Source organism: Megalopta genalis, unplaced genomic scaffold (genome assembly GCF_051020955.1).
Source record: "Megalopta genalis isolate 19385.01 unplaced genomic scaffold, iyMegGena1_principal scaffold0119, whole genome shotgun sequence".
In the NCBI taxonomy this organism is placed as follows: Eukaryota; Metazoa; Arthropoda; class Insecta; order Hymenoptera; family Halictidae; genus Megalopta; species Megalopta genalis.
Window position 1 is genome coordinate 153,809 of NW_027476188.1, and position 72,089 is coordinate 225,897.

General features: G+C 34.5%; 1 protein-coding gene across 1 annotated transcript; it reads left to right on the forward strand.

Annotated features, from left to right (window-relative positions):
* Positions 1-4,212: 4,212 nt before the first annotated feature.
* On the forward strand, positions 4,213-52,713 carry LOC143262359 (uncharacterized). Its single transcript, XM_076528189.1, has 3 exons — positions 4,213-4,308; positions 5,416-6,108; positions 52,503-52,713. Exons 1-3 carry the CDS (start codon positions 4,301-4,303, stop codon positions 52,711-52,713), a joined length of 912 nt encoding a protein of 303 aa, XP_076384304.1. The 5' UTR covers positions 4,213-4,300.
* Positions 52,714-72,089: the final 19,376 nt, after the last annotated feature.

Below are 72,089 nucleotides of genomic sequence, written 5' to 3' on the forward strand. Positions count from 1 at the left end.
AGTGAGGTATGTAAACACTTTTACAATACAATTCGAAAAGTCGTCGACTAGAACAACCGTGCCTGGGTTAAAGATTCGTTCTCGATGATCGCAAAGGATCGCATCTTAATGTCGATATTTACATCGATTTTTAAGTGAAAAAGAAAGAACTTTTATCATTAAATATATATATAATAATATAATGCGTGCCATAAACTCGAGGACCGGTCGTAAAAGTATCAAAGTCGAGATCCTGGGTCTGGCCCCTTGAAAGTCCTTATAATTTTACAACCGGTCCTAAGAACCGACCGTTCATGTCACGTATTTGGGTATGCTAGAATTTCTGATTTTAATTTCTGCTTGCCCCCTCCCCCATCGGACAATGTTCTGCCCATCATCAGCACGGCATTCTAGTCTATTGATTACGGGTGAATAATGGTGGGGGAGATTAACCAAGAAATTCTTATTTGTATTCTCTTCGATCGTGAATGGCCGTAACGGTACCTTAAGGGGTGAACGTTTCCTCTGCCCAATCCGCTGGAAGGTCCGCGGACTGTACGCATTCTTGTAAATGAACAAGAAAACAATGTACGCAACAATCTACGTTTTCTTGGCTAATGACCGTGCCCGGCCGCTCGGTCTCCCGTGCAATTTGCCGTACGGTGCAGTAAATCCACCCTAATTGACGCTCAGATTGTGCACGAATTCTGTTTACACAGCTATACATATATCGATTTACCAGTGAAATTCATGATGTTCGAAATAAAAATCGAACCGTCGAAAAACTTTCGGTGTTGTTAATTATAATTGTTCAATATTGTTGATAATCATATTTTATCGATTTATAATAGTAAATACTATAAATTATAACAATAGTAAATTCTAGCCGGACTACATAGCTTATGTGTTAATTTTATAGTAATTAATACGAATGTTAATTTCAGCAATGCTAATGCGAAAATTGACAGCAATTTCAATTTCGATGATATTAAATAATATGTTATTAAGGAATTTTCAATAAAAACAAAATGTCGAAGAAATTTCAGAATTGTTGTATACTGTTGATAATCAAATATCATAAATTTATATTGTCAATTGATTATAAAAAAGATTAAAATATACACGCGAATATTTACGCTAATTTCACGCTCAAAATTCTAAATATGTAAATAACAATTTCAATCGCCTCTCACTTCTCATTCATCATCCGATCATCGAATACATTGATTTTCACTGCTCACGCATCATTCGATTCCGCAGTTATACCAATTATACAATTTTAATAAAAATAACCCCGAAAATATTAAATAACTAATTAAAAATTATTTCAATTACTTTTTTCATTCTTGATACATTAAATACATAACTTTCTTATTATTAAATAAATGAATTTCCTTATATATCAAGTATGGAATTGTTATGTGTACAGTAAATTCTCCCTAATTGATGCTCAGCCTTAGAAACAAAAATGGACAATTTGGGAAGAGGAGATACAATTATTCGAGCTTTGCGGTTCGTTTTTATAGTTAACGATTGCCACCAACTATAAAAACGAGCCGCGAGGCAACGAAAGCATTCTGTTTGAAAGAAAATTGCTGCTATATTTTTAGACATAATCATTTCAAATTTATATTTATTTAAATGTAAAATAAAATTTGTATTCTAAAGATTTCTATGGAATTTCCAATGAAATAATCATCAATTATTAATTAATTGATAATGAAACAAAAATTGAGACAATCTTCAACGAAAAATTTTAATTCTGACCAACGATGCCCTAAAATATTGGTAGCGAAATATATTTCTTGAAATGAGGGACTCGACGAAAAGTCGCCTGCGACTCGACTTTTGGTGAACAGATGCGGACGATATATAATACTGTAAAATACTAAAATGTATAAGGGAGAGTAACGTTTTCACGAAAATACTGCTTCGCACGGATAGATCGATATTGTCTACAATTCATCATCGGGAGGACAAGCGCAATACAAATTGAATCATTCGGAAATCTTAATCGTTTCTCATTGGTTTATTTTGAAAATGGTGTTTTTTTTATTTTAAAAAATTTAATTTATTATTTGTATAATATTAATAATTATAATTATACATTTATTATTTAGATAACGATAAGTTATGTACATGCTAAAAATTTCACTGAAATCGGTTGACCTTCGTACGAGTTGTAAATAATTAATGATCGCAAAAATCGCACTTTTTATCAAGAAGTGTGAGAAATTTGCAATTTTTACAATCTTTTAACGTTTGTAACTTACCATTGCGTTAAACGATTTCAATGAAATTTTCAGCATGCGTATAACTTACCGAGATCAACAAGACGCATTTTTTACATTTTCGTTAGATTTCATAATATAAACATCCTTTTTTATTTTTAAATAATTAACCTTCATATTTCAAAAGAAGTATTCGAAATTTATAGATTTTATCATTATTAATAAATATAATTAACTAATGATATATATTGAAATTATTTATAAATATTTTATTAAACATTCATTAGTTAAATATCTCGAAGTTCGAAAAATCGGCAAAATCGGCAAAATTAGCCTAAAAGTGATCAAAAATAGCTTCCTCAGATAAGAAAGTTAAACAACGAGAGACTTTTACTTTGTTTTGTCATTCCAAGCATGTAATAGCAAAATTGTAACATTGTGTATTATACAGGTCCCTCTATGATCTAAAAAAAAATTCAAATCGTCTACTCTAATTTTAAAAAAGTTAAAATTGCGCCTTGAGAAGTGTTCGAATGTCAGTGGGACTCACTGTATACATATAGCTGATGGCCGGTCTCGGCGACCAAGGGTTGTATTCGCGAGGCATTTTCACGCCCGGCATCTTTTTCGCCGGCATTGTTCGTCCTTGACGAATACGAGTTCTCTGTTCTTCAGCAAGGGCGAAATAAAGAGCCCTCCCAAGCATTGGCGGATTAATGCGTACTGGTGCCCGAGGCGCGATACAAAATTGAAATCCCTAATACGCTATGACACGCTATGACAAATAGAGCGATTATTAAAAAAAGTTTTATTTGAAAATAAAAACTTTATTTATGGCATTGAGAAATTAATTTCAATAACAGCTTTTCTGGACTTTTGCTAGTGCACAGTCGAATGCATGTGTAGATTTCAGCTAGCGACTTGCGTTCATTTGTCGCATATGCATTGCATTTATATCATTTTACTACATGAAATAATATCACGTTGTTCGTTTCAACAGACAGCTGTTATATTATGTATAAAAAAATAAAATACTACTAATTTATCAATATGTAATTTAACCAAAGTAATACATGTTTGCTGGCTTTAAATGGACTTACATCATTTTCATAATTAATCAATTGTAATAATCATTTAATTTCAATTATGAAATTTTAAATATCATTCGAAATATATTTTCTATTAATCCATATAATTTTGTTTATTAATAATTACAATAAATAAAATAGGAGTCTCGTTTCTTATTTTGAACGTTAAATATATTTATATATTGTTAAACTTAAAATAAGATATTGTTATTATTTATTTACTCTCTTTATGTGGCGGTGTTTTGAAATAGTCATGATGCACAGGCGTTACATAATGTAATAACTGTTTCATATCCTTATATTTTTCGTATGTAACAGATCTCTCGGCATCGCTATACAAAGATGACATTTGAAAACATTAATTCCACTTGGATATCTCCCGCATCACTATACCTGCAGGAAAATTCTTCATACCATCGAATGCCCCCTTTCATGCTAAACAACTTTTGTAGGAACATGTTTTCGATAACTTCACCCTGTAAATATATCCAATAACAAAGGTACTGTAAATAACCAGGCCCTAATTAGTCCCCGTAGGTTCTGCTTTCCCTTGCAAATCATAATTTTCATCAAGGCTCGGTGCGAGCCCGTTTACGATGGTTCCTTCAATTGACTCATTTCCACTAGCTCGGCCTAATCCGCCGCTGTTCTTTTTCTTTTAATTTAACCGATCGAACCGATCCTTGTAAAATCCGTATGACACGACCGGTCATCGCAGGTACATGTGCTTACCTGATAGCCGGCCGCGGTGGCTAATGGTTTTCCACGGGAGACGTTTTCATACCTGGCGCATTTTTTTTCGGGTAGTATCCTTTTGTCATTGTTCGTCTTTGCTGATTAGGACGTTCTGTCCTTTAGCAAGGACAGTATAAATACCCTGCCGATGTCAACGGAAACACTCATTCTGTGATCAGTGCAGCAGTGATCAGTGCGAAGACCTCGGCGAATTTTCTCAGTTAATTTTCCCAGTGAAGTATAGTGAGAATTTCTTAGTGAACTAAAATGGAATGGTACGTACATTTTTGCTATATTCTTCCGCGAACATTCTTCAGTCACTTGTTTTGACTAATGTTTTCCGTGTGTCGGGTATAAGAAAGACAATTTATTTTTACGAATTTAAATATTTATAAATAAAATATATTTTTCATCGAGATATGAGTCAACCTCTATTTTGGCCGGATACGGAGAATTCTCCCTAATTGACGCTCGGATAGTGCACGAAGATGGACAAGTCGGGAAGAGGAGATACGATTATTCAAATTTGTAAATTGAAATCTTGAAAATTAGAAAATTTAAATACTAGATAATTTAAAAAATGTACATTTATATATATAGAAATTGGAGAACTTAAAAATCGTGAATTTGTAAATCAAAGAATTTAGAAATTAAAATGATAAGATTTAGAAAATTTGGGAAGCAGATGATTTAAAAATTTGTAAATTTAAGAGTCGGAAATCTTAAAAAGCGTAAATGCAGAAATCAAACAATTCAGAAATTGAAACGGTAAGAACTAGAACATTTAGAAACCAGTTGATAACAATTAAAATTTCAGAAAACTGAAAAATCGTGAATTTATAAATCAAAGAATTTAGAAATTGAAATCTTAAAAATTTGATCATATAGAAATCAGCTGACTTCGAAATTGTAAATTTATAAATCAGAGAATTTAAAAACCGTCAATTTGATTTGAATTGGAATTGGAATCTTAAAAATCAGAAACTACAGAAACCAGATAATTTCGAAATTATGAATTTAGAAGTATGCGCATTGAAACATCGTGCCATTCGAAACGGATGGATCGAGAAATTGCAAGTTTTTCGGAACGGAAAAATGTGTTTAATCCTGGCGTATAGATATTTCCAATCTATTCGCTTATAAAAACGAGTCGTCTACAAAGTTGTCGATTCACCGATAACTATAAAAACGAGCCGCGAGGCTCGAGTAATCGTGTCTCCTCTTCCCAGATTGTCCATTTCTGTGCGTAATCCGAGCGTCAGTTAGGGAGACATTACTGTATCTCCAAACGTTTCTGGAAACTTGATTCGATTAAAGCTTCCGTCGTTTAATATACCGTTTAATATTACGTGCATACTAATTAATTGTTTCTTTTCGTTCAGTTCCAGAACTAATACTGAATCCTGCATTGAGTGGGGCTCCATAGAAGGTGGAGAAATCGAGTTCGAGTCTCTGACGGAGGATACTTTGGAGGGAGCATTACAAGTAATAAGGAAAAGCTTTTTCCCCAACGAGAGCATCTGCAAAGCCGTAAATCTGATATCGGCGCCTTGTAGCGTCAGAGCGCTCGAGGAGCTCTGTGTGGAAATTGCTAAAGACGGTGTCAGCATTGTTGCAGTCGACGTCAAGACTGGGGAAGTTGTTGGTGTTGTTCTCAATAAAATTAAGATATTGAGAGATCATCCGATGCCGAGAGATCCTGTAACTAACCCGCGACGTCCGTGTGGGCGCCCACCGTTTCGTCGACATCGCCCGGTCCTCTGGCGACCTTGCCAAAAGAGTTGGCTTGAAAGATTCAAGGATAATTGCGTACATCACCGGGCCAGGGGCTACGTAGATTTTCTGATTGCTATACACAGCAAGATAAATTTATTCAAATATTATAATATTGATTGTATTATGGAGTTGATGTTCCTGGCTACGCTGCCGGAGATGCAGCAGCGAAAAATTGGCGAGGGCTTAGTGTCCGTGTCCGTGGAGGTTGCCAATGCGCTGAATAATGGACAGCAAGTGAAAGTACCGATATCTGACACTGGAATTAATAGCGTGATCCATAATTTTCTGAGCATACCGAAGTTAGTGACTGCAATCATGACTTCCAATTACGCGCAGATCATCGCGAGGAGGTGCCGCTTAAAGGTCTTGGAAAGGATTAATTACAGGGGCTTTCGTTATAGTGACGTATCGTTCCGCAAGAGAATAGGGAAGGAGCATCGTGACTTCACTGTTGTAGCCAAGAAAATAAAGAACTAATCGACGGTTCAGAAGATATCGCAATGTCAAGAAAATTATATTTTATTTAGTATTTGCTTGTATTTAACAGGATTTCTATAATTTCGACCGAAATTGTCAATTATTATCTTCGAAATTATCATCTTTGAAATTATTAATTCTGAAATTATCATTTTCGAAATTGTTATCTTCAAAATTGTTATCTTCGACATTGATATCTTCGAAATCATTATCTTCGAAATTACTATCTTCGAAATTATTACCTTCGAAATTATCCCAGAAATTATTCTAGAAATTATTATTTTTGAAATTGTTATCCTAGAAATTACTATCTTTGTAATTGTTATTCTAGAAAGTGTTGTCTCCGAAATTGTTGTCTTTGGAAATATAATTCTCGAAATTATTATCTTTGAAATTATTATCCTTGAAATTATTGTCATTAAAATTATCATCGAAATGATTGAAATAACACCAATTGGCTAAAATATATTCGCTATGCAATCTCGTCGATGTAACACTTATCAATGAAAAGTGTAGAAACAAAACAATGAAATTTATACTTTTCTGCCAGGTTTCTCGTCGTTTCAGCCACTTCATGAAGGAACGGAGATCAGGCACTCGCGATCGGGCACTAATACTAAATAATCCAAACGGCGCGAAAGCGAAGATTTCACCCTTTGAAATGTATCTAAGAACACCATTCTACAGTTTTTTTTGTTAACAAAGTTACGGTATTTTGAATTTCAGAATTTCATTCGGAAGAGAATCCAAGGTGCTATACGATGGCAAACAAAAATCATAGATCAATACTTTCGGGCTCATTCGAAAGGGGAGACTTCGTTCGTTAAAATAATTGTGATTGCGTTTGCCAAACAATTTTTTGAACCACTCAGATCTATGCGAATATGAGAAATCGACAGGACGGAACCATTTTTATTTACAGTGCAGGGTATTAACGAAATAAAATTTATAAAACAGGAGAATTAAGATGCTACGAAACTGGGAAATTGGACTTCTAAAATGAGTAGAAAAACACCACCCTACGATATTTTTTAACGAAGTTATGGTATTCTGAATTTCGAAAAATGTTCGCCTAGAATTCCACGACCTCAGAAATCACATTAATCTTGTATACTTTTTTTCAAAACTGCTATAAATTTGCAACAAAGTATCGCAGATCAACGTTCTTGGATTCGTTGGAAAGGGAATACTTCGTTCCACAGAATCACGGTGATTTCATACGCCGGAGAAACGTTTCGAACTTATCAGAAGCACGCGAATTTGAAAAATGACCAACAAAGTTTCATTTTCGCTTATCGCTCGAGTTCCATCGAACCATTTTTCGTTTCGTGCGATTTATGGTGTAGTGCCGGCCGTGCGTAGAGCCAAAAATATTCGCGCTGAGTCGGAAATGTGATTATCATGTTCGCGCGACCTTTACGAAGGCGGCTGGCCACCCCCGGCCGCCGAAATTCAATTGGTCCAGCAAGTTTCGGTTGATCCAGCGAATCAGAATTTGGTGAAATATCGTTGGCGCACTTGTAACAATGACACGGAGTCACTACAGCTTCAGATGATCGCGATTAGGGCAAATTTCGCAGGAGTTAAACGATTACGCTGATTCTGGCTCGTGAGCACGCGTCGCGACGGATAATTTACGATTTTTCGATGATTTTTATGTCGAAATTATGAATGTCGGACAATTTTATTTCATAATTTTAATTGCTCCTGAACAAAAAATTTTCATCCCCTTTTTATTTTCTGCACGGTGAAACTGCCCCTTTAACAACGACATCCTGATGTTATCCCATTTTCTTGTATATTTTGCAAATTTATCAGGTATTAAAATAATGCGTATAATAAAATTTGAACTTTTTATCCCCTTTACCTATTTTATTTTAGAGCGGAACAGCCCCTTTTTAATTGCGATATGTAGATGTTACCCTATTTTTGTATATGTTATCAAAATTCTCATGACATTAAAAAGCTGTTTATAACATAAATTAAATTTTTCATGCCTTCCTTACTTTCTTCAGGGTGAAACTACCGCCTTAATAACGATATCTAGATATTACCTATCTCCATGTTTATTTCTAAAATTTTACCGTATATTAATAAAATATTTGCAGTGAAAATTAAATGTTTCATCCCTTTTTATTTTTCGTAGTACGAAACTACCCCCTGAATGAATGTGGTATCTTGTAGATGTTTCCCTCTCTGCATAATTATTTCTACAATTTTATTGGATATTAAGAAATTACTTCCAGCGAAAATTAGATTTTGCACCCCTTTTTATTTTCTTTGAGATAGAACTTCCATATTTTTAAAATTGCACCAGATATTAAAAAAATTTAAGATAAAAACTTAAAGATATTAAAAAATTGAATTTCTTTCCTTCGTTTATATTTTTAAGGGTAAAACTATCCCCTCCTTGCTCGAATGATATATATTCGATATGTACTAAATATTCAAAAATATGTTACAATAAAAATTGAATATGTTGTCATTTAAAACAATGCAGTCATATAATGTAACAAATATAAATTTTCTGTCTCGTGTAGAATTTATTAACGACAGAGTATGCTAATCAACATGACAATGAAAGAAATCGTATTTCAAGGGGTTAATTACGTCGGAGAATCTGTAAAATTTTTTCTCCGAGGAATTTATAAATAGCCCGAGGCTATACGAATATTAAAAACTTTATAATGAAGGGATCGGAATAGTTGAATTTTGTGGAAGGGTAATTATTCCTCAGACGAAGTTTGGTTGTTGACAGGAACAGCGATTCTTCGAACGAAATTTAAAATAAAAATTGAAATATCATAAGAATTTTATATTGTTCAACATTGTTGATAATCATATTTTATCAATTTATAATGGTAAATAATATAAATTATAACAATAGTAAGTTCTAGCCAGACCACATAGCTTATGTTAATTTTATAGCAATTACAATTTGAACGACACCAGTTAATGTTAGATTAATACGAATTTTAATTTCAGCAATGCTAATGCGAAAATTTACAGCAATTTGAATTTCGATGATATTAAATGATATGTTATTAAGGAATTTCAATAAAAGCAAAATGTCGAAGAATTTTCAGAGTTGTTGTATACTGTTGATAATCAAATTTCATCAATTTATATTGTCAATTGATTGTACAAAAAATTAAAATATACACGCGAATATTTACGCTAATTTCACGCACTATATTCTCGACATATGTAAATAACAATCTCAATCGCCTCTCACTTCTCAATCATCAGCCGATCATTGAATACATTGATTTTCACTTCTCTCGCATCATTCGATTCCGCAGTTATATCAATTATACAATTTTAATAAAAATAATCCCGAAAATATTATATAACTAATTAAAAATTGTTTCAATTATTGTTTTCATTCGTGATACACTAAATACGTAGCTTTCTCGTTATTAAATAAATGAATTTCCTTGTATATCAATTATGGAATTTATATACATCCATATTTCGGTTTCGTGAAATACTAAATAGAATTGATTCTCATATTATACAATAATTGAATTTTCGAACGTGATAATTATGGCATGGAACTCTTCGGAATTATAGCTGTGTTTGATTATTGAAGCACATTAGCGAGCCGAGAGATGACCAAGCAATATTAATTATGATTTCGAAAGTTTTCTTTTCGAAAGAAAATTACTGCTATATTTTTAGACACAATTTTTTTAACTTTATATTTATGTATATATGTACAAGAAAACTTTAATTCTGAAGATTTCTACTTAATTACCAATGAAATAATTATCAATTATGAATGATTTGAAAATTAAATAAACATTGAGACAATCTTTAACAAAAATGTACGTGTACATATCCATTTATTACTAATGATTTTATTCTCCACGATCTTCATGAAACTTCTTTGAAAATAGGTTTTAATAATTATTTCATATAAGTTCGTAACTAAAATAAATATTATAATTAAAATAAATATATTTATTTATGGAAAATGTTTTCTGTTCTTGATTTTCACGTAACTTCAACCAATGTAATATTTAATTATCATTACACATAAATTCAATTTAAATGAATGTTGAAATAATCGTAAGAATAATACGCGGTTGTATTTGTTTATAGAAGGTGATTTTCTCTCGTTAATTTTCATCGAACTGCAGAGGAAATAATAATAATAATTATTATTATTATGAACAAATTTCATTAAAATAGTTCCCAATTATTAAAAGGAGAATACGTTCGATAATGAATTTCTCCTGACGAATTGCACAGAGATTATTACAACAACAAATGTATATTTTATATAGACATGTAAAATCAGTGGCCTAATCGAAGCTTATCAAACATTCACGAAACCAGTACGAAATAATCCTTGCGCTGATAGCTGGCTCATTATCAATCCATCAAATCCATAATCCCCTATGCAACAAATACGACGTGAACTCGAAAGTCGATCATTCTCTTTCTCGTCGATCAATACCGTTGAGAGTTTCGCAAAATTTTCCGCGAAAATCTCGCATCAAACATAATTCCGCTATTCGAGTTTAGTTAAATGTGAATTCGAGCCGAATGATTTCGCACGATCCATCAAATGATAAATGTCGTCGACTGTAGAAATACTATACATTAAAAAATCACAGCAGAAGCTCAATGATTGTAAGAATCGTTGTAATACATGGCAGAATTCCGATACATGCAAAATACAATTAAGAAGAAAATGATAGAAATATTAGAAACTTGACGAAATACAATAATCAAATATAAAGATAGTAAAATGTAGAAACTATATAAATTCAGTAATCAAATGTAGATATATTCAAATATGGATACTATTTATTATATATTACTATATATATTATATTTATTATATTATTATATTATAATATAGATTATTAATATACAACAAATATAAAATTTACTGAATTTTTGAATTCATGTAGCTTCTACATTTTAGTATTTTTATATTTGGCTATATGTATAAACAATATAAATAGAGTATACGTAATAAATAAAGAAATATTAAAAATATAAAAACTGCACGAATGTAATAATCAAATATAGAAATACTAAAGCCATAGAAACCACTAAAATGCAACTGGCGAATATAGAAACACTAAAATATAGAAACTACGTAAATGGAATAGTCAAATACACAAGAACTAAAAATTTAAAAATTATGAAAGATGCAAAATAGGGGAAAACTATAAAAAAAGACCGGTGTAAGTTGTGATTACGAAAAATATAGAGTCTACAGAAAATGCAATAGTCAAATATACAAGTACTAGAAATTTAAAAATTGTAAGATATGTAAACTGGGGGAAAACTATAAAAAATACCCGCTGTAAATCGTGGTAGTACTAATATAAATGACAAATAAAATTAATAACTAATTACCAATGATCAAATATAGAAATACCAAAAATTTTAGAAAGTGTAGAAGATATAAAATAGGCGGGGAATATAACAAACAATATTATAAATGATAAAATTTTCGTTATCATCATTTTACACTTTTAAACATTACACGAAGCAAAATTGTGTAACTTAACAAAAAAAAAATTATTGTGTGTGTATTATACTATTTTCTATATTTAATATACATATAATTGGGTTGATGGTTTTAATCAATCATCTTCTCCTAATAGCATGTAATTACAGTCGCATTACAATATTCATCATACTCCAATCACAATCACAAATGGCGAGTTCTAATTACATTACAGCCAATATCGTATAATATTATATGTACATAGTCACCTTGTCACCGTCCACTCACCACAAACCACATCCAGTCTCTCACGAAATCAATATTAGCTTATAAGAAATTTATATTTCGACAACAGGAAACAATAATACCTCTCATCATATTAGTTTATGTCAATTTAACAGCAATTTGAATTTTAACGACACTAATTAATGTTAGGATAATATGAATTTTAAGTTCGAGAATATAATATTTTAATATATATAATAACATATATAATAATAATTTAATAATATTTTTTGTAGAGAACTTCAACTCTCATGATATTAAATAATATTTTTTGTTCAGGTATTAAAGCTCCAATAATATTGAACGGAATTATAATAACATCGATACGAATTTTATATTAAATTTATGGGATATATGATGCTCAATGTTATATTTTCATATGATATTGTTTAAAATTGTCTCATATTGTTCTTTTTAACAATGTTTGTTATATGACGTACAATGATTATTTATTGATATCACATTTATGAGGAATTTAGATATCAATAATTACTATCGCATAAATAACGATAACTAGATTGTTGCATCATTAAAATATTTGAATAATACAACGAGGAACTCAAATTTCCATGATTTTAAATAATGTTTAATTTATTAGGAATTCCAGGATCAATAACATTATACACAATGTAATCGTACTAAACCATTCTTATTAGGTTAATGCATAATTTAATACGGTAATAATGTATTAAATGCTGCAGCAATAAAAAAATATAAAAAATGTAAATTTGATAATATTATTAATTATATATATTTTATATATAAATATATATATATAATTAATAAAATATTATTAAATTAACATTTTTTATATTTTATAATATATAATTATAATTATGTATATATATATATATATATATATATATATATATATATATATATATATAATTATACTATATAATATACAATATAATAATTTAGTATAATATACAGTATAATATATATATGGTATATAAATATATATATATATATATATTATACTGTATATTATACTAAATTATTATATCGTGTATTATATAGTATAATTAAATACATTTATACTGTATATCATACTAAAAACTGTACATTATATATAATATAATGTAATACATTAAATACTATTTCTAGTATTTTACATAATTGCCAAAAGCTGAGTAATTAAATTATGTTACGTTCGCTATCAGCATAGTTATATTTATTGTATTTATTGCATTAAATACATTGTATCATCTTACGCGACATGATGAAAATGCCGCCAAAGTGAAGGCATCAATTCTCTAAATATCATGCTATGTGCTATAATTTTAAATAATTATATTCAGAACATTAATATGACGTTCTTTATGCTGCGGGCGAACGTGTTAAGCAATGATCCAAACGCCACGGGTTGAAATGACCTCGACGGTCCATAAACCAAAAATAATATTCTTCGTAATTGATCGCATTTTTTAATTCGAATCTTAACCGTTAGAAGCGATACGCAATTTCAATGCGTTCCTTTTAACGCTGCCAAAAACCTGTTCCCAGTCACGTCCCACCAAAATTGATATTCCCCGCCGTCGCCACAAATTTCCAATAAACTCGCCGCACCAACAGCGCCGCCGAAACCGAAGAAGGAAAACTCGATCGACACTCGCGTGTTTCCCGGTAACGAATCGTCGCTTTCGCCACTCCAACCACGAGTGCAAACACTACGTGGCTGCATCACCGACACCTTTAGGTGCTGGATCGGGGTGGGGTGGGGGGTCGTCGTTGGTGTTCGCTAAAGGTTGCCTCTGTGTTGTAAATAAACGGCGCGACCCGATCGTACTGAAGATAGAAGCCAATCATCCAGCAGGATTTCTGGTTTCCTTTAGTTCCGTCCCCCTCCACCGCTTTCTTCCGTACCTTATGGAGCATAGCAGTACTATCCCCCCCCCCAAAAAAAAATTTGCCGGAAAACGATATTCGGAGTACGTATAGACTAACGGTCGTAAGACGTTGCCCGCGACCATCGAAACCGTCTTCCGACGGTTAATCCGATACATGGAGTTGCGAAATTTCAGCGACACGGTTGTTTTTATGTTTCTGGTCTCCTGACTTCTGCGAACGGCGGATTACGATCGCCGGATATCCATCTCGGTGGACGTAGAATAAAGCAGACCCGATTTTCTGAAGCTTCGCAGATTATGGTATTCGGAAATAAAAGAATTTCGTAGCTTGCTTTCAAGAGCCTTTTAGAGTGTAACGTACGGAGAATCTTCCCACGAATTTTTTATATTCCCTCCTGAAGGCATACGCCAGGCTGGCGCCAGCCAGCCGGGGATTCATTTGTATATCGCGAGTCGAGTACCTCCGAGAGAGTACGACGACGAACATTTCTGGAGTCGGACCACATAGGATCATCCCCACTACCATTTTTCCACAGAAAAACTGACTATATAAAGGGCCCAAACGCGACCGGGAATTGGGCTAGTTTCGAGTCATTCGTCGACGCGGAAACATTAGTAACATCGAGTTTCAATTCTTCTTCCGCGAAAACTTACTTACAGTTGTAAAACCCAACGCGTAATAATTTAGTTTTTACCAGTTTTCTTTGGTTTCAAGTTTAATCATTTCCACCTCCTGTTTCAAACCAGTAGTTGGTATAACCCACCAAGATATATCTTAACCGCTCGAGGTATATCTTTATTTCTTTTCTAACCCTAATATCAATTTCTCCAAACACCTTATCCTAATTTTAAAGGTAGCTACCCGTGTCGAAATAAACATCGGCTGGTCTACGCACCTCATCCAAAAATTCCAATTACATGCAACCTCCGGCCACCCAAACTGCCTGGCCCTCGGCTCGTAACAAGAGCATGATAAGACGAGTAGTATTGTAGTCATTTAATCCTGAGATAGTAGCGTCTGAAAGCAGAGGAACTTAAATATTTTTGATAAATTATTTTCGTTTAATTTTAAATAGAATCGTACGTGTTTTGATGAAGGGCGAAGAAACGAATCCAACAAGTATAATGATTGAATACTTTCGATTGTTTAACCTCGATATGTTTGCGTTTGAAAGTTGATTACTTAATGTTTCGGACACGATATTGTTACAAGAATTATATCTCTTTTTTAATGTTTATGATAATATTGTTACGGCGACTTGTCCAAATCAAGTGGCTGTAATGTGAAACAGCCCTGTTGTGAACACCTCCTTAAAGAATAATAGAAGAGTGGGGTTGCCACGGAGGTGTGTTATCAACGGACAATCGAAGAGTCGGGATCGGACCGTCGAGCGGTCCAAAGATCTCAAACATAATTGAATTGAGTTGTATTATAGTTTATGTACTTTATTGTAAATAAAATGCCGCGACGCGAAAGAAATGCAGTAATTCGCAACAATATTATTGAATCAATTGTTTTCTCATATAATAAAGCACTCCTTAAAGTAAGTAGAAACATAAATTTTGTTTATTTATTGCACATGTCCTTTTGTATAATAAGCGATAAACAAGATAGTGACGAAATTTAACGTCACAAAAATAATCGGACAGTCCGTAGGTATAGGTGAACTAGTTTTTATCGATGGTATTATGGATAAAATGAAATATTTGGACATTTTTTAAAGAAAATTTAATTACAAGTGTTATAAATATGGGTGTACGTACAGTTTTAAGTTTTATTAGGACAGTGATCCTAAACACAAGGTCAGAATTGTACAGGAATATTTGTTAAACAATTGTCCAAAAGTACTGCATCCTTCTCCTCAATCGCCTGATTTAAATCCAATTAAAAATTTATGGGATCAACTGGACCACAAAATTCGTACAATACTTACAAAGACAACAACAAAGATAAAACAACGTTTGTTAGACGAATGGAAACGAATTTCGTCGGATTATTTAAATAAAGTCATCTGTAACATGCCCAAGCGATTACATGAAGTAATAAAACAAAAGGGTCAACCGACAAAATATTAATATTATGATAACGTGATTAAAAAGATTTTCATTTTATATAAAATTAATGTAATTCATTCACTGTCCGAATATTTTTGTGACGTTAAATTTCCTCACAATCTTGTTCATCGCTTATTATACAAAAGAACATGTGCAATAAATAAACAAAATTTATGTTTCTACTTACTTTGTATGAGAAAACAATTGATTCAATAATACTATCATAAACAATAAAAAGGAGCAATTGTTCTTGTATCAATATCGTGTCCGAATATTAATGCGAGTCACTGTATATATTCATTATACTCGTTGCATTTGTCTTTCGATGCTCTACAAGAATATCGGTAACAATATACAGAGTGTTGTATAAAAGTGTGCTGGAAACAGGAGTAGTCCTCAGGAGTAGTATCTTTTTTTCAGATACAAATATCAAGCGGATTACGAAAAAAAAACGAAAAAATGGACGTCGGATCTGTTGTACATACGAAAACCACACAATGGAGCGATAGAAAAAGACATATCCGTAGTTAACAATACATATGTAACAATAATTTAAACAATATTTATAATTGATTATGTTTTTCTTATTACATTGTCTATAATCATATTGTTCATAACTGATAATATTCTTTATTACTACTTTAGACAATATATTTGTACTACGTGACCTATAATATTATTTAAAAAAAATTGGTTAAGTAAACATTTTTATCACAATTAAATACAAAAATTACTTAACACGAAGATCGTCGTATGAAATTTTATATTCCAATCATATAATTGTAGTCAAAAATCGTAGGCAAATATTGTAGCTAAAATAGAAAAATATTGACATCCACAAAAAATAAGTACTTGGTCAATGAAAATATATAAAGTAAAATGTACAACTAAAATGTTTAGAATAAAATGTTCAAACAAACTGTTCGATAAACATGCTTAAAATAAAATGTTCAACTAAAATGTGTAAAATAAAGTATTCACAACCAATATGTTTAAAATGAAGTGTTCAAAATAAAATGTTCAACTAAAATTAACATCTACGAAAAATAAGTTCGAAACAATGCTTGTGTACGTCGATAGCGTCTGGTGTCGCATTTCGTATCGACAGCGCATTCAAATTCAGGAAACCTCGAAAACATGAAAACACCGATTTTCATAAAAGTCGCACGAAGTTGTGGATTGTGGCCAACTCTTTGAGCGAAAAGTGCGACGTGTGGCGTCGGGTGTCATCTGTCGAAGGAACGTGCAAACGTCGGAATACAAAAATTCTCCCCTCCACACTCTCGCCGATCCCATCGCACACTCTAACCGCCATTTCTGGCGCGGCTCCTATCGGGTCCCTTATTTCGTCGACGAAAAAATGGGGAGGTGGGTGAACTGGAAGAATGCAGTCTCAAGCCTCCGCGACCTAACCCAGTGAAATGAATTGGAGGATCGTGCCCCGACCGTGAAAATCGACGCCAGAAAAATATTTTCCTGGCCTTCGTGCTCCGGGCAACGAACGATGCCGATCTTTTGCGTAAGCCGCTTTCAGATATCTCGCAGAGTCGCTGAGATCGCTCGGTCCCCGAAAAATTCCGTTGGAAAAGTCGTTCGCCCATCGATAGCAAAGATTTCTCGCAGACGGAAGTGGTCACGATTTTTTTTCTTGCGGATTTTAGGGTCGAAGGTTTAGGTTAGGTGGACGGGTTTTTATGGAGCTTGGTGGATGGCGTATGAAATGGAGGGTTCGGGGTGTAGTGAAAAAAAAAGATTGCAAATTGAATTGATATTTTATATTGCTAGTAATAATAAAATTTTTTATTTCATTAAAAAATCATTCAAATAATTCAACAAATTATTTATTTATTATTGCAAATGATAAAAAAATATTTATTATGCAAATAAAATGTTATTTTTCATTTGGGTTTTAGAGAGGGACGAAAAGATTTAGAATACTATTTGCGCTGATATACATATGTATACTTAGTGAATAAATTTAGGATAATGTAAATTAAAGGGTTGGAACTTGAGTTCCAATATATCAATTACTAAAGAATTGAATTTGTATTACAAAGTTTCAATTATTTAAATCTCAAAATTTTAATTTTTTTAATTTTAATTTAAATATTAAGTTACACTTCTGCTTATGTCTACATGCTCCTATGTATTCAATAAATAGATTTTGGCTAGATTTTCTTTCTAATGTAAATTAAGGGTTGTTGACCAAGGTGATAATTACTGAAGGGGTGAATTCGGAGTGCATAGTTAATATTTAAAATAATTTCGAAATATTGATGAGTATTGATTTATTTTTGTCAATAGATTTAAGCTAGAACTCCATTTCCTTATAAATTTAAAGGTCCAGGGTTAATGACTGACGTGTATTAGTTACTGCTGAAGTAAATTTGGGGTGTAAGGTGAGTATTTTAAATTACTGTGAAATATTCACGAATGCTGATTTCAGTCAATAAAGGTCCGGCTTCCCTTTTCGATGTGAATGGAATGGTCGAGGGTTAATGACCGATTGATCGTGGGCAAAGTGAACATTTACAATCATTCCGGAATATTTCTGCATGCCGACGTATTTTTATAAAATCGACTTAGACCAGGTTTGCTAATACATTTCTATTAAATACGTTAAATAAATTTAAGTTAGCTTTCCTTTATTTTCTGAATCAGGGCGCCGAGGCTTGATGATAAAGATATCAACTATTGAAAGGGTGATTTTGAGGTGCAAAATTGACAGTTAAGATTATTCTAAGACACTCCCTGCGCTCTGATAATATTTTCTTGTCTACACGTATTCTGTAAGCAAGGGTTCGAGGTTCCCCTCTTGTACACAAGTTACCCAAAGGGGTGAGTTTGGGGTGCAAAGTTGGCAGTTTGTATTATTTTGGAAAGTTTGTTGATACTAATATTATTTATGTCATGTAAATTTCGGCTGGGTTCTCCTCTTTTTAATGTAAATCAGCTGGTTGCGGGGCGGTGTTGTACATCTAATTTACAGTAGGGACGAATTTTGGGGTGGAAAATTCACATAATTTTCGGAAGCTCGCAGATACTTACATATCTTTATTATGTAAGTTCATGTTGTACTTCCCTTTTAATATAAATCGGGGGATTGAGGGTTGAAGCTTCAAATGTTGATTGCCGAAAGGGTGAATTAGGGGTAGAAAGACTACGGTCTAAACTATTCCAAGATATTTCTTCGTTCTTAGAAAAATTAATTGACTAAATGTGTCGTAAATTAGCTTCCCAATATGCGTGCAAGGGTTGAGTGCGGTATGTTTAAGGCATCAGTTACTAGAAGGGTGAATTTAGGGTGCGAGGGTTTACGTAGTTTCCGAGGAGGTTGTAGACTCTATTTTTATGCGGGTACGTTTATGTGGTAGCCAGTAATTTTCATGACGTTGTAATGACCAGAACTATAATTCTAGGCAATCATAGGTCTGTTGAAGCTGGTGATACTTCTGATTCTAACCGCATTCCTGTTCTCTCTCGCTGCCGTAACACGGTTGATGGAGCTGACTGTCATCGTAATGTATCCGGAGCCCATTTTCGTTCTCAGACTATTTTCGAGAGTAGTCGTGAGTACATGTATAAAGGCAAATCTTACTTTCTGAAACATTCGCTCTTCCCATAAATCATCTTAATATTATGCTAATTTCTTAACATAACATTGGCTATTAACTTTTTAGTTTATCTAACAAGTAACTTACGTGGTCAGCATTAGTAAAATTAAGAAATTATTAATCACTGTCTCGAAACCATTTTTATGCAAAATAATCGAATATTCTTGGTAGTTGATTGTGATAATTTTTCAGCATTTTGCTAGTGGTTTTTCGGTTGATTTAGTAACTTCTGCGGTCGTCGTTAAAAAATTTAATATAAATTATATTATTCATAATCACTAAACCATTTTTATGCAAACTTCTGGTCAAAATATTTTAAAAGTTGATGGACAATTTTGTCGTGCCTCGCTAGTGACTTTTCAGTTTACCTAGTAACTTCTGTGATCGACGTTAATAAAGTAAATAATAAAATGAATTGCACACTACGAACGTGGTCCAAAAGTATCAATAACGTCGGGGTAATTATACATACTCGATCAGCAACAAGCGGTCCGAAAGCGTTCGTTGCTCGCTTTTTATTTAAACATTCGCGCTGGTGTCGACCCCGTGTATTTTCTCGCGGCATAAGCGCCCAGGAAAATGGAAAACTGTCATCGTGACTGAGGGAAGTCTGGTGAAATATTAGGTTATTACGCGATTTGGTAATCCCATATCGTCCCAGAATCCGTCGCGCGAGTAATTCGGTGAAATTAGATCAGCCATTATGCCGATCCGCAAAATTCCATCTTAAGAGAGATATTTCGGGCATTCGAAGGGATCATTAAACTCTCTAATTGTAAGTCGGCTTCATCAAAAACATCACTGACTTCTAATTTTTCTGAAATTTTAATTTCTATAATATTTTCAGACGCGTTTATAAATTCATTTCAAAAGGACATTCTATTTAAGCGTTTCAAATAAAATGTTTCACTAAAATGTTTAACTAAAATGATCATCTAAAATAATCACACACACACACACACACACACACACACACACAACTAAAATGTTTACAATTAAATGTTTGAAATGAATCATTCGTCTAAAATGTTTGAAATGTCTTTCTACCCCTAATTCACCCTTTCGGCAATCAACATTTGAAGCTTCAACCCTCAATCCCCCGATTTATATTAAAAGGGAAGTACAACATGAACTTACATAATAAAGATATGGAAGTATCTGCGAGCTTCCGAAAATTATGTGAATTTTCCACCCCAAAATTCGTCCCTACTGTAAATTAGATGTACAACACCGCCCCGCAACCAGCTGATTTACATTAAAAAGAGGAGAACCCAGCCGAAATTTACATGACATAAATAATATTAGTATCAACAAACTTTCCAAAATAATACAAACTGCCAACTTTGCACCCCAAACTCACCCCTTTGGGTAACTTGTGTACAAGAGGGGAACCTCGAACCCTTGCTTACAGAATACGTGTAGACAAGAAAATATTATCAGAGCGCAGGGAGTGTCTTAGAATAATCTTAACTGTCAATTTTGCACCTCAAAATCACCCTTTCAATAGTTGATATCTTTATCATCAAGCCTCGGCGCCCTGATTCAGAAAATAAAGGAAAGCTAACTTAAATTTATTTAACGTATTTAATAGAAATGTATTAGCAAACCTGGTCTAAGTCGATTTTATAAAAATACGTCGGCATGCAGAAATATTCCGGAATGATTGTAAATGTTCACTTTGCCCACGATCAATCGGTCATTAACCCTCGACCATTCCATTCACATCGAAAAGGGAAGCCGGACCTTTATTGACTGAAATCAGCATTCGTGAATATTTCACAGTAATTTAAAATACTCACCTTACACCCCAAATTTACTTCAGCAGTAACTAATACACGTCAGTCATTAACCCTGGACCTTTAAATTTATAAGGAAATGGAGTTCTAGCTTAAATCTATTGACAAAAATAAATCAATACTCATCAATATTTCGAAATTATTTTAAATATTAACTATGCACTCCGAATTCACCCCTTCAGTAATTATCACCTTGGTCAACAACCCTTAATTTACATTAGAAAGAAAATCTAGCCAAAATCTATTTATTGAATACATAGGAGCATGTAGACATAAGCAGAAGTGTAACTTAATATTTAAATTAAAATTAAAAAAATTAAAATTTTGAGATTTAAATAATTGAAACTTTGTAATACAAATTCAATTCTTTAGTAATTGATATATTGGAACTCAAGTTCCAACCCTTTAATTTACATTATCCTAAATTTATTCACTAAGTATACATATGTATATCAGCGCAAATAGTATTCTAAATCTTTTCGTCCCTCTCTAAAACCCAAATGAAAAATAACATTTTATTTGCATAATAAATATTTTTTTATCATTTGCAATAATAAATAAATAATTTGTTGAATTATTTGAATGATTTTTTAATGAAATAAAAAATTTTATTATTACTAGCAATATAAAATATCAATTCAATTTGCAATCTTTTTTTTTCACTACACCCCGAACCCTCCATTTCATACGCCATCCACCAAGCTCCATAAAAACCCGTCCACCTAACCTAAACCTTCGACCCTAAAATCCGCAAGAAAAAAAATCGTGACCACTTCCGTCTGCGAGAAATCTTTGCTATCGATGGGCGAACGACTTTTCCAACGGAATTTTTCGGGGACCGAGCGATCTCAGCGACTCTGCGAGATATCTGAAAGCGGCTTACGCAAAAGATCGGCATCGTTCGTTGCCCGGAGCACGAAGGCCAGGAAAATATTTTTCTGGCGTCGATTTTCACGGTCGGGGCACGATCCTCCAATTCATTTCACTGGGTTAGGTCGCGGAGGCTTGAGACTGCATTCTTCCAGTTCACCCACCTCCCCATTTTTTCGTCGACGAAATAAGGGACCCGATAGGAGCCGCGCCAGAAATGGCGGTTAGAGTGTGCGATGGGATCGGCGAGAGTGTGGAGGGGAGAATTTTTGTATTCCGACGTTTGCACGTTCCTTCGACAGATGACACCCGACGCCACACGTCGCACTTTTCGCTCAAAGAGTTGGCCACAATCCACAACTTCGTGCGACTTTTATGAAAATCGGTGTTTTCATGTTTTCGAGGTTTCCTGAATTTGAATGCGCTGTCGATACGAAATGCGACACCAGACGCTATCGACGTACACAAGCATTGTTTCGAACTTATTTTTCGTAGATGTTAATTTTAGTTGAACATTTTATTTTGAACACTTCATTTTAAACATATTGGTTGTGAATACTTTATTTTACACATTTTAGTTGAACATTTTATTTTAAGCATGTTTATCGAACAGTTTGTTTGAACATTTTATTCTAAACATTTTAGTTGTACATTTTACTTTATATATTTTCATTGACCAAGTACTTATTTTTTGTGGATGTCAATATTTTTCTATTTTAGCTACAATATTTGCCTACGATTTTTGACTACAATTATATGATTGGAATATAAAATTTCATACGACGATCTTCGTGTTAAGTAATTTTTGTATTTAATTGTGATAAAAATGTTTACTTAACCAATTTTTTTTAAATAATATTATAGGTCACGTAGTACAAATATATTGTCTAAAGTAGTAATAAAGAATATTATCAGTTATGAACAATATGATTATAGACAATGTAATAAGAAAAACATAATCAATTATAAATATTGTTTAAATTATTGTTACATATGTATTGTTAACTACGGATATGTCTTTTTCTATCGCTCCATTGTGTGGTTTTCGTATGTACAACAGATCCGACGTCCATTTTTTCGTTTTTTTTTCGTAATCCGCTTGATATTTGTATCTGAAAAAAAGATACTACTCCTGAGGACTACTCCTGTTTCCAGCACACTTTTATACAACACTCTGTATATTGTTACCGATATTCTTGTAGAGCATCGAAAGACAAATGCAACGAGTATAATGAATATATACAGTGACTCGCATTAATATTCGGACACGATATTGATACAAGAACAATTGCTCCTTTTTATTGTTTATGATAGTATTATTGAATCAATTGTTTTCTCATACAAAGTAAGTAGAAACATAAATTTTGTTTATTTATTGCACATGTTCTTTTGTATAATAAGCGATGAACAAGATTGTGAGGAAATTTAACGTCACAAAAATATTCGGACAGTGAATGAATTACATTAATTTTATATAAAATGAAAATCTTTTTAATCACGTTATCATAATATTAATATTTTGTCGGTTGACCCTTTTGTTTTATTACTTCATGTAATCGCTTGGGCATGTTACAGATGACTTTATTTAAATAATCCGACGAAATTCGTTTCCATTCGTCTAACAAACGTTGTTTTATCTTTGTTGTTGTCTTTGTAAGTATTGTACGAATTTTGTGGTCCAGTTGATCCCATAAATTTTTAATTGGATTTAAATCAGGCGATTGAGGAGAAGGATGCAGTACTTTTGGACAATTGTTTAACAAATATTCCTGTACAATTCTGACCTTGTGTTTAGGATCACTGTCCTAATAAAACTTAAAACTGTACGTACACCCATATTTATAACACTTGTAATTAAATTTTCTTTAAAAAATGTCCAAATATTTCATTTTATCCATAATACCATCGATAAAAACTAGTTCACCTATACCTACGGACTGTCCGATTATTTTTGTGACGTTAAATTTCGTCACTATCTTGTTTATCGCTTATTATACAAAAGGACATGTGCAATAAATAAACAAAATTTATGTTTCTACTTACTTTAAGGAGTGCTTTATTATATGAGAAAACAATTGATTCAATAATATTGTTGCGAATTACTGCATTTCTTTCGCGTCGCGGCATTTTATTTACAATAAAGTACATAAACTATAATACAACTCAATTCAATTATGTTTGAGATCTTTGGACCGCTCGACGGTCCGATCCCGACTCTTCGATTGTCCGTTGATAACACACCTCCGTGGCAACCCCACTCTTCTATTATTCTTTAAGGAGGTGTTCACAACAGGGCTGTTTCACATTACAGCCACTTGATTTGGACAAGTCGCCGTAACAATATTATCATAAACATTAAAAAAGAGATATAATTCTTGTAACAATATCGTGTCCGAAACATTAAGTAATCAACTTTCAAACGCAAACATATCGAGGTTAAACAATCGAAAGTATTCAATCATTATACTTGTTGGATTCGTTTCTTCGCCCTTCATCAAAACACGTACGATTCTATTTAAAATTAAACGAAAATAATTTATCAAAAATATTTAAGTTCCTCTGCTTTCAGACGCTACTATCTCAGGATTAAATGACTACAATACTACTCGTCTTATCATGCTCTTGTTACGAGCCGAGGGCCAGGCAGTTTGGGTGGCCGGAGGTTGCATGTAATTGGAATTTTTGGATGAGGTGCGTAGACCAGCCGATGTTTATTTCGACACGGGTAGCTACCTTTAAAATTAGGATAAGGTGTTTGGAGAAATTGATATTAGGGTTAGAAAAGAAATAAAGATATACCTCGAGCGGTTAAGATATATCTTGGTGGGTTATACCAACTACTGGTTTGAAACAGGAGGTGGAAATGATTAAACTTGAAACCAAAGAAAACTGGTAAAAACTAAATTATTACGCGTTGGGTTTTACAACTGTAAGTAAGTTTTCGCGGAAGAAGAATTGAAACTCGATGTTACTAATGTTTCCGCGTCGACGAATGACTCGAAACTAGCCCAATTCCCGGTCGCGTTTGGGCCCTTTATATAGTCAGTTTTTCTGTGGAAAAATGGTAGTGGGGATGATCCTATGTGGTCCGACTCCAGAAATGTTCGTCGTCGTACTCTCTCGGAGGTACTCGACTCGCGATATACAAATGAATCCCCGGCTGGCTGGCGCCAGCCTGGCGTATGCCTTCAGGAGGGAATATAAAAAATTCGTGGGAAGATTCTCCGTACGTTACACTCTAAAAGGCTCTTGAAAGCAAGCTACGAAATTCTTTTATTTCCGAATACCATAATCTGCGAAGCTTCAGAAAATCGGGTCTGCTTTATTCTACGTCCACCGAGATGGATATCCGGCGATCGTAATCCGCCGTTCGCAGAAGTCAGGAGACCAGAAACATAAAAACAACCGTGTCGCTGAAATTTCGCAACTCCATGTATCGGATTAACCGTCGGAAGACGGTTTCGATGGTCGCGGGCAACGTCTTACGACCGTTAGTCTATACGTACTCCGAATATCGTTTTCCGGCAAATTTTTTTTTGGGGGGGGGGATAGTACTGCTATGCTCCATAAGGTACGGAAGAAAGCGGTGGAGGGGGACGGAACTAAAGGAAACCAGAAATCCTGCTGGATGATTGGCTTCTATCTTCAGTACGATCGGGTCGCGCCGTTTATTTACAACACAGAGGCAACCTTTAGCGAACACCAACGACGACCCCCCACCCCACCCCGATCCAGCACCTAAAGGTGTCGGTGATGCAGCCACGTAGTGTTTGCACTCGTGGTTGGAGTGGCGAAAGCGACGATTCGTTACCGGGAAACACGCGAGTGTCGATCGAGTTTTCCTTCTTCGGTTTCGGCGGCGCTGTTGGTGCGGCGAGTTTATTGGAAATTTGTGGCGACGGCGGGGAATATCAATTTTGGTGGGACGTGACTGGGAACAGGTTTTTGGCAGCGTTAAAAGGAACGCATTGAAATTGCGTATCGCTTCTAACGGTTAAGATTCGAATTAAAAAATGCGATCAATTACGAAGAATATTATTTTTGGTTTATGGACCGTCGAGGTCATTTCAACCCGTGGCGTTTGGATCATTGCTTAACACGTTCGCCCGCAGCATAAAGAACGTCATATTAATGTTCTGAATATAATTATTTAAAATTATAGCACATAGCATGATATTTAGAGAATTGATGCCTTCACTTTGGCGGCATTTTCATCATGTCGCGTAAGATGATACAATGTATTTAATGCAATAAATACAATAAATATAACTATGCTGATAGCGAACGTAACATAATTTAATTACTCAGCTTTTGGCAATTATGTAAAATACTAGAAATAGTATTTAATGTATTACATTATATTATATATAATGTACAGTTTTTAGTATGATATACAGTATAAATGTATTTAATTATACTATATAATACACGATATAATAATTTAGTATAATATACAGTATAATATATATATATATATATATTTATATACCATATATATATTATACTGTATATTATACTAAATTATTATATTGTATATTATATAGTATAATTATATATATATATATATATATATATATATATATATATATATATATATACATAATTATAATTATATATTATAAAATATAAAAAATGTTAATTTAATAATATTTTATTAATTATATATATATATTTATATATAAAATATATATAATTAATAATATTATCAAATTTACATTTTTTATATTTTTTTATTGCTGCAGCATTTAATACATTATTACCGTATTAAATTATGCATTAACCTAATAAGAATGGTTTAGTACGATTACATTGTGTATAATGTTATTGATCCTGGAATTCCTAATAAATTAAACATTATTTAAAATCATGGAAATTTGAGTTCCTCGTTGTATTATTCAAATATTTTAATGATGCAACAATCTAGTTATCGTTATTTATGCGATAGTAATTATTGATATCTAAATTCCTCATAAATGTGATATCAATAAATAATCATTGTACGTCATATAACAAACATTGTTAAAAAGAACAATATGAGACAATTTTAAACAATATCATATGAAAATATAACATTGAGCATCATATATCCCATAAATTTAATATAAAATTCGTATCGATGTTATTATAATTCCGTTCAATATTATTGGAGCTTTAATACCTGAACAAAAAATATTATTTAATATCATGAGAGTTGAAGTTCTCTACAAAAAATATTATTAAATTATTATTATATATGTTATTATATATATTAAAATATTATATTCTCGAACTTAAAATTCATATTATCCTAACATTAATTAGTGTCGTTAAAATTCAAATTGCTGTTAAATTGACATAAACTAATATGATGAGAGGTATTATTGTTTCCTGTTGTCGAAATATAAATTTCTTATAAGCTAATATTGATTTCGTGAGAGACTGGATGTGGTTTGTGGTGAGTGGACGGTGACAAGGTGACTATGTACATATAATATTATACGATATTGGCTGTAATGTAATTAGAACTCGCCATTTGTGATTGTGATTGGAGTATGATGAATATTGTAATGCGACTGTAATTACATGCTATTAGGAGAAGATGATTGATTAAAACCATCAACCCAATTATATGTATATTAAATATAGAAAATAGTATAATACACACACAATAATTTTTTTTTTGTTAAGTTACACAATTTTGCTTCGTGTAATGTTTAAAAGTGTAAAATGATGATAACGAAAATTTTATCATTTATAATATTGTTTGTTATATTCCCCGCCTATTTTATATCTTCTACACTTTCTAAAATTTTTGGTATTTCTATATTTGATCATTGGTAATTAGTTATTAATTTTATTTGTCATTTATATTAGTACTACCACGATTTACAGCGGGTATTTTTTATAGTTTTCCCCCAGTTTACATATCTTACAATTTTTAAATTTCTAGTACTTGTATATTTGACTATTGCATTTTCTGTAGACTCTATATTTTTCGTAATCACAACTTACACCGGTCTTTTTTTATAGTTTTCCCCTATTTTGCATCTTTCATAATTTTTAAATTTTTAGTTCTTGTGTATTTGACTATTCCATTTACGTAGTTTCTATATTTTAGTGTTTCTATATTCGCCAGTTGCATTTTAGTGGTTTCTATGGCTTTAGTATTTCTATATTTGATTATTACATTCGTGCAGTTTTTATATTTTTAATATTTCTTTATTTATTACGTATACTCTATTTATATTGTTTATACATATAGCCAAATATAAAAATACTAAAATGTAGAAGCTACATGAATTCAAAAATTCAGTAAATTTTATATTTGTTGTATATTAATAATCTATATTATAATATAATAATATAATAAATATAATATATATAGTAATATATAATAAATAGTATCCATATTTGAATATATCTACATTTGATTACTGAATTTATATAGTTTCTACATTTTACTATCTTTATATTTGATTATTGTATTTCGTCAAGTTTCTAATATTTCTATCATTTTCTTCTTAATTGTATTTTGCATGTATCGGAATTCTGCCATGTATTACAACGATTCTTACAATCATTGAGCTTCTGCTGTGATTTTTTAATGTATAGTATTTCTACAGTCGACGACATTTATCATTTGATGGATCGTGCGAAATCATTCGGCTCGAATTCACATTTAACTAAACTCGAATAGCGGAATTATGTTTGATGCGAGATTTTCGCGGAAAATTTTGCGAAACTCTCAACGGTATTGATCGACGAGAAAGAGAATGATCGACTTTCGAGTTCACGTCGTATTTGTTGCATAGGGGATTATGGATTTGATGGATTGATAATGAGCCAGCTATCAGCGCAAGGATTATTTCGTACTGGTTTCGTGAATGTTTGATAAGCTTCGATTAGGCCACTGATTTTACATGTCTATATAAAATATACATTTGTTGTTGTAATAATCTCTGTGCAATTCGTCAGGAGAAATTCATTATCGAACGTATTCTCCTTTTAATAATTGGGAACTATTTTAATGAAATTTGTTCATAATAATAATAATTATTATTATTATTTCCTCTGCAGTTCGATGAAAATTAACGAGAGAAAATCACCTTCTATAAACAAATACAACCGCGTATTATTCTTACGATTATTTCAACATTCATTTAAATTGAATTTATGTGTAATGATAATTAAATATTACATTGGTTGAAGTTACGTGAAAATCAAGAACAGAAAACATTTTCCATAAATAAATATATTTATTTTAATTATAATATTTATTTTAGTTACGAACTTATATGAAATAATTATTAAAACCTATTTTCAAAGAAGTTTCATGAAGATCGTGGAGAATAAAATCATTAGTAATAAATGGATATGTACACGTACATTTTTGTTAAAGATTGTCTCAATGTTTATTTAATTTTCAAATCATTCATAATTGATAATTATTTCATTGGTAATTAAGTAGAAATCTTCAGAATTAAAGTTTTCTTGTACATATATACATAAATATAAAGTTAAAAAAATTGTGTCTAAAAATATAGCAGTAATTTTCTTTCGAAAAGAAAACTTTCGAAATCATAATTAATATTGCTTGGTCATCTCTCGGCTCGCTAATGTGCTTCAATAATCAAACACAGCTATAATTCCGAAGAGTTCCATGCCATAATTATCACGTTCGAAAATTCAATTATTGTATAATATGAGAATCAATTCTATTTAGTATTTCACGAAACCGAAATATGGATGTATATAAATTCCATAATTGATATACAAGGAAATTCATTTATTTAATAACGAGAAAGCTACGTATTTAGTGTATCACGAATGAAAACAATAATTGAAACAATTTTTAATTAGTTATATAATATTTTCGGGATTATTTTTATTAAAATTGTATAATTGATATAACTGCGGAATCGAATGATGCGAGAGAAGTGAAAATCAATGTATTCAATGATCGGCTGATGATTGAGAAGTGAGAGGCGATTGAGATTGTTATTTACATATGTCGAGAATATAGTGCGTGAAATTAGCGTAAATATTCGCGTGTATATTTTAATTTTTTGTACAATCAATTGACAATATAAATTGATGAAATTTGATTATCAACAGTATACAACAACTCTGAAAATTCTTCGACATTTTGCTTTTATTGAAATTCCTTAATAACATATCATTTAATATCATCGAAATTCAAATTGCTGTAAATTTTCGCATTAGCATTGCTGAAATTAAAATTCGTATTAATCTAACATTAACTGGTGTCGTTCAAATTGTAATTGCTATAAAATTAACATAAGCTATGTGGTCTGGCTAGAACTTACTATTGTTATAATTTATATTATTTACCATTATAAATTGATAAAATATGATTATCAACAATGTTGAACAATATAAAATTCTTATGATATTTCAATTTTTATTTTAAATTTCGTTCGAAGAATCGCTGTTCCTGTCAACAACCAAACTTCGTCTGAGGAATAATTACCCTTCCACAAAATTCAACTATTCCGATCCCTTCATTATAAAGTTTTTAATATTCGTATAGCCTCGGGCTATTTATAAATTCCTCGGAGAAAAAATTTTACAGATTCTCCGACGTAATTAACCCCTTGAAATACGATTTCTTTCATTGTCATGTTGATTAGCATACTCTGTCGTTAATAAATTCTACACGAGACAGAAAATTTATATTTGTTACATTATATGACTGCATTGTTTTAAATGACAACATATTCAATTTTTATTGTAACATATTTTTGAATATTTAGTACATATCGAATATATATCATTCGAGCAAGGAGGGGATAGTTTTACCCTTAAAAATATAAACGAAGGAAAGAAATTCAATTTTTTAATATCTTTAAGTTTTTATCTTAAATTTTTTTAATATCTGGTGCAATTTTAAAAATATGGAAGTTCTATCTCAAAGAAAATAAAAAGGGGTGCAAAATCTAATTTTCGCTGGAAGTAATTTCTTAATATCCAATAAAATTGTAGAAATAATTATGCAGAGAGGGAAACATCTACAAGATACCACATTCATTCAGGGGGTAGTTTCGTACTACGAAAAATAAAAAGGGATGAAACATTTAATTTTCACTGCAAATATTTTATTAATATACGGTAAAATTTTAGAAATAAACATGGAGATAGGTAATATCTAGATATCGTTATTAAGGCGGTAGTTTCACCCTGAAGAAAGTAAGGAAGGCATGAAAAATTTAATTTATGTTATAAACAGCTTTTTAATGTCATGAGAATTTTGATAACATATACAAAAATAGGGTAACATCTACATATCGCAATTAAAAAGGGGCTGTTCCGCTCTAAAATAAAATAGGTAAAGGGGATAAAAAGTTCAAATTTTATTATACGCATTATTTTAATACCTGATAAATTTGCAAAATATACAAGAAAATGGGATAACATCAGGATGTCGTTGTTAAAGGGGCAGTTTCACCGTGCAGAAAATAAAAAGGGGATGAAAATTTTTTGTTCAGGAGCAATTAAAATTATGAAATAAAATTGTCCGACATTCATAATTTCGACATAAAAATCATCGAAAAATCGTAAATTATCCGTCGCGACGCGTGCTCACGAGCCAGAATCAGCGTAATCGTTTAACTCCTGCGAAATTTGCCCTAATCGCGATCATCTGAAGCTGTAGTGACTCCGTGTCATTGTTACAAGTGCGCCAACGATATTTCACCAAATTCTGATTCGCTGGATCAACCGAAACTTGCTGGACCAATTGAATTTCGGCGGCCGGGGGTGGCCAGCCGCCTTCGTAAAGGTCGCGCGAACATGATAATCACATTTCCGACTCAGCGCGAATATTTTTGGCTCTACGCACGGCCGGCACTACACCATAAATCGCACGAAACGAAAAATGGTTCGATGGAACTCGAGCGATAAGCGAAAATGAAACTTTGTTGGTCATTTTTCAAATTCGCGTGCTTCTGATAAGTTCGAAACGTTTCTCCGGCGTATGAAATCACCGTGATTCTGTGGAACGAAGTATTCCCTTTCCAACGAATCCAAGAACGTTGATCTGCGATACTTTGTTGCAAATTTATAGCAGTTTTGAAAAAAAGTATACAAGATTAATGTGATTTCTGAGGTCGTGGAATTCTAGGCGAACATTTTTCGAAATTCAGAATACCATAACTTCGTTAAAAAATATCGTAGGGTGGTGTTTTTCTACTCATTTTAGAAGTCCAATTTCCCAGTTTCGTAGCATCTTAATTCTCCTGTTTTATAAATTTTATTTCGTTAATACCCTGCACTGTAAATAAAAATGGTTCCGTCCTGTCGATTTCTCATATTCGCATAGATCTGAGTGGTTCAAAAAATTGTTTGGCAAACGCAATCACAATTATTTTAACGAACGAAGTCTCCCCTTTCGAATGAGCCCGAAAGTATTGATCTATGATTTTTGTTTGCCATCGTATAGCACCTTGGATTCTCTTCCGAATGAAATTCTGAAATTCAAAATACCGTAACTTTGTTAACAAAAAAAACTGTAGAATGGTGTTCTTAGATACATTTCAAAGGGTGAAATCTTCGCTTTCGCGCCGTTTGGATTATTTAGTATTAGTGCCCGATCGCGAGTGCCTGATCTCCGTTCCTTCATGAAGTGGCTGAAACGACGAGAAACCTGGCAGAAAAGTATAAATTTCATTGTTTTGTTTCTACACTTTTCATTGATAAGTGTTACATCGACGAGATTGCATAGCGAATATATTTTGGCCAATTGGTGTTATTTCAATCATTTCGATGATAATTTTAATGACAATAATTTCAAGGATAATAATTTCAAAGATAATAATTTCGAGAATTATATTTCCAAAGACAACAATTTCGGAGACAACACTTTCTAGAATAACAATTACAAAGATAGTAATTTCTAGGATAACAATTTCAAAAATAATAATTTCTAGAATAATTTCTGGGATAATTTCGAAGGTAATAATTTCGAAGATAGTAATTTCGAAGATAATGATTTCGAAGATATCAATGTCGAAGATAACAATTTTGAAGATAACAATTTCGAAAATGATAATTTCAGAATTAATAATTTCAAAGATGATAATTTCGAAGATAATAATTGACAATTTCGGTCGAAATTATAGAAATCCTGTTAAATACAAGCAAATACTAAATAAAATATAATTTTCTTGACATTGCGATATCTTCTGAACCGTCGATTAGTTCTTTATTTTCTTGGCTACAACAGTGAAGTCACGATGCTCCTTCCCTATTCTCTTGCGGAACGATACGTCACTATAACGAAAGCCCCTGTAATTAATCCTTTCCAAGACCTTTAAGCGGCACCTCCTCGCGATGATCTGCGCGTAATTGGAAGTCATGATTGCAGTCACTAACTTCGGTATGCTCAGAAAATTATGGATCACGCTATTAATTCCAGTGTCAGATATCGGTACTTTCACTTGCTGTCCATTATTCAGCGCATTGGCAACCTCCACGGACACGGACACTAAGCCCTCGCCAATTTTTCGCTGCTGCATCTCCGGCAGCGTAGCCAGGAACATCAACTCCATAATACAATCAATATTATAATATTTGAATAAATTTATCTTGCTGTGTATAGCAATCAGAAAATCTACGTAGCCCCTGGCCCGGTGATGTACGCAATTATCCTTGAATCTTTCAAGCCAACTCTTTTGGCAAGGTCGCCAGAGGACCGGGCGATGTCGACGAAACGGTGGGCGCCCACACGGACGTCGCGGGTTAGTTACAGGATCTCTCGGCATCGGATGATCTCTCAATATCTTAATTTTATTGAGAACAACACCAACAACTTCCCCAGTCTTGACGTCGACTGCAACAATGCTGACACCGTCTTTAGCAATTTCCACACAGAGCTCCTCGAGCGCTCTGACGCTACAAGGCGCCGATATCAGATTTACGGCTTTGCAGATGCTCTCGTTGGGGAAAAAGCTTTTCCTTATTACTTGTAATGCTCCCTCCAAAGTATCCTCCGTCAGAGACTCGAACCCGATTTCTCCACCTTCTATGGAGCCCCACTCAATGCAGGATTCAGTATTAGTTCTGGAACTGAACGAAAAGAAACAATTAATTAGTATGCATGTAATATTAAACGGTATATTAAACGACGGAAGCTTTAATCGAATCAAGTTTCCAGAAACGTTTGGAGATACAGTAATGTCTTCCTAACTGACGCTCGGATTACGCACAGAAATGGACAATCTGGGAAGAGGAGACACGATTACTCGAGCCTCGCGGCTCGTTTTTATAGTTATCGGTGAATCGACAACTTTGTAGACGACTCGTTTTTATAAGCGAATAGATTGGAAATATCTATACGCCAGGATTAAACACATTTTTCCGTTCCGAAAAACTTGCAATTTCTCGATCCATCCGTTTCGAATGGCACGATGTTTCAATGCGCATACTTCTAAATTCATAATTTCGAAATTATCTGGTTTCTGTAGTTTCTGATTTTTAAGATTCCAATTCCAATTCAAATCAAATTGACGGTTTTTAAATTCTCTGATTTATAAATTTACAATTTCGAAGTCAGCTGATTTCTATATGATCAAATTTTTAAGATTTCAATTTCTAAATTCTTTGATTTATAAATTCACGATTTTTCAGTTTTCTGAAATTTTAATTGTTATCAACTGGTTTCTAAATGTTCTAGTTCTTACCGTTTCGATTTCTGAATTGTTTGATTTCTGCATTTACGCTTTTTAAGATTTCCGACTCTTAAATTTACAAATTTTTAAATCATCTGCTTCCCAAATTTTCTAAATCTTATCATTTTAATTTCTAAATTCTTTGATTTACAAATTCACGATTTTTAAGTTCTCCGATTTCTATATATATATAAATGTACATTTTTTAAATTATCTAGTATTTAAATTTTCTAATTTTCAAGATTTCAATTTACAAATTTGAATAATCGTATCTCCTCTTCCCGACTTGTCCATCTTCGTGCACTATCCGAGCGTCAATTAGGGAGAATTCTCCGTATCCGGCCAAAATAGAGGTTGACTCATATCTCGATGAAAAATATATTTTATTTATAAATATTTAAATTCGTAAAAATAAATTGTCTTTCTTATACCCGACACACGGAAAACATTAGTCAAAACAAGTGACTGAAGAATGTTCGCGGAAGAATATAGCAAAAATGTACGTACCATTCCATTTTAGTTCACTAAGAAATTCTCACTATACTTCACTGGGAAAATTAACTGAGAAAATTCGCCGAGGTCTTCGCACTGATCACTGCTGCACTGATCACAGAATGAGTGTTTCCGTTGACATCGGCAGGGTATTTATACTGTCCTTGCTAAAGGACAGAACGTCCTAATCAGCAAAGACGAACAATGACAAAAGGATACTACCCGAAAAAAAATGCGCCAGGTATGAAAACGTCTCCCGTGGAAAATCATTAGCCACCGCGGCCGGCTATCAGGTAAGCACGTGTACCTGCGATGACCGGTCGTGTCATACGGATTTTACAAGGATCGGTTCGTTCGGTTAAATTAAAAGAAAAAGAACAGCGGCGGATTAGGCCGAGCTAGTGGAAATGAGTCAATTGAAGGAACCATCGTAAACAGGCTCGCACCGAGCCTTGATGAAAATTATGATTTGCAAGGGAAAGCAGAACCTACGGGGACTAATTAGGGCCTGGTTATTTACAGTACCTTTGTTATTGGATATATTTACAGGGTGAAGTTATCGAAAACATGTTCCTACAAAAGTTGTTTAGCATGAAAGGGGGCATTCGATGGTATGAAGAATTTTCCTGCAGGTATAGTGATGCGGGAGATATCCAAGTGGAATTAATGTTTTCAAATGTCATCTTTGTATAGCGATGCCGAGAGATCTGTTACATACGAAAAATATAAGGATATGAAACAGTTATTACATTATGTAACGCCTGTGCATCATGACTATTTCAAAACACCGCCACATAAAGAGAGTAAATAAATAATAACAATATCTTATTTTAAGTTTAACAATATATAAATATATTTAATGTTCAAAATAAGAAACGAGACTCCTATTTTATTTATTGTAATTATTAATAAACAAAATTATATGGATTAATAGAAAATATATTTCGAATGATATTTAAAATTTCATAATTGAAATTAAATGATTATTACAATTGACTAATTATGAAAATGATGTAAGTCCATTTAAAGCCAGCAAACATGTATTACTTTGGTTAAATTTGATAAATTAGTAGTATTTTATTTTTTTATACATAATATAACAGCTGTCTGTTGAAACGAACAACGTGATATTATTTCATGTAGTAAAATGATATAAATGCAATGCATATGCGACAAATGAACGCAAGTCGCTAGCTGAAATCTACACATGCATTCGACTGTGCACTAGCAAAAGTCCAGAAAAGCTGTTATTGAAATTAATTTCTCAATGCCATAAATAAAGTTTTTATTTTCAAATAAAACTTTTTTTAATAATCGCTCTATTTGTCATAGCGTGTCATAGCGTATTAGGGATTTCAATTTTGTATCGCGCCTCGGGCACCAGTACGCATTAATCCGCCAATGCTTGGGAGGGCTCTTTATTTCGCCCTTGCTGAAGAACAGAGAACTCGTATTCGTCAAGGACGAACAATGCCGGCGAAAAAGATGCCGGGCGTGAAAATGCCTCGCGAATACAACCCTTGGTCGCCGAGACCGGCCATCAGCTATATGTATACAGTGAGTCCCACTGACATTCGAACACTTCTCAAGGCGCAATTTTAACTTTTTTAAAATTAGAGTAGACGATTTGAATTTTTTTTTAGATCATAGAGGGACCTGTATAATAGACAATGTTACAATTTTGCTATTACATGCTTGGAATGACAAAACAAAGTAAAAGTCTCTCGTTGTTTAACTTTCTTATCTGAAGAAGCTATTTTTGATCACTTTTAGGCTAATTTTGCCGATTTTGCCGATTTTTCGAACTTCGAGATATTTAACTAATGAATGTTTAATAAAATATTTATAAATAATTTCAATATATATCATTAGTTAATTATATTTATTAATAATGATAAAATCTATAAATTTCGAATACTTCTTTTGAAATATGAAGGTTAATTATTTAAAAATAAAAAAGGATGTTTATATTATGAAATCTAACGAAAATGTAAAAAATGCGTCTTGTTGATCTCGGTAAGTTATACGCATGCTGAAAATTTCATTGAAATCGTTTAACGCAATGGTAAGTTACAAACGTTAAAAGATTGTAAAAATTGCAAATTTCTCACACTTCTTGATAAAAAGTGCGATTTTTGCGATCATTAATTATTTACAGCTCGTACGAAGGTCAACCGATTTCAGTGAAATTTTTAGAATGTACATAACTTATCGTTATCTAAATAATAAATGTATAATTATAATTATTAATATTATACAAATAATAAATTAAATTTTTTAAAATAAAAAAAACACCATTTTCAAAATAAACCAATGAGAAACGATTAAGATTTCCGAATGATTCAATTTGTATTGCGCTTGTCCTCCCGATGATGAATTGTAGACAATATCGATCTATCCGTGGGAAGCAGTATTTTCGTGAAAACGTTACTCTCCCTTATACATTTTAGTATTTTACAGTATTATATATCGTCCGCATCTGTTCACCAAAAGTCGAGTCGCAGGCGAGTTTTCGTCGAGTCCCTCATTTCAAGAAATATATTTCGCTACCAATATTTTAGGGCATCGTTGGTCAGAATTAAAATTTTTCGTTGAAGATTGTCTCAATTTTTGTTTCATTATCTATTAATTAATAATTGATGATTATTTCATTGGAAATTCTATAGAAATCTTTAGAATACAAATTTTATTTTACATATAAATAAATATAAATTTGAAATGATTATGTCTAAAAATATAGCAGCAATTTTCTTTCAAAAAGAATGCTTTCGTTGCCTCGCGGCTCGTTTTTATAGTTGGTGGCAATCGTTAACTATAAAAACGAACCGCAAAGCTCGAATAATTGTATCTCCTCTTCCCAAATTGTCCATTTTTGTTTCTAAGGCTGAGCATCAATTAGGGAGAATTTACTGTACACATAACAATTCCATACTTGATATATAAGGAAATTCATTTATTTAATAATAAGAAAGATATGTATTTAATGTATCAAGAATGAAAAAAATAATTGAAATAATTTTTAATTATTTATTTAATATTTTCGGGGTTATTTTTATTAAAATTGTATAATTGGTATAACTGCGGAATCGAATGATGCGTGAGCAGTGAAAATCAATGTATTCGATGATCGGATGATGAATGAGAAGTGAGAGGCGATTGAAATTGTTATTTACATATATAGAATTTTGAGCGTGAAATTAGCGTAAATATTCGCGTGTATATTTTAATCTTTTGTATAATCAATTGACAATATAAATTTATCAAATTTGATTATCAACAGTATACAACAATTCTGAAATTTCTTTGACATTTTGTTTTTATTGAAAATTCCTTAATAACATATTATTTAATATCATCGAAATTGAAATTGCTGTCAATTTTCGCATTAGCATTGCTGAAATTAACATTCGTATTAATTACTATAAAATTAACACATAAGCTATGTAGTCCGGCTAGAATTTACTATTGTTATAATTTATAGTATTTACTATTATAAATCGATAAAATATGATTATCAACAATATTGAACAATTATAATTAACAACACCGAAAGTTTTTCGACGGCTCGATTTTTATTTCGAACATCATGAATTTCACTGGTAAATCGATATATGTATAGCTGTGTAAACAGAATTCGTGCACAATCTGAGCGTCAATTAGGGTGGATTTACTGCACCGTACGGTAAATTGCACGGGAGACCGAGCGGCCGGGCACGGTCATTAGCCAAGAAAACGTAGATTGTTGCGTACATTGTTTTCTTGTTCATTTACAAGAATGCGTACAGTCCGCGGACCTTCCAGCGGATTGGGCAGAGGAAACGTTCACCCCTTAAGGTACCGTTACGGCCATTCACGATCGAAGAGAATACAAATAAGAATTTCTTGGTTAATCTCCCCCACCATTATTCACCCGTAATCAATAGACTAGAATGCCGTGCTGATGATGGGCAGAACATTGTCCGATGGGGGAAGGGGCAAGCAGAAATTAAAATCAGAAATTCTAGCATACCCAAATACGTGACATGAACGGTCGGTTCTTAGGACCGGTTGTAAAATTATAAGGACTTTCAAGGGGCCAGACCCAGGATCTCGACTTTGATACTTTTAAGACCGGTCCTCGAGTTTATGGCACGCATTATATTATTATATATATATTTAATGATAAAAGTTCTTTCTTTTTCACTTAAAAATCGATGTAAATATCGACATTAAGATGCGATCCTTTGCGATCATCGAGAACGAATCTTTAACCCAGGCACGGTTGTTCTAGTCGACGACTTTTCGAATTGTATTGTAAAAGTGTTTACATACCTCACTGATTAATATCTATACGATGGAACTTGAAAAATCGATGATTATATCGAGAAATAACGAATAGTATAAACAAATAGTTTTGTTGAATAGCATGTACAAAGCATCGAATCTGATCATCGATATCTTATAATATTCGTTTTAAAACATTGTTCGTATCACCTATATTTTTTAGATATTTCCACGTTTCCATATACATTCATAGTACATTGTATATTAAATTCTTCCCAATTTTCTTTCGGCTTCTAAAGAAAAATGGGCAATTTGGAAATAGGAGATACGGTTATTCGAGCCTTGCAGCTCCTTTTTATAGATACCGATTGTCAGCAACTATAAAAACCAGTTCCAAGGCTCGATTAATCGTATCTTCTCTTCCCAAATTATCCATTTTTGTTTCTAAGCTGAGCATCAATTAGGGAGAATTTACTGTACACATAACAATTCCATACCTGATATATAAGGAAATTCATTTATTTAATAATAAGAAAGCTATGTATTGAGTGTGTTAAGAATGAAAAAAATAATTGAAATAATTTTTAATTATTTATTTAATATTTTCGGGATTATTTTTATTAAAATTGTATAATTAGTATAAATGCGGAAACGAATGATGCGTGATCAATGTATTCAATGATCGGATGATGAATGAGAAGTGAGAGGCGATTGAGATTGTTATTTACATATGTCGAGAATTTTGTGCGTAAAATTAGCGTAAATATTCGCTTGTATATTTCAAGTTTTTGTATAATCAATTGACAAAATAAATTGATGAAATTTGATTATCAACAGTATTGAACAACTCTGAAAATTCTTCGACATTTTGCTTTTATTGAAAATTCCTTAATAACATATAATTTAATATCATTTTTTTTAAACATATAAAAAAATAAGGTAACATCTACATATCGCAATTAAAAAAGGGCTGTTCCGCTCTAAAAGAAAATAGGAAAAGGGGATAAAGAGTTCACGTTTTATTATACACATTATTTCAATATCTGATAAATTTGATGAATATACAAGAAAATAGAATAACATCAGGATGTCGTTGTTAAAGTGGCAGTTTCACAGTGCAGAAAATAAAAAGGAGAATATTTTGTCCAGGAGCAATTAAAATTATGAAATAAAATTGTCCGACATTCGTACCGGCGATTCTTGTCAACCAGCGCTAAAAATCATCGAAAAATCGTAAATTATCCGTCGCGACGCGTGCTCTTATTATCCGTTTTATTATCCGTCGACGACAAGCCAGAACTAGCGTAATCGTCTAACTCCTGCGAAATTTGCCCTAATCGCTATCATCTGAAGCTCTAGTGACTCCGTGTCATTGTTACAAGTGCGCCAACGATATTTCACCAAGTTCTGATTTGCTGGATCAACCGAAACTTGCTGGACCAATTGAATTTCGGCGGCTGGGGGTCGCGCGAACATGATAATCACATTTCCGATTCGGCGCGAATATTTTTGGCTCTGTGCACTGCCGGCACTACACCATAAATCGCACGAAACGAAAAATGGTTCGATGGAACTCGAGCGATAAGCGAAAATGGAACATTGTTGGTCGTTTTTCGAATTCGCGTGCTTCTAATATGTTCGAAACGTTTCTCCGGCGTACGAAATCACCGTGATTCTGTGGAACGAAGTATTCCCTTTCCAACGAGTCCAAGAACATTGATCTGCGATATTTTGTTGCCAATTCATGGCAGTTTTGAAAAAAAGTGTCCAAGGTTAGTGTGATTTCTGTGGTCGTGGAATTCTAGGCGAACATTTTTTAGGGTGGTGTTCTTCGACTCATTTTAAAAGTCCAAGTTTCCAGTTTCGTAGCATCTTAATTCTTCTGTTTAATAAATTTTATTTCGTTAATACCCTGCACTGTAAATACAAATGTTTCCGTCTTGTCGATTTCTCATATTCGCATACGTCTGAGTGGTTCAAAAAATTGTTTAGTTCACAATTATTTTAACGAACGAAGTCTCCCCTTTCGAATGAGCCCGAAAATATTGATCTATGATTTTTGTTTGCCATCGTATAGCACCTTGGATTCTCTTCCGAATGAAATCCTGAAATTCAAAATATCGTAACTTTGTTAACAAAAAAAACTATAAAATGGTGTCCTTAGATACATTTCAAAGGGTGAAATCTTAGCTTCCGCGCCGTTTGGATTATTCAGTATTAGTGCCTTTGTATCTTTAAGACCCCCCATTCTAAGTAGAGATGGTAATTTTTTGGTTATTTTCAAATTCACATTTCTCTCATAATTTAAACTTTTCATAGCGATTGAAATGACTATGATCTGATAGAATGAAGTCTCCTCTTTCCATTGGGACCAAAAACAGTGATCTACTAGCTTTCCTTGCCATTTTCTGCCATTTTACACCATTTTATGCTACTTTATCCCATTTTATGCAATTTTAGGCAATTTTATGCTATTTTATACCATTTGATGCCATTTTCTGTGTACGGAAATTATTCGAAATTCAAGCAATGGATTTTCAAAAACATGTAATTCGCTATCCTCTCTACAATGATTGCAACTCTGTTACATAACGAATGTATTAGAGGCTGAGCAAAGCCGCTAATAGGATTCACGTCTGCATGCAATTCTGTTAAAGGGGTTTAATTGATTATTTTAGTTGCAGTCTGTTAATATCCGTTTTAACACGAGACCGCAAGCTTCTGTTAATCCATTAGATCGCGACGCGGATCGGAAATTACAGTGAGAACGCAGCAGTCAATCGGATGTGTGCACCACTTTGATTATTCCTCTATTGTAACTACATATCCGTATTTACAAACTTCCCTTTTTATTTATCATCGTATTATATTCATAAAATTCTGAACATTTCTTTATCGTTGCGTCAATATTTATTTTTAAAGAAATTGAAAACATACTGCAAAATTTGTTATCAATGAAGCAGACTGAGAATTTATTAATTGCTCAAGAATTTGTATACATTTGTCTACGACAAATGATACAAATTATTAACATTATATTTACAATGAATTATGAACAATTTTATTACAGCAACAATTGTTGACAATATATTTACAATGAATTACGAACAATTTTATCACAACAACAATTGTTAACAAGCCACAATTATTAATAGCGAGAACTTTGTATAATTATGATATTTGCATATTTTGAAAGCGTACGTTGCTAAAAAGTAATTGTCGATTTTGGGTTAGCTTTCGTCATAGAGCATTTATTAGGCGATAAAGTCGTTCCAAATCTTGTTCTTTTAATAATAATCTACGAAAAGTAAGATCAATTGTTAATAATGGCAATAGAATTTTATAAATTTATGACGAAACATCATTATTCAAATGCAAAATGGTGGAATCATCGGAAGCCAAATTCGGTCATATTATAGAGTTTGTATTTGTATGTCGCGATCGACGTAGACAATTTGTATTTAACACAACCAAGCTGTGGATAATAACACAAGATAATCACAATAGCTAATAACGAAAAGAAAAGTGCTAATCGTGCGAACCGTTCGGTTTCCCTTTGGAGCGGCTTCGCGGATTGAATCCATTGAATCTAAATCGTCTAAACAAACTGCAGTCAACCGAATTGTTACTGCTAATCAAATCGGACGCACCAAAACCGCCGTCGCGCCGGTGTAAATGAAATTCAACGTGGCAGGCGAATTGGATTGGAATTATACGTTTCTAATTCCGCGTGTACGCGGGACATTACCAAGGTTCGATTAACCGCTGGCTAGTTCGAACGTGAAAACGACAAACCTCCGGACAGTGTTAATAACGGCGTCGTTTAAACCACTCTACAATAATCCATAGATCGCCGATTGGAATACAAACTGTTCCGAAATAACAATCAAGATATCGCATTTCAAAAATCGAAACATTTAGGTACCATAATCTGAAAAATTAAAAATTACAAATTCGAAAATCGAAGAATTTAGAAATCGGAATCTCAAAAATTAAAACATTTAGGAATCAGATGATTTCAAAATTCTAAATTTAAAAATCAAATGACATAAAAATCGTGAATTTAAAAATCAAAGAATTTATAAATTGCAATCTTAAAAATCAAATAACATAAAAATCGAAGAATTTATAAATTGAAATCTTAAAAATCAGGAAATTTAGAAACCAAATGATTTCAAAGTTGTTAATTTAGATATCAGAAGACTTAAAAATCGTGAATTTATAAATCGGACAATTCAGAAATTGAAATCTTAAAAATCGGAAACTACAGAAACCAGATAATTTCGAAATTGTGAATTTAGAAGTATGCGCATTGAAACATCGTACCTTTCAAAACGGCTGGATCGAGAAACTGCAAGTTTCTCGGAAAGGAAGAATGTGTTTAATCCCGGCGTATAAATATTTCCAATTTGTTTCTACGGCGGCATCGTTCCGCTGATATTTCACAGAAAAAGATGTTGGTTCCGAAGGAACGGACGCGACTTATTCATCACGACCATGAATAATAATCAGAAAAGAATAACTGCGATTCCGTGCGAACTTTATGAATTCCGGAATTCTCGGCGATTTGCTTTATTTATTTTACGTCGGCGTTGCGCCGCAACAATGCAAATGTTGATGCAAATGCGCGAGTGCCTGATCTCCGTTCCTTCATGAAGTGGCTTAAACGACGAGTAACCAGGCAGAAAAGTATAAATTTCATTGTTTTATTTCTACACTTTTCATTGATAAGTCGATTGCTAAATCGACGAGATTCCAATAGCAATGCATAGCGAATATATTTTGGTCAATTGGTGTTATTTTAATCATTTCGATGATAATTCTAAAGATAATAATTTGAAGGATAATAATTTCAAGGATAATAATTTCAAGGATAATAATTTCAAGGATAATAATTTCGAGATCTATATTTCCAAAGATAACAATTTCGGAGATAACACTTTATAGAATAACAATTTCAAAGATAATAATTTCTAGGATAACAATTTCAAAGATAATTATTTCTAGGATCACTTCGAAGATAATAATTTCGAAGATAATAATTTCGAAGATGATCACAATGTCGAAGATAACAATTTCGAAGATGATAAGTTCAAAATTAATAATTCCAAAGATAATTTCGAGGATAATAATTGACAACTTCGGTCAAAATTATATTATCGTAATCGTGCTAAACACACGTAAATACTAAATAAAATATAATTTTCTTGATATCGCGATATCTTCTTTAAGAATCGTACAAGTTCTTTATTTTCTTGACTACTACAGTGAAGTCACGATGCTCATCCCCGATTCTCTCGCGGAACGGTACGTTATCCCAGCCAAAGTTCCTGTAATTGATCCTTTTAAAGACCTTAAAGCGGCACCTCCTCGCGATGATCTGCGCGTAATTGCAAGTCATGACGGCAGTCACTAACTTCGGTACGCCCAGGTAATGACGGATTATACTATCACCTCCAGTATCGGCTAATGGTACTTTCACATCTTCTCCACTACCCAGCGCATTGGCAACATCCACGGACAAGCACACTAAGCTCTCGCCAATATTTTGCTGCTGCATCTCCGGCAGCGTAGCCAGGAACATACACTCCATAATACAATCAACATCATAATATTCGAATAAATTTATCTGGTCGTTTATAGCAACCATCAAATCTAGGTAGGCATTGGCCGTGTGATGTTCACAATCTTCTCTGAAGCTCTCAAGCCAAGTCATTTCAGGAGGATGCCTGATGATCGGGGGAAGTCGATCGTACGGTGGTTGCCCCCACAACCACCGCGGGTCAATTTCATCTCTTTTTATTTTCTTAATTTTATTGAGAACGACACCAACAACTTTCTGAGTCTTGACTTCGATTGCGACAAGGCTGACACCGTCTCTAGTAACTGCCAAACACACCTCCTCGAGCGCTTTGACGCTACAAGGATCCGATAACAGATTTATGCCTTTGCAGATGCTCTCGTTGGGGAAAAAGCTTTTCCTTATTACTTCTAATGCTCCCTCCAAAGTATTCTCCGTCAGAGACTCGAACTCGATTTCTCCACCATTTATGGAGCCCCACTGAATGCAGGATTCAGTTGTAGTTCTGGAACTGAACGAAAAGAAACAATTAATTAGTATGCACGTATCTTGCAGCTTCTGATGGCGTGTGGTATAGTAATATTAAACGGTATATTAAACGACGGAAGCTTTAATCGAATCAAGTTTGCAGAAACGTTTGGAGATACAGTAATGTCTCCCTAACTGACGCTCGGATTACGCACAGAAATGGACAATCTGGGAAGAGGAGACACGATTACTCGAGCCTCGCGGCTCGTTTTTATAGTTATCGGTGAATCGACAACTTTGTAGACGACTCGTTTTTATAAGCGAATAAATTGGAAATATTTATACGCCAGGATTAAACACATTTTTCCGTTCCGAGAAACTTGCAATTTCTCGATCCAACCGTTTCGAATGGCACGGTGTTTCAATGCGCATACTTCTAAATTCATAATTTCGAAATTATCTGGTTTCTGTAGTTTCTGATTTTTAAGATTCCAATGTCTGAATCGTCCGATTTTCAAATTGACGGTTTTTAAATTCTCTGATTTATAAATTTACAATTTCGAAGTTAGCTGATTTCTATATGATCTAATCTTTAAGATTTCAATCTCTAAATTCTTTGATTTACAAATTCACGATTTTTAAGTTCTCCGATTTCTAAATGTACATTTTTTAAATTATCTAGTATTTAAATGTTATAATTTTCAAGATTTCAATTTACAAAAATTTGAATAATCGTATCTCCTCTTCCCGACTTGTCCATCTTCGTGCACTATCCGAGCATCAATTAGGGAGAATTCTCCGTATCCGGCCAAACTAGAGGTTGATTCGTGTCTCGATGAAAAATATATTTTATTTATAAATATTTAAATTCGTAAAAATAAATTGTTCTTTCTTATACCCGACACACGGAAAACATTAGTCAAAACAAGTGACTGAAGAATGTTCGCGGAAAAATATAGCAAAAATGTACGTACCATGCCATTTTAGTTCACTAAGAAATTGTCACTATACTTCACTGGGAAAATTAACTGAGAAAATTCGCCGAAGTCTTCGCACTGATCACTGCTGTTTGCTGATTGCTGGTTGTTGCTGCACTGATCGCAGAATAAGTGTTTCCGTTGACATCGGCAGGCTATTTATACTGTCTTTGCTAAAGGACAGAACGTCCTAATCAGCAAGGACGAACAATGACAAAAGGATACTACCGGAAAAGATGCGCCAGGTATAAAAACGTCTCCCGTGGAAAACCATTAGCCACCGCTGCCGGCTATCAGGTAAGCACATGTACCTGCGATGACCGGTCGTGTCATACGGATTTTGCAAGGATTGGCTCGTTCAGTTAAATTAAAAAAAAAAAAGAGAAGCGGCGGATTAGGCCGAGCCAGTGCAAATGAGTCAATTGAAGGAACCATTGTAAACAGGCTCGCACCGAGCCTTGATGAAAATTATGATTTGCAAGGGAAAGCAGAACCTACCGGGAGTAAACAGGGTCTGGTTATTTACGGCAAATAAATAATAACAATATCTTATTTTAAGTTTAACAATATATAAATATATTTGACGTTCAAAATAAGAAACGAGACTCCTATTTTATTTATTGTTATTATTAATAAACAAAATTATATGGATTAATAGAAAATATATTTCAAATGATATTTAAAATTTCATAACTGAAATTAAATGATTATTACAATTGACTAATTATGAAAATGATGTAAGTCCATTTAAAGCCAGCAAACATGTATTATTTTGATTAAATTACATATTGATAAATTAGTAGTATTTTATTTTTTTTGTACATAATATAACAGCTGTCTGTTGAAACGAACGACGTGATATTATTTCATGTAGTAAAATGATATAAATGCAATGCATATGCGACTAATGAACGCAAGTTGCTAGCTGAAATCTACACATGCATTCGACTGTGCACTAGCAAAAGTCCCGAAAAGCTGTTATTGAAATTAATTTCTCAATGCCATAAATAAAGTTTTTATTTTCAAATAAAACTTTTTTTAATAATCGCTTTATTTGTCATAGCGTGTCATAGCGTATTGGGGATCTCAATTTTGTATCGCGCCTCGGGCACCAGTACGCATTAATCCGCCAATGCTTCGGAGGACTGTTCATTTCGCCCTTGCTGAAGAACAGAGAACCTCGTATTCGTCATGGACGAACAATGCCGGCGAAAAAGATGCCGGGCATGAAAATGCCTCGCGAATACAACCCTTGGTCGCCGAGGCCGGCCATCAGCTATATGTATACAGTGACTCCCACTGACATTCGAACACTTCTCAAGGCGCAATTTTAACTTTTTTAAAATTAGAGTAGACGATTTGAATTTTTTTTAGATCATAGAGGGACCTGTATAATAGATAATGTTACAATTTTGCTATTACATACTTGGAATGACAAAACGAAGTAAAAAACTCTCGTTGTTTAACTTTCTTATCTGAGGAAGCTACTTTTGATCACTTTTGGGCTAATTTTGCCGATTTTTCGAACTTCGAGATATTTAACTAATAAATGTTCAATAAAATATATATAAATGATTTATATATACAGGGTGTTCCACAAATTATTCTAACAGCCGAAAATGAGGGGTAGCTGAGGTCATTTGAAGTAACTTTTTCCTTTGCGAAAATGCAATCTGCGTCTTTGTTTACGAGTTATTAACGGAAATCACTGACCAATGGGAGGTGACGGCGCGAAGTTCGAGAGCCCGCAGAAAGAGACTTTGACAGATGGTCGGGACGGACTCGAGCCGCGTTCGAAGTATTGAACAAATCACGAAGCGAGAACTTTCCGGATTTTTTTTACAGTGATATTTTTAAGAAAAACGCTGTTCACCTTTACTTTAGAACGTCTGAAGAATATTTACTAATTTTTCGGACCCGAAATAGTAAGTAATTTAACCGTGACGGCCGTTTTAATTTTCTAGTGTGCATGACACCTTGTGTGTAACGTATGAAATTTTTAAACATGCGGTGTACAGTGAAGATTAACAAAGTACGTAAATGTGGTCAATGCACTATCCCCCACACATTTCCGTGCATAAAGTGGATTTTACAACTAAATGGGTGAGTATCTTATTGATAATATTCTTCATATTTCTCTAACAAACATATCCCTCACGTCCTTTAACACGATTATTATTTATTAAATTAGCTTTGAGAATCATTCGAGCCATTGCTGCATCAAATAACCGTACTAAAAACCATACAACATAAAAACAACGTTAAATACATAAATAACAATCGACGAATAAAACCTGGGAAATAGAAAAGAACGGACTAAAAATTCTACGAAAACGTTAAAATTTTCCAAAAGAAAGATACGTGGCGATCATATTTCACGGCATATTCTGGCCGCATGACGTACCGCCAAATTTCCAGAAGAATTCATGTTCGTCCCGATGTGCGCATCAACCAAAAAACTAATCTCGTTTCGAATGGAATCGAGCGAATTGTTTCACGTCGGGGAGAATGATTCTCGGCTGGCAGGGCGCGATGAATTTAAAGTTGATTTGTCTATTGTCTATACTGTCCCATTATTTCACGGCAGCCATATTGGTTTCATGGGGGTCCACGGGGGTCCACGGGAGCTAGCGGGAAATCGAAAAATCGGTGACGATCGGCCGGCCGCGGCCGGTTCGGTATCGGTGTTTCTATTACGCTCCTGTCCCGGTGCCGTTCGCGGAATCACGTTATTTTAATAGCGACAGTGGAACAAAAGACTGTATCGAACGGTCCTCTCGATTTGTACACGCGTGCGTGCTGCGCATCGTGGGAAATCTGGTCGTTAAGCGGATAGGTTCGCGTCGATGACGGAAATATAGTCGCGATCCGCGTCGTAACCTACCGTTACCTACCGTGGACCCTTAAATTATTCGGTTGATTGCTGTTGCCGCACCGCGGACGCGCTGGAACCCCGTTCGAATTTCCCGCCAATCGGCCGTGATCGCCGCGATGGGCGCGCAGAGCTCCAAAAGGTGAGCGAAACCACCCGCTCGAGGACACTTATTAGGCCGCGGTCACGCTTCCGGCCGTGATGATAACCGACGATGAATTTTATCTCGTAAATTCCGATCTCATTTACACATCGCGAGACGATCTTTTCTCGATCTCTTTGTCGGTTCTTCGAAGATTTCAGTTTGAAACTCGAATTGCTGGGAGATGAGTTTCTTTTTCAGCAGACAAATTATCGCGTTTGAGAATTTTTCCCGGTGTAACTTGTGACGCTAGAGGCACGAATTTTTCGTAGAACGATTCTGTAGACTCTCGCGATCGTAACCGTATATTTTTTTACTATATCATGGAGCAATAAACATTTTTAAATGACGCTCGAAGAATGCCAGACACCGCTGACGTACGATTGATTTTAAAACCTAACCCTTTGCACTCGAATGGCGACTCCGAGGCGCCAACAAAATTTACCGTACCGCTACCAATATTTTAGGGCATCGTTGGTCACAATTAAAATTTTTCGTTGAAGATGGTCTCAATTTTTATTTCATTTTCAATTCATTAATAATTGATGATTATTTCATTGAAAATTCAATAGAAATCTTTAGAATACAAATTTCTTTTTACATATAAATAAATATAAATTTGAAATGATTATGTCTAAAAATATAGCAGCAATTTTCTTCCAAAAAGAATGCTTTCGTGGCCTTGAGGCTCGCTTTTATAGTTGGTGACGATCGTTAACTATAAAAACGAGCCGCAAAGCTCGAATAATTGTATCTCTTCTTCCCAAATTGTCTATTTTTGTTTCTAAGCTGAGCATCAATTAGGGAGAATTTACTGTACCTATTACGGAACGCTTTTCAGAGGGTATAATATTATCATCGATTTTACGACGATTAAAAATGTTATTGTTGAATATTTATACTACTGTTCGATGAATTGATGTTTGTAGATAAGATTATACATTTTGGAATATTTATTTAATACTAGATTTCTAGACAAAAAACAGCTGTTTTAAATGAGTTTATAAAAGTAACAATAAGACGTTTATTCTGATTCTCAACAAGTGTTGTTGAAACATTTGCCGTAATTGTAAATTAAAAAATTGGTGACACGCCATTTTAACGGGTTCCGTAAATCTAATGTTAATATGAATAAAAAATAGTCGGAATAATGCGGTATAAAAAGTTTCAGAAATAAGTGTTTTATTCCAAAAAATTAAGGTCATCTTCATTTTCTTAAATTGCATCTTATATTTTTTACTTCATATCATTGTAGCTTGTGCCTAGACGAATCCAACGATATGTTACACCATATCCTACGGACAACCTTGACGCACAAAAAATGCGATCAACGAAGTGATATGTTGTCATTGAAAACTGTGTTACGTCAAGGTCATCCGAAGGTCGTGGTATAACAGGTCATCGAATTCGTCTTGTGCAACTTAAAAAAAAATGAAAGTGACCTTGATTTCTTCACGTAAATTATTTCTTTCTGAAGCTTTTTATATCGCAATCCGTAGCCGGCTAAAAACCGAGTAACATTTGTTCGAAACGTTTATTTGTTAGACCGCCGGAGATGCTGGAAAAAATCGTGGCAACGGTTACGTGGAACACCCTGTACACGCTGAAAATTTCATTGAAATCGGTCGATTGAAATTGGTTATAAAACTGTTCCAAGTGGGAAGACAGCCTAAGTCCTCCCCCAGCATCGCCGCGAATCCCGTGGACGACGCGTCATAAAATAATTAACGGGCGCGCCCGGTTCGGATGGCTCATCAACTTGCAAAAAGTCCTCTATTAGTGCCCGGTACGCGGCTGAATTTTTCAAAGCAGCGCGCCGCTCGGAAACGGTTCCTCACAGGAGAATCCATCCGATAAAGCCGCGCCGGTGTGCATAAGCGACGCTTTAACCCTGATAGATTTTTCATACGGCCCCCGTAAAAAGCTAAGCTGACCGATCATCAGGAGATTCGAACCTCGAGAATCCTCTTCCTATAACCCCCGGGATTCTTCTCGTCTCTTATGGAGAGGGGCGGGGAGGAACGGCTGCCGAGTCAAACGGGGGGTTGAACGTAGCCAGATACTAATTCTAGGTGGAAAAACCGATATCGCGCTCGCGCGTGGATGGGCCATCGATCGCAAATGGCCGGCCGCCATTCGAAACTCTTTAACAATCGTTCCCGGGAGAGGATCGCGGATGATAGATCGCCGGGTGCTCGGTCTTTGCCGGCTGACAGCGGTCCTACGGTGCTATCTGCTCGATTCCGAAGAGCCTCTCCGTCGCTTTCCGAGGCCAGACAGCCGTGACGCATTATGAGCCAGACTGGTGGCACCGCGGTTTTATGGATTGAGATCGAACGTCTCGATCTAGGGACCGCGCTCTTATTGAGAGATTGTGTCGCGTGGGCGTTACGTCCTTAGACCGTATATACATGTATAGTAGTGTCTCTCTTCCTGGCGCGACTTAAGTATGCCACTTCTGACACCGAGATATTGCGCGACCCTGTAATTTATCGATTTTCTCGCTATGCGAGTCGGTGAACACGTGTGCTGCGGCACGCGCCCCGGCTCCTTTGACTCGAATTCCCGGAAGACAACTCATAATACAATGACATAGATTTTTTTTAATTTTAACATTTTAATACTGATTTTTTTTTAACATATTGCTGATGGATTTCTGATTCAAATGAGACCAAACGTGATATAGTTTGGACAGATATTTGTGTTGCCAATAGAATCAAAGACGATAGACGTTGTGCGTAATGCGCTGCCAAGATGCACGTGGTGTGCGATGGTGAAAAGTTTAGGCAATGATGTTTATTTGATTCTCCCAAAAGATTCAAATTTGTAGCCTTAAATGATATTTTCCGATGGTTTGGTACAATCGATCAGATACAAATTAGTGCGCTGCTGTCACAGTTTTCGCAGGTACGAAGGGTGGTCAGAGAGTTCGCGATCGCTGGTACCACCCTGGCTATGGCAATCGGGATGCGTCGCATAGTCACCGGGTACACCTTAAATACTAAAACTTTCACCTTTTCACAATAAAATAATTTCGTTCTTTCGGATCTTCTTCCTGGATACGGAAAGAAACCGAAACAGATTTCCAGCCTTGCAATGAGACTGAACAACATTTATTTACTTGATAATTAATCTGTAATTCATTTTATTTTAGCAAATTACGTAATAAATAAAATACGTCGTTATAACAAGGTGGTGTTTTTCCTCTATTTTCTCATAACAAATAATGTAAAAAAAAACATTAATTTGTAAATAATTCATATTCAAATTGGCTGCAAATTTTTACCATTGTATATGAATACGTATGATGTTTACTGTAAGATGTCAATAACTTAAGGGCCGCATGTAATTTATTGTGGTTGTTTGGTTCATTTTGCAGTTCTGTATTTTCGTTTTCGTTCCTTCTTTCTTCCTCCTCACAGTCTAATAAAAATTGTGTGGCATGTATCAGGGTGCATTGCTCTCCTGTAATTGCACTCATTATCTCTGGCCAATCAGGTTCAAACTCTCCCATGTGTGATTGAATTGGAGGGCCAGCAGGATTACTATTATGTAGCAGTTTATTCCATGCATTTTTTATGTTCTTTGTTGTAACTTTGAACCACGAATCCGATAAAATGTCAATACAGGTTTTTAATGTGTAATCGTCATAAAATTCATTTATTCCCTGATCATATGTTAAAACAATTTGCAAAAGCTTGTGCCGGAAAATTCTTTTTGTTTTTCCTATGATCCCTTGATCCATTGGTTCCAGAACAAATGCTGTATTAGGTGGTAAATATATAATTTTAAAATGTTCCTCTTCTTGTAGCGAAATTTTGTAGGCTTCGCAATCATTTAACATCATTTTACTTTCTCCGATATTTGTTTTCCTCCTGATATTGTTTTACTGATGGTTCGAAATGGTTTTCAAATCAATCTGAAAATAACGTTCTACTCATCCGTGCATTTGACTGCGATTTAAAAATTACAGGTAATGAAAGTACATGTTTCAAAGCTCTTAGGTTTTTATATTTATAAATTACAATAGGCATAATCCTATGTGTGCCTAACGCATTTGCACATAAGCCAATTGTAATTCTATCTTTCTTCGCCCCATGTCCACTAAGACTTTTTGTTCAATGACACAATGACACAAGAAACGAAGAATAGAAATTGATTGACCAGTGACGCGATGAAAGGGGATGTAAAAGTGACGTAGCACGCAGTGCCGCAGGTAGCAAGAAACCCTGGACGGGCGACCGAAGCGGTGCGTGCTAATGACCCTATTATAAAAAATGCTGCCGATGAGGCGTGCATTACTCGAAAATGCAGAAATGACTTTATTGCCGGAAAGAAGACGGCTCGAAAAAACCATCAACTTAGAAACTGCAATTGTTCCGCGTTAAAAGTATTATAGAAGCTATCTATTATTTAATAAAGCATACGCGGCTCGACCGCTCGACCCAACACCGTCGGGGCATAAGCATACAATAGATTCCGAAAATTACCAATAGTAAAATTAACAATAGTATCTAATTATCCGAAAAGCCGTTATTTCCTGCCTGTAAGGTAATGAAAGTACATGTTTCAAAGCTCTTAGGTTTTTATATTTATAAATTACAATAGGCATAATCTTATGTGTGCCTAACGCATTTGCACATAATCCAATTGTAATTCTATCTTTTTTCGCCTCATGCCCACTAAGACTTGTTGTTCCGCGTTAAAAGTATATAGAAGCTATCTAAAGTAATAAAGCATACGTGGCTCGACCGCTCGATCCAACACCGTCCCTACCATACAATAGATTCCGAAAATTACCAAACGACTCTATCTGTACTGCAAGCGTCTTTCCACAAACAAATAAGCGACCGTAATAATAGTATCTAATTATACCGAAAAGCCGTTATTTCCTGCCTGTAATATTTCCTTCAACGCTGCCTACATCTGGTCGCCAAAATTCTCTCACCGTCACGTATTCCCCTTACCTTCTGCACAACACCAATTACCCAATTACCCACTTTTTCCCCAGTCTTATTACCTGCGCCACAGTTAACGGTTTGACTACAAAATGTGTAAAATCGTTTAAAATTGAAGACTGATTTAAAATTGTCTAAAATCGCAGACTGACTTAAAATTGTTTATGATCAAAGGCTAATTTAAAATTCCTTAAAATGGAAAACTGATTTAATATTGTTTGTGATCAAAGGCTAATTTAAAATTGTTTAAAATGGAAGACTGATCTAAAAGTGTTTAAAATCTATTGAATAAATTAGTTTGTTTGCTAACATAATCTTCTTACTACATATTACGTACTATCATTTATTTTATTAAAATTTTTGCTCGATACGATCCACGAATTCTCATAAATTAATTCTCAAGAACCTCATAAATGAAGAAATAATTCTGTAACATTTCATAAATGTATTCCGGTTTTATCAGCGGATAAAAATGGCTCGCGACTAGCTCGTCGATCTGCGCGGATTTAATTACAAAATCAACGCGCTGCGAAAGGTTATAGGTGCAATTAGGATCATTAAGATCGGCGATCACACGCCCGGCAACACAGTAAAGTAAGAATTATAATTGCCTGCCGAACAATAATTATCTCGGGACTAACAAGTCGGCCGACGCGGCCGAGCTTGCGTTTAATTATCGCTAGCATGAATCAGTTAAAGCGAACGTGACACGAACACGCTCTTGATTGTTTTTTCTTAGCCCGAACGCTTTGATTTCTTTCCGTTGTTTTATGCGTTTCATTTTTTCTTTTTAATAAACTACCTGACGGAATTCGGAATGGAAACGAGTCGGTCGGTCCTATCGCGTTTTTAAAAATGGCGGAGGATAATGGAGATCCGCGCCGCGCACCGCGTCCACAATGAAATATTATTTTTAATTAACCCGGCTGAATATTATTTTGCGTTATTTATGGCCACGGATCTACCCGGTTCTCAGCTTCCGCCGGGTTCCTCATTTGATCGCGGACACGCGGACTTTAATGAAATTTATTGTATTAGTTTCATTGGAATTTTATAATTATGTGCTCCCCGATGAAATTTATTGTGATCGGTTGAATGAAATTATTGACTGTTCTGAAGTACTACATTCGATTTTACTGGATTTCTTGTTATTTTATAAAATTCTAACAAATATCACTTGTATTTATGTCCAAATAGACTAATTAATAAAACTCAAAGAAATCGTCAAATGTATTTAGGTTTATTGTTGTACGATTTATTTGGTTAAAATCAGTGAGAAATTAAATATTTCGTTATTTTAGTTAGTTTATTTTATTTTACCCTGTATAATAAAATATTTTCGTATTTTTGCTGATATCAAAAATATGTGCCAACTTTCTTTAGTTCAGAGCTAAGAATATTACGATTGATGTTCTTCTTTTCTTTCGAGATCATTTTCTTCCAAGTATTGAAGATCATCGCTATTTTGTGCATATTTACACATATTTTTTCAAAGGTCATTGTAATGTTTGGCTATCAAAAATCAAAAAATTTTGTAATTTTGTGAAATTCAGTTTCTGATATGTTTCTTGGCAGACAGGACGCAGACGACGATATAATATCGAAGAAATCGCTGCAGTCGGTCAGGGAGACCATAATCTTCCTCAAGGAGCGTACGTAACGATTTTTACGATTTTACCACAAATTTAGAAATCATTATAATCTAAAATTTGTTTTAGATTATAAAAATTCATTTTAAAACGAAACGTCAAACTGTCGACTACAACTTCTTTTAGCTTCTTAATTGAAAATTTTTCATTTTTCTTTAACCGTGAATGCCACACGCATGATATTTGCGTAGAATAATTCTACAAATTCTCCTGATTACGACGATACACTGTTTTACAATATTACGAACATTTAAACATGTTTAAATAATTCTTAAAGAGAGGGAGGCATTTTCCACAGTCCTTTTGTAATTTATTTTCAAAATTAAGTATCCGAAGGAAGATCCGACTAGAAAATATAAATGGCGTTTTCTAGGGTTTAAGCTAGATTTGGTAAATTCTAAAGTAACCGGAAGTTAGGTCTCCATCTTAAACCACAATTAGAAAACTATTCAAACTCCAATTTTTTAAAATACAAGTTTAGATTTCGCTATCCAATGTTAATGAAATAGCAAAAAAGTTGTGGGTCAGAACAGACAGATTATTATTTTATGCTAAGTCCACCATTTTTATTTCCTACCTTCTCTACTTTCAATTTTCCTCCCTAATTGGCAATTGTTATTTCGTTTCATATCTTGAGTCATATTCTCTGTTCACCTTTGGTGCTCTCATTTATATTTTTTAGTTGACAATTCTCAGAATCAGTTCTCTACTTTGTGCAAATACTAACGAAAGTTTTTATTTCTATTTTCCATTCGGCATTTTTTCATTTCAGTTCGTGTTACTGTAATTTATCAGTTTCCATTTTTATATTTTATTTGGCAATATTTAATTTCCGTTTCTACACACACACGCACCAGTACTTCCATTTTTATTTTTTAATTGGCAATTTTTACTTTTATTTCTTATTTGATATTTTAATTTGTAGTATCTATTTGGCAATTTTTCATGTTAGATTCCACTAGATGTTTTAATGTCTGTATTCTATTTGACAATTTTTAATTTCAGTTTCCAAATCAGTACTTTCATTTTTATATTTTCTAATTGACAATTTTTACTTTCATTTTCTATAATATTTGGCATTTCAATTTCTGCTATCTGTTTGGCAATTTTTTATGTAAGCTTCCACTCGGAGTTTTAATTTCTATAATCTATTTGGCAATTTTTAATTTCAGTTTTTACTCAGAACTTTCATTTCTATTTTCTGGTAGACAGTTTTGTATATTATGTTGTATTTGTTATTCCAATTTTTATTTTTTCATTTGGTAATTTTTCAATTTGGTATTTACTATTAGTTTCGATTTTTATACTCTGTTCAGCAATTTTTCATTTCAGCTTCTAGTTATTACTTTCATTTTTATTTTCTAATTAGTCACTTTTTATTTTGTTCTTATTTTATTTACTGCTTCATACTTTTATTTTTACTTTCAAATTGACAATCTTTTGTTTTAATTATCATTTGATATTTTTCATTTCTATTTTCTAGGTAGCAATTTATATTTTTGTTTACCACTTGCTACGTTCATTTTTATTTTTTAATAGGCAATATTTATGTCTAGTTTCCATTTGGTATTTTCATTTTCTAATATTATTAATTTTAATGGCACGTATAAGTTATTTTTCATAATATTATGCTAATTACGGTATTTTTTGTCCTATTTGTTACTTTCAATTTCATTTTCTAATTAGCAATTTTTAGTATTTGTTTCTATTTCTTTATTTCTATATTCCAATATTGCTAATACTAACAATATTATTCTTAATAATTTCACATATATTTCTCAGAAGAATGTAGTTCATTATTCACAAGAATAATATTATTATTGTCGCACCTAAAACAGACCATTCTATTAACCTTCCTAGCTGCCATGTAAGAAATATTTCTGGAACATTAAATTTTATCCAATATACGCTTCATGCTAATGAAAAACAATATAACTAAAGATGCTTTAATGGTCATACTATTATGGTAAAAAAATAGAATGAAGGAGATAAGTTTAAGGTTTCTTTTATATGGAGCACCCTGTATGTACACGCGTACACATTATTTCACTTGCACTGGTTGCAAATACATGTTTAAGGAAAAATATTAATTTTATTGCATTTGTTAAATCGTATATGTACATATATTTTTGAGAAAAATGTTTCGAGAATTCTTATCGATAATATTATTATAAAGTATAATAAAATACAGTCAATACACACACAGTCAATATGCATAATTTAAATAATATATGCACCCCTCCCCTAATTTTCTTCTGCAACATTTCACTTTGTCGAAATGAATTTTTCACCTTTTGATAGAAATTCGATTCGATAGAAAATGGCCTGCGTTTATTATCAAAGCGTATAATATAAAAAAGTATAAAATATGAAATGTATAATATAAAAACGTATAAAATATAAAATATATAATATAAAAAAGTATAAAATATAAAATATATAATATAAAAAAGTATAAAATATAAAATATATAATATAAAAAAGTATAAAATATAAAATATATAATATAAATATATAAAGACATATACAAATCTTCGTTTTTATATTTTGTTTAACAAGATTTGAATCGAATGAATTCGCAACGACTAAAGAAATTCATTGCTGCAAGTCTGCGCATTTAACTGAATGGCGAATCAAAGTTGACGGGAACGCGGAACAACGCGAGGTTGCCGGAAAAGTGTTAACGTGTTTTTAATTCGGTCGTTCGCGAGGATAACAACGCATTCTTTTCGATTGCACGCGCACGCTGATGAAATGAACAAGTAAACGACGAACGCTGAGTTAAGCAATAATTCCGCCATGTTGCTCAATCGTTGATTCGAAACGGTGCCCGATAATTAAAAGGGGTCACGCTGTGTCAGACAGTTTGTAAAATTTCATTTTCGTACTTCGACGTGTTCTTTGATGCGCACCGCTTTTGGAAAAAATCCTTGCAAGCTCCATGCTAACGAAGAGTAATTAAAATAGGGTCCGACGCTGCATTGGTACTTTTGAATCAAATTCACGCACCCGAGATCGATTTTGCGACATTTTTCAAACGCCATTCTCAATGTTGCTTCAGAAAGTATTATAGTAATTTCAGTTAATTTCCGTATTCCTTAATTTGTTTGTTTCTTCGTTGCTTCATTTATCACGTCGTTTCTCCAGTTTTTCATTTCTTAATAGGTTAATTTTTGTTTTCGTCAGTTTGTGAATCATTTAATTTTTTTTGCCATTATTTCTTAATTTATTTAATTCATCATTTCATCAATTTCTGAATTGTTTTGTATCCTCATTCCAGACTTTGTTTATTCAATGCTTGTAATTTGTTAATTTATGTGTTTCTTCAATTGTTCATTCTGGTTTCCACCAATTTCTTGTTTCTCTTCATTTATTTATTTATTTTGCCATCTCTTATTTCGTTTATTCTGTCATGTCCTATCTCCCTTATTTCACATATCTTTGACTTCCTAATTTATTTATTTCATCATTCCTGATTTTGTTCATTCAACTTCTTAATTTACTAATTTGTCAATTTACTTATTTCTGGCACTCCATATTCATCACGAAAGCATCCAGTCCTCGAACTGGACAGGATTGGGAATTTGGTTTTTTAATTTGTTGATAGCACTGGTCGAGGAAAGTAAACGAACAGCAGTCGTTCACAGAAACTTTCGCACATTTGTACCGTTATTTGTTAACGTAAGTCATCAATTTCCGTCGCAGCTAATTAATCGTTTTACGCTGCCTGTCCCTATCTGCAATATAAATATCGACTTCCATAAATAAAGTAGCATTTCCTCGTTTTTGTCATTTATAAACTCGAATCAATGAACGCTGAGACCCAATAATTTCCAATTCGACGCATGGTGTACCTTCCTTTCGATTGTTTTTTTGCAAATTCTCCTACATTATATCTGCTCAGAAAAAATTGCACCCTTTAAATCGAACAAAAACCAAGTTTTTCAGATTTTACATTTCATTTCTGCCTACAAAACAATTTTATTTGAAAAATCGCTTTAAGCAATAATATTTCAGCATTTCTTATTTTCATGTAGAAAGTTCTCCACTTTAACCATTGTTTAAATAATCCTACAGCAACAACAAAGTTAAAAAATAATTCCATATTGAAACACTACTAATTAAATCTCCAAAAAATAACTAGACATTGGCACCATAACCTAACTGTCCGCCATGTTGCACAAACGGTCCCAATTGAGTCAGCAGTCGTCAGAAAACTGAATATCGAATAGTTCCAAAGTCAAATTTCCCTTATTGACTTACAAAATCATCAAGAACGGACAAGTGTCACACACCTAACCTCCAAAGCGTTCTTTAACAGCTTTTCAAACAATTCTATAGCAATAACAATTTCAAAGAACAATGTTACATCGAAACAATTGCATAAATACAATTTTCTACAGGCATTTACAAAAACGTTCTAAACAGAACAATCAAAAACTAACGCTACTAGTTAAATCACCAAAAAATAACTAGACATTGGCACCATAACCCAACCATCCGCCATGTTGCACTAACGGTCGCAATTGTATATCGAGTCGTTCCAAAGTCAAAGTTCCCCTTATTAGCTCGGAACATCATCACCATCGACAACGGATAAGTTCCACTAACCTAACCTCAATAGCGTTTAGCACGATCAACTAGGAAAGTAGCGCACGCAGCGCAGGCCAATGGTTACCATAAATCCGACGCCATCCGTCCCCGCACGACTATAACTACCGGCGGGGGGCCAAGAATCGTAAGAGCGGTGATTAAATGGTAATTTCGCATCGACCAGCTGTCAATCCGGGGGTGACCGCCGATGTGATTGTGAGGGACGCCCTGGGCTTAATACGGCAGGACGTCGGCGGCCGTCACGGAGAGCTGCTGGGCAAGCTTCTTGATTTACCAAGACATCCCCGACCGAGAGATCGGAACTACGCGGTTCGCTGCTTCCGATAGCGCTGCTCTGTCTTTTTCACTTTAACGGTAAGCCCCGGGACTTAACCTCACCCATTCCTGTTCTATGACCGCGAAGCTTAAACGTTCCCCTATCCGACTATCTGCCTTTGACACAACCCGAAATTCCCCCCGACTGTCTCACTCTTCAATCCTGGACTAATCCTGTGCGCGAATAGATCGTTTTCGCGCCACGTTGTTTAAGAATGATGGATTTTGGTACCTCAGACTTCACAATCGCAGGTTTTGATGTTGCAGATCACGGTGTGATAGATTCTGGGACACTAGACCACAGTAACGTTGATTTAGGGAGCCTAAATCATGGTAACATAGATTTTGGAACACTGGATCATAGTAACATGGATTACAGAATACTAGATCATAATAACATAGATTTAGGAGCACTAGATCATGGTAACATAGATTACGGAACACTAGATCATAGCAACATAGATTTTGGAACACTAGATCATAATAACATAGATTACGGAACACTAGATCATAGCAACATTTTTGGAACACTTGATTATAGTAACATAGATTTTGGAACACTGAATCATACTAACATAGATTTTGGAATACTTGATCATAGTAACATGGATTACAGAACACTAGACTATAGTTACATATATTTTGGAACACTGGATCATAGTAACATAGATTTTGGAATACTAGATCATAGTAACATGGATTACAGAACACTAGATTATAGCAACATAGATTTTGGAGCACTAGATCATAGTAACATAGATTATGGAACAGTAGATCATAGCAACATAGATTTTGGAACACTAGATTATAGTAACATAGATTGTTGAACATTGCATCATAGTAACATAGATTTAGGGGCCGTAGATGGTGGTAGCTCAGTTTTAAAGACCCTAGACGATATCATCCCAGTTTTTAAGCATCCTAGACGGTAACATCTCATTTTTAGGGATCCTGGATAGTGACATTCCAGTTTTAGGGACCCTAGATGGTAGCATCCCAGATTTAGGGGCCTTAGATGAGGTGACATCCCACATTTTGGGTCTCTCTTTTGTGAATCCCCAGGAAAACATATACTTCCAAAGAATACTCTAGAATACTAGCTTAAGCTTTAACACCCCTAGATCTTAGTTTCAATGCGTCGGTACACTAGCTTTAAGGGGCATAGACTTTGTCATCCTAAATTTTATTACTCTAGGTTTTAACATCCTAGAATTTGGCAGTGCGTATATTGGTACCATTGATACTGCATTACCACATTAGAGTTTTGTTCCCTATATTTATGAATCCAGATTAGATTGCTTTAAATCATTTTCTCCCGATTTGAGCTATAAATAATTCTATGATATAATATCGTCCCTGGGAATTTAATATTTCAGGTTTAATAGCCCTCTCTAGCACAAACGATCTAGAATCCCAGAAATATAACCGTAAAGGTTAAAGGTTGCTTTAAATTATCTTCCTTTTAGTATAAATTCTGCACTTGTGGAATACTCTACTTCTATGATATAATGGTCTCCCCAAGGGCTTAACATTTGGGGTATGGTACCTGACCAGCGAACGAGGTAGAATCCCAGAAATATAACCATAAAGGTTAAAGATTGCTTTATATCATCTTCCTTTTCATGTAAATTCTGCACTTGCGGAATCCTCTAATTCTGCGATACAATAGTCCCACTAAGGATTTAATATTTGGATCGCGATACCACCGACTCTGTTCGGGCTATTTCCTAATTCTAGCACATTATAATAGCCCCCTACGGCTTTAATATTTGAGTTTTGACTCACTTAACTAGCAGATGACGTAGAATCCCAGAAATACGGCCACGGAGGTTACACGTTGCTTCGAAATTATCTTACCCCCAGATGGGGTTGAGCTAAATTTTCAGATTGTGTTATTCTTTAATTTTACACTGCTTCTCCTAGGGCTTCAATAGTTTAATTTTGGCATGCCTGTAGGGTTCCAAATATTTACTATGATATGACTTTCTGCTAAGTTTCTAATGGCCTTTATCTTCTAGTAAGATATACAAACCTTAATTTGTATCTAGTTCTTTAGTATATAACTCTCTTCTATAAATAATTTCTTCGTTATTTCTAAATTTTTATTGAATGAGTTTAGGTTAGAATTAGGATTATTCTACTCACATTCTAGTGACCTTTTCCTTCTAGTGAGATGTACAAATCTTAGTTTGTATATAGCCTTCTTCTATAAATAATGTCTTTGTTATTTCTAAATTTCTAGTGAATGAGTTTAGGTTATGTATAACATCATTAATCACTCCAGTCTTGGTACTGCAGAAGATTCTTCTATTATTATCAGTATGACTTTCTAGAGGCCATTTTAAATTAAGCCAGTAAGAAACCCTTTTACTGGATCCTCTTTTTTATAAGAATCTGTTCTTTTAACCCAGGAGCCCTGCTTGGTCGATTCAGGTTAAGTGTTAATGGAATTTCTTATTTTCGTCGTCCGCTAGCGAGGTAACCAACCTGAATCCATTAATCACTCCAGACTAGGTGCTACACGAGGTTCCAAAAACATCGCTATATCTTTTCGATCGGTACCTTTTAGTGAATTGTCCAGTTAGTGAATTAGTCCAGTTGGTCTAATAACATGTGTAAGCATTCAGCTGAAATTTGCATAAAACATACACAAATGTTCTCTTGCATACAATTACTAATATTCAAGATATTACTATTATATAAAAACATTTATCGCGTCAGTATTATTACGATTTTAAAATTTATCGACATTAATGGACATTTAAATATAAAAATTACATATAAAAATCTGTATAAAAATGTAATTTTTCTTAGCGAATTTACTAGCGAGTTTTCTAGTGACTTTCCCAGTGAAGTTTCTAGAAAAATCATCCGTCAAAGATTTTCAACTGATTAAGCATTGATGGAAATTTATACATAAAATACATAAATCTTAATAGACCTAGTAATCATATGTAGTAAATTTCTTAGTATATCTCCTAGTTAGTTTCTCATGATTTTTCTACAGAACTTTATATCGAAAATTTAAAAAATACGGAAACATCGATGGAAAATTATACATAAAATACATAAATCTGAACATAACAAATAATTTTTTCTAGTGATATTCCTAGTCAATTTTCTGGTGTACTTAATACCGAAGATTCTAAAACATATTAAAATTGTTAGATATTTGTACGTAAAATACAACCAAGTTATTTTTTCTAGTAAAATTCCTAACGAATTTCCTACTGAATTTCCTCTTGTCGTTAAAGAGCCAAAGACAAAAATTGCCCAACGGTGAAATCCGAATGGAAATCTCGGGATTTCATACCAAAACTGTTCGAAACAGATCTATTTCTTTCGCTGATGTCATCTGGCCCAGAGCGTTGCTCTCCGGGGCAAGTTAATGAACGGATGTAGGTCGGGCAGATTCTATTTTTATTTATCGCTGCCGAATTCGATCAGTCCGGGCTCTTGTTAATTAATATTCGAGACCGGGAGGATTATACTTTGTCGGGTTGTAGAAACGCTCACGATTTAACGGGCTCGCAAGACTGATTCCTCGAATCGAAGGAGAACAAATCGTGGTCTAAATTACATAGATTTTCCCGGGGATTGATCGATCGTCTACCATTGCAGCCAGCTGACCTGCTGAAATGGAAGCAAGTAGCGACCAGATTCAGCGAATTAATTACCGAAGCCCCTGACCAACTGCAGCTGAATGAAGATCGATCGCACGACATGGTAACCGTGGACGACAACGCCGGAAATGCGACCACCGGCTTAAGAAGCCGGAACCGCGTGTTGGCGGCGTAAAGAAGGACAAATGGGAGCGTCAAAGTTCAGATAAATCAGGATCAAGATCGAAAGAAAGCACGGCGTTAAGTCTCCCCCCCCCCTCGCTCTCGCTGGAAGAACAACGAGATTACAAAAACTTTGTGCGCGCTTCGGCGACCGGTTTGCTTTTTAACTTAAAAATACGACTTCACCTGCTTCCGTAATCCGACATTTTTGCCCATTAAATGGAAGATCGTTCTATTAACGAACGTGCTTATATAGAAGAGCAAAAACAATGACAGCGTTGTTCGCCATGGCACCGCTCGCTGTCTACGACAAGGATTCTGAAAGGACAACTCAACATCCTACTTCTAAAAGACCTGAATTGTTATTGTATCGAATTGTGTTATAGTTAATATCCTTTATTGTAAATAAAATGCCGCGACGCGAGAGAAATTGTGTACTTCGCAACAATATTATAATCGTATAATAATAAGTTGAACATGACAAAATTATCATATTTGAAGCATGACATTTTTGGTTCGGATTTTATATTATAATTAAATACCATACATAAATATGTAATGTAGAGCTTATAGTAACTATGTATTACTTACTCGGTCTTTTGTTTTTTACACAATAAAAAAAAATGTTTTTCTTTCTTTGTATTCATGCAACCTGTCGCAATCCCCTTTTCGGACTTTTTAAAAAATATAAAATATTTTAACAACGAAACATAATTTGTATATAATCATATTGTTACACAATTTTTTGTGTATATACATAACTCTTGCCGTCAAAAATTTCAAAAAAAAATTTTGCAGTTGGTCGAAAAAATGCAACGGAGACCGCAGCTCGCGAGTTCATTTCTCGCGCAGCTGAAATATCATCCTTTGAACCTTCCCGGTCATGGCGGAGCGAGAACGTAAAACCGAAACGGCGGCCCGGAGTATTTTCATTTTAATAACGAATTTATACAAATGCTCGTCGGCGATCTCGGATATCAGGAATTTCGCCGTTTTCAATTCCAATCGATAGAGATATTAACCGCCATTACGTTGTACGAGAGTTCCGACGCAGTGCCAAGCAACGCTGTTCGCCTAATCAGCCGCCATCCCACGGGAACCGTCGAGTTTCCGGAAGCTTTACGCATTTATTTTCACTGTGCGCGGTTTCTTTAATCACACGCCATTAAATATGTAAACTGCTCTCTGCCAGTGGTTTGAATTCGATTCTCATCGCCGGCAGCTTTTGAATTTCCCGCGCTCGATCGCGGCATCCATCGGACATTTTCGTTTGAAACTTAATTTTCTTGGAATCGTTGATCCAGGAACGATCTTCTGACGCGTTTCCTACGAATTGGTTCATTTAGCTCGTCAGCTGAATAGCAAATTAATTTGCAACGTTGTAGACACTTGATTTAATTGTTTAATAAAGAATTGTCTAGTTTTCATTTTTACTTATTTATATTTGTAACAATGTCGTAGCTGATTCGGCAGTACGTGTGCTAAAAATATGTATAATAATGTGATGTTATTTATAATATTTATTAACTTGCGACATTTTAGCGATATGATTAAATTATTTAATAAAGAAGTTTGGCGACGGTCGTTGTGTGTGTTTGGTCGAGAAAAGGAGAGGGGAGACGTTTCGTCCGGGGCCCGCTAGAGGACTCATCAGTAAGGCTATCCTAGCGTGCCCTTGCCTTAGACGTGGGGGTAGGACGAAGTCTCTGTATATATAGGGATCGAGGCGGCTTGGTTACTAGCGGGAAGAAGAGCCCTCTGCTGGCGGGTCTGGAGGTAGCCGCCACAGAAGTTTCTATTTTCAATCGATATTTGTCCATATCTGCAATAGTGTTAATATTGTCCTCAGTAATAAAAGATCTCGTAGCTTGAATTTGTATTTATTCATGTTTATAATACTGTTAATATTGTTTCTAATATTGTTAATCTGCAACATTCTATATATCTAATTAAATTATCAAATAAATAATTTCTTAGTTTTGGTTATTACTTATTTATATCGATAATAATGTTAATATTGCATTTAAATGTTGTGATCAATTTTTCCATATTTACATACTTAGAATTTTGATTAAAATTATTATTAATTTAATAACATCAGTAGAAAAATTTATTTCTAAAATTCTTAAATTATCGAAAATCGATGAAATTTATATTTAAAGTAGCTTCACCTATTTGTTCAACATTAATTACCAGTATATCAATCGAATTCAGTCAAATTCCATTTTATTTAATTGCAGAAGTATCAGAAATAGTTTCTGGACGTATTAGAAGATTATTTGGATGAATTTTTCTAGGTGCATATTTAACAATTATTTCTGTCTTCGATAGTTATTATATTTTTTTAAAATCCTATTACTAAATAAGTTTGAAAACCGAGATTTCTAATACATTAAAAAAAAGATGTCGTCTGTTAAGTGCTGTTTCTAAAGGAATTCTTTCAATTTTATCGAAATAATTTTTATCGAAATAATTTTCTTCGTTTTTGAGACTCGAATTAAATCACAGAGAGCACGCGGCATTCCAGTGGATGGTAATTAATTAGGCTTTTATTCTGCAGCAAGTACACAGCATTTAAAAGCCTCGAGAAAATTTCGTTATTGCGGACACACGGACGGAGGAGGGTAGTAACAGAGGCGCCGGTGCGCTCGAAACGTGTTTGAAACTAATTTGCTACACTTCAGCTCATTAAAATAATTATTCGACGTAACGGTAATTATGCAACCGTTACAGCTTGATGCTTGCGCTTTTCCCGTGCTGTCGACGCTATCAATCTTCCAATGAAACAAACGTGTCCAATCTTTCTCCGGTTTCAATCAAGTATAAAATTTCATAAAACAAATTTTCATCAGGCAATTAAGTTTTTAAAGCATTCGAAACTTGTTTTCGAATATACCTGTAAATAAGTTCCCAAATAGATGGGGAACATTTCTGTACATAATTTCTAAAATAAATGACGAAAATAGTTTTCTACAATTGTCGAAAAAAATGGAGAAAATAATTTTGCACAATTTACAAAATAAATGTAGAAAATAGTTTTGAATAATTGTCAAAATAAATGAAGAAAATGATGATATATACTTTTTTTTTTTTTTATTTATCGTGGGGGAAATCTGCTGGTCAGACACCCCCGTCCCGCCCGAAGGGCGGGGCGGGGGTAGTGCGGGGTTCGACCCGCTAAAACCCCCACGGAGGCCTAGGGCGCTGGCGATTAGCGGGGGAGCCACGGGAACTCTCAAGAACACGACCGCGGCTCCCCCTCGCCTGGCCGGCCACCAGGATGGAGCGGTGGCTGGCCGCATCCCGGGGGGAGATTAATCCTCCCCCCATGAATCATCTTGATTCGGCGGAGCGGGGGACCGCACTCCACACCGCCTCGTCATGACGGCCGCACCGGCGGCCGTCGGGGGCGACGACTTTTCGTCGCCCCCACTTCTAAAAGGACATCCTCGGTTGGCGGGCGGCGGGCAATTGAACCAGAGATCTGGTACACCCGCCGCCCGCCTATTCTCAGCTGCTCGGCGACCCCGCTCGGCAGCCTCCTTCTGCAACATTACCTGTTCGCAGAAGGCTATGGCTGCCGCCCATTTTGTCGGGCTCTCCAGCATGGCCCCAACTAAGCTGGAGAGAGCGAGGTCGCGACCAACTTCCCTTCTTAGGACTCGGCGCAGCACTGAAAAGGCGGGGCATACCTCCAGTGTATGCTGCGCCGAGTCCTCCTCCGCGCCACAGTGGTGGCACCCCTTCGTCGCTTCCCGACCGATGCGACACAGGTAAACACCGAAGCAGCCATGCCCGGTGAACACCTGCGTTGCACGGTAGGAGAGCCTGCCAAACCGCCTCTCCCGCAACGAGGTGAAGTGTGGCAGGAGAGCCCCAGGGACGCGCTCGCCGGCATGGGAGCAAAGCTCCGCATGCCATCTGGCGAGCGCTAATCCCCGGGCCTGGAGCTCGAAGCACTCGACCGCCTCCCGCTCCAGCGGGTAAATGATGATATATACTGTAAGATATTTTAATGATTTTTAACGAATTCTGTACTATTTTATACAATTCTATACTATTGTAGTATCGTAATTTAGTGGGTACGTTTAGGACGAGGAGGAGTGTTAGGCTTAGGGGACCGTAGTTTTAAGTCTTTGTAATTATGGTAGGCAATAGAAGAGAAACTTTGGCGAAGGCCGGGTCAGATGAAAAAAATCCCTTGGCGACGGAGTGCCGGCGGATGCGATTGGCACGTTTTTAGAAAAGGCAGGCATTGTGTCGGAGGAGCGTGTTTGGAGTGGACAAAGAGTGTACGAGAGTCGTCGAGTGAGGAGTGTTGCAAGTTGTAAAATTAAGTGAAGTAGTTGTAATCCTAGTTGAAGGTACGGTACGCGATATTTTCTGTCTTCACCACGTTTTGTCCTTTCCTAATCGATACAGATTCTATATTGTTTAAATATTAGACAATTTCTACATAATTTTGAGGGCTCAGCCGGGATTTGAGGAAAAGGTAGCGTTGAATGATAACAATGATATTGTGACTGTAGGAGTTGAGAGTTGAACTTTAGTTGTTGTGTTGTGCATTGAAAAACCTTTCAAGATGTCTGAAGGAAACGATACCGTTGTCGAAGTATCACAAGCAAGCCTATCTGCTGACAAATTAGAGGAAATTCTAACAATGAAGTTAACCGGTTTAAAGGAAGAATTGAAGAGCCGCAAGCTGAGGACGTCGGGAAGTAAAAAGCAACTACAAGATCGGCTTAAAGCAGCCATAATGTTGCAAATCGAACATGCCGAAGAAGAAGATGATATTGATGGCAGTGAAGATGAAGAAGAAGGAAGCGATGTGAGACGATGCGTGCGTCGGATGCAGGCGTTAACATTCAGGGATGTTGTGGAGTCCATGCGTACATTTAGCGGAGACGATAAAGCAAACATTCGTTGTTGGCTCGAAGAGTTTGAAGACATGGCGGAGCTATGTGAATGGAGTGAAGTACAAAAAGTTATTTATGCGAAGCGGTTATTGCGTGCAACGGCGAGATTGTCCGTCGACTGTGAAAAATGTTGTCGCAAATGGGTCGAGATGAAGCGAGCATTGGAGTCCGAATTTGGTAAAACTGCAGATACGTACAAGATACATAAAGAGTTGTCACGTAAAATTAAAAGATCGAACGAGTCGTATCAAGAATACATTTATCAAATGTTGGAGATTGCGAAGCAAGCAGACGTGGAAGTCTCAACAGTTATTAAGTATATTATTGACGGAGTTCAGGATTTCGAGACAAACAAAACGATATTGTACGGTGCTAGAAATATACGTGAGTTGAAAGAAACATTCAAAATTTACGAAGACATGAAGGAAAAATCAAGAACGAAAAACAGGCGACCTGAGGAGAAGAAGAAGACGACCGTCCATGGAACCTCGTCACAAGGTGAATCACAGCAAGTGGCACGGTAAGAATTAAGGCGATATTTTTTGTGTGGAAACCGATACCATACGGCTGCAAACTGCCCGACGAAAGAAAGAGGACCCAAGTGTTTTAAGTGTCAAGGCTATGGGCATGTTGCGTCAAGCTGTAACGGTGCGAATGGGCCAGCAAGGGTTGTGAGTAGTGTGTCTGAAGCGTCGAGAAAGAAGCGAGTTAAAGAGGTGCAAGTCGAAAATTGTAAGTTGACAGCGTTAATAGATTCTGGAAGCGATCTGAATTTGATGCGAGCGGATTATTATGTTAAAATTGATGCTCCTTGATTGAATAATAAGATTTTGCAATTTCGTGGTGTCGGAGCAGAGAACAACCACACATTAGGGGAATTTTCAACAACTATTGCAATAAATCAGATAACATATCCAATAAATATACACGTTCTACCCAATACTTGTCGTCCCATAGTTTAATAATCAGTACAGAATTTTTACATTCCGTAGAACTAAGTATGAAAGGAGAAGAAATTTCTATTAAATAAATAGATTTGCCGGAAATTTTTAATGTCAATGTCGAGGCTATAGTTGACAATGTAGATTTATCACACGTTGCGGTTCCTGAACACAGAAATGTTATAGAAGATTGTGTTGCAAATGATAAACCATCTAAAACGAAAGAAGTAGGGATTAAAATGAGCTTGATACTGCAAGACGAGATCCCAGTGTACGAGAGACCGCGATAAATCTGAAGTTGATAAACAAATAACGTCATGGTTGAAAGATGAAATAATTCGAGAGTCTTGTTCAGATTACGCAAGTCCAATTGTACTAGTAAAGAAGAAGGATGGCACAACTAGAATTTGTATTGGCTACACACAGCTTAATAAAAAAAAAATGGTAAATGATAGATATCCCCTACCTTTGATAGAGGATCAATTGGATTTATTAGAAGGCGCGAAAGTATTTAGTTCGTTGGATCTCAGAAATGGATTTTTTCATGTTCCCATTAATGAGAATAGCAGAAAATATACCGCCCCCGTAACTCCCACCGGTCATTATGAATTTTTAAAGGTTCCGTTTGGGTTATGTAATTCGTCAGCCGTCTTTCAAAAGTATATAAATGCAGCCTTCAAAGAGTTAATTGCAACCGGGGTCGTTTTGACATACATGTGTTTCGTTTAAATTTGAATCTAAATCACGTGTTTCGTATCAATTTGAAGTTAAATCGTTTGTTTGGTATGCATTTGAAGCTACATCATGTACTTCGCATGGATTTTAAGCTAAATCATGTGTTCCAAATGAATTTGAATTTAAATCGTTTGTTTCGCATGAATTTGAAGCCAAGTCTTCTGTGGCGGCTACCTCCAGACCCGCCAGTAGAGGGCTCCTCTTCCCGCTAGTAGCCGATCAGCCTCGATTCCTATATATACACAGAGACTTCGTCCTACCCCTACGTCTAAGGCAAGGGCCCGCTAGGATAGCCTTACTGATGAGTCCTCTAGCGGGCCCCGGACGAAACGTGTCCCCTCTCCTTTCCACGACAACGACACTTTGAACCGCCGCCAAACTTCTATTTCTCGTAGATTTGAAGCTAGATCGTTTGTTTCGCATGGATTTGTAGCTTAATCATTTGTGTCGCATAGATTTGAAACTAAATATTCTATTTCGCATGGATAAA

What these genes read in the sequence shown, in the direction of transcription:
- LOC143262359 (XM_076528189.1), top strand. An exon ending in AATTTTCTGAGCATACCGAA is followed by an intron (nt 6,109 to 52,502) that starts GTTAGTGACTGC and finishes TTCTCCCAAAAG; the next exon opens with ATTCAAATTTGTAGCCTTAA.